This window comes from Podarcis pityusensis, assembly GCF_964106645.2.
Source record: "Podarcis pityusensis genome assembly, chromosome: 5".
Classification (NCBI taxonomy): Eukaryota; Metazoa; Chordata; class Lepidosauria; order Squamata; family Lacertidae; genus Podarcis; species Podarcis pityusensis.
In genome coordinates, this window is record NC_138032.1 from 52,384,033 (window position 1) to 52,456,121 (window position 72,089).

At 40.1% G+C, this 72,089-nt stretch overlaps 1 protein-coding gene across 1 annotated transcript; it reads right to left on the minus strand.

Annotated features, from left to right (window-relative positions):
* Positions 1 to 11,975: 11,975 nt before the first annotated feature.
* RAB11FIP2 (RAB11 family interacting protein 2) lies at positions 11,976 to 46,824 on the minus strand. Its single transcript, XM_081005271.1, has 5 exons — positions 45,304 to 46,824; positions 35,319 to 35,761; positions 32,436 to 32,904; positions 22,812 to 22,857; positions 11,976 to 16,400 (listed from the first exon to the last, which is right to left on the minus strand). Exons 1-5 carry the CDS (start codon positions 45,651 to 45,653, stop codon positions 16,173 to 16,175), a joined length of 1,536 nt encoding a protein of 511 aa, XP_080861397.1. The 5' UTR covers positions 45,654 to 46,824; the 3' UTR covers positions 11,976 to 16,172.
* Between the last annotated feature and the right edge of the window lie 25,265 nt (positions 46,825 to 72,089).

Sequence of the window (72,089 nt, forward strand, 5' to 3'; positions counted from 1 at the left end):
GAGCTGTGTAATGCATCTCCTGCATGGAAACATTTGCATTGTACCTGTACATTGTACAGAAGGCTGGGGGAAAGGCTTAAAATGGAAAGCTTACAACATACTATGCTAAAGGGTGAGCCATTTGATACAACAGCAATCACTGCCTCTTATTACCATTTTAAGCTCCGAAGACACCTTCCTGCAGAAGACATGGGTATTTTCAGTTGTGGTCTGTACCTAACACAAATAAAATAGTGGGGTTCTGGACAGTTACAGACAATGCTTGCTATCATTAACAGAAGTCATTTTGTCTTTTCCAGGTAAGATCTTCTTCTGCACCACAAAAACGTTGCAGAACTTCATATTCTGGATGCCAACCCATATGTTCGTATATGGAAGGCAGCTTCCAAGAATAACACATTCAAGTTTTGCAAACAAGCAGGCTCCAACAGCAACAAGAAATGCACCACTGTAGACAAGATGCCTCAGAGACCAATGTACTGCATGCCAGATCATGCATCTCAGAACAGGGATTCCCAAATTAAGTTTCATGAGATCTTTGCCTAGCTGCCAAGCACACTGACACCTTGATGTGGGATTTTCAGTACTGACATATGCTGTATTATTCCTGCGCAACATACACAGACTATCAGGCTGCCATAAACAACCACATCAATGACTAAAGATCACGCAACCAAGACTGGGGTTAGGCAGTTTTGTTAGAATAACTTCTCAAACCGTAGGCTTAGTGCAGCGGATGTGGGGGGTGGGGGAGCTACATTTATAAACATTTGTTTTGAACAATTTTGGCAGCATTAGGCATGCAAAAGTAACAGTGTTCAAATGTTTGGAGGCACCCTCTGCACTCAAAGCTAAGCCTGGCAGAATATCATGGAAATCAGAATTAACCTTTAGGCACCACTCTTCAACACTAAACATTTGTACAGGCAAGTTAAAATATCACATAAGTATAAGGTAGTAGCGCCAGCCCCTGTAGGCAGCTTCATAGGCATATGGCTGAGGAGAGGAGGAACATGAGATGCAAAAGTCAAATTAACATGGTCACAAGAGCTAAGGCTTTCCCCCTTTACCTTGATTCACCCCAGCCTCTATTCTGGTGCTAAACATCAATGTCCCATGTCCTACTGGGTGCCTGTTGTATTCTTGGTACAAAAAGCTCCTGGTTCTCAGGGAATGATTTTGTTCCCTCAGAATGAAGATAGCTGTCCTACAGAAGCAGAAATGGGAGAGAGGTTTATAAACAAAGCCTTCAAAGATGTGATAACAGAGTCTCATTTGGATGACTTTGTCCAGTTCTGAGGGCCACATCTCAAAAAGAATATTGTTGAGCTGGGAAAGGTTCAGGAAAGGGAAAACAAAAGGTTCAGGGGCTGGAGCAAATCCCTTATGAGGAAAGGTTACACATTTGGAGCTACATAGTTTAGGGGGGAAAAGAGTAAGTTGGTGGACACAATTTAGAAGTGTGTATAATAGTGCACGTTGCGGAAAAAATGAACTGAGGTAAGTTCTTCTCCCTCTCTTGTAATACTAGAACTAAGGGCCATCCAATGAAGCTGAAGACTGGAAGATTCAGAACAGACAAAAGGAAGTACTTCTCCACACACCACATAGCTAAACTACAGAATTGACTCCCACAGGCTATAGTGATGCTCACCAATGAACAGCTTTATAAGGGGATTAGTCCAATTCATGGAGGACAAGGCTATCAATGACGGCTAGTCACGATGGCTATATGTTACCTCGAGTATCACAGACAATGCATCTGAATACCAGTCACAGTGGAACAGTGGGATGGTGCTATTGGCCTCATGTCCTGCTTGTGGGCTTTCCATAGGCATCTAACTGACCACTGAGAGAAACAGGAAGCTAGACCTTTGGCCTGATGCAGGAAAGCTGTTCTTATATTCTTAACTCATTCATGCTAGAATATGAACCTGGTGTGCTAGCAGAAGCCAGCTCAAGGGCTCCCACTAAAATGGGACTTCCCTCATACATCCCTCGTACATTCCCCCAAATCTTCTCCAGAGGGTCAGGGTAATCCCCATAACAATGCATGGGGGAAAGAGAGGGTTGAACATTACATCTGGTTAGCCGAAATGCTTGTGCTGATGGAATGATCCTAATAGCATGGTGCTGAATTCTTCTCTGTGCCTTTCAATTAACAGGCTGGTTAATCCAATTAAATGCTCCCGGATCTATTTGCCAGCCCCTCACCTCCCCGTTCTTGGTTATCACTAGAGCTCCAATAAGACCAAAACAATTGCAAAACAGTGCCTGCAATACTCATCTCCTGTAGATGGTTCTGGTGGAAACCATGGCCAATGGTACCAAAAGCCAATGAGAGGTCTAGTAAGAACAACAGGGTCTCACTCCCACTGTCCCTCTCCCAACAGAGATCATGCTTCAAGGCAAACAAGTGAAATTCAGTCCTGTACCTGAGTCTGAACCCAGGTAGGTATATGCATTAAATGGCAGGTTGTTTTCTGAATCCACATGAAAATTAGTATGCAAATACATATTAAGATACATAGAGCTAGTATGGTGCAGTGTTTAGAGTGCTTTACTAGGACCTGAAAGACCAGGATTTAAATCTCAAAACATCCATGGAGCTCACTGCATGACCTTGCACCAGTCACTGTCTCTTATGTCTAACCTACCTCACAGGCACATTATGAAGATGAATGGTGAGGGGAAAACTTTATAGCCACACTGAGTCCATTGGAGGAGAGGTGGAACAAAAATACTAAAGATATTCTTACAAAATACATGTTTTAAATGCATGCATATTATTTCAATGTGTACATTTCTAAATGTATTTCATTCTAAATTACATATATCAACATATTTTGATGTATTTTTGAGCTGAGAACTATATTGCAAAGTTTAGAGAAGTTTAAACTCTGAAGGAGAATTGTCCCTAGTTCTGTACTGCAGTCCAGGAGTTGCACTGGAATTCTGCATTGGAATCCACACAGAAATGAAATTCTTCAAACATCCCCACATGCAAGAAGTTTTTGTTTTTTGTTTTTTGTTTTTTTACATTTTATTACTGAGATCTTTCCCAGTCGCTAATCTTGAACTTGGCTTCAGTTAGGCACTTTTGGATGCCAGCCATATAATTATTTAACTGATGACTAGATCAAAAACATGCTTTAGCTCACGAGAGTAAAGCATTCCTTCCAGCATCTCAAAATGAAAGGGAGCACTCCTGCAATCCTAGTCCTCCTTTAGTCCATACAGATGGACAAAGTACCTCAGGCTAAGCCCTCTCACTCCAAGATAGTTGGGTCATCTATCATCCTGCCAAGGGCTAAGGAGAATGTTATTACACATCAGGAGCAGATGCATGGAGAAATGAACAGGGAAAGATCATCTGCATCCACTCTGCCTTCTGCCACTCACACCCATTTCTTTAAGCAGTTCAGAAAGCAGTGAGTTCTCCAGCTTTGACGGATAGCTTTTAACTTGAGGTGTGATGGACAAGAGCAGCTTCTTTGTAAAAACAACAACAACTAGCCGCTTTAGAAAGTTCCTTACAGCTTTGCACAGATGCCAAGGCACCTTACAAACTGTTCCAACGGCTCAGTTGGGATAATCAAAGCACTTCATTTGCAAAACCTCTCTCTAAAACCCAGCAAAAACAAACAAGATTCACTGTAGTTCCATTTAAGAAATCTATCTAGCATCGGCAGACCACACAATTCCAACTGACATCAGTGTCAAATATCTTGAGTAGTTGTTGCAAAATTGAACCATTTCCACAGTGAGCGAATCAGCTTTCTTCCTTTGACTCTCATTAAACTGTGTGCTCCATTTCCCGGCAAGTTTTCCTTTCAACAGCTGTATCGATTCAACTGCACATGATAAATTCCATACAAAAGAATGCATGTTGGAGATCAAATGGGAATCCCCCAACCAGTTGCATTACCTTTCAAGCGCCAACGCTGACTGTGGGTGGAACTCTAAGTGAACATCTGAGACAATGCTTCCAGCCGCTCCCAACTTTGTTCTTGATTATCTGCCCAGCCAAACTTGGGTTTTTGGTTCTCAGAAATTCAGCAACATGCTCTATTGATAAAAGACTTCTATGATCCTGATTCCCTCCTTCTAACATTCTTGCCATAATATCATATTTTTCAACTTGATATCCCCAAGAGTAAGGCATGGTTTCAAAAGCCCCAGGAATGGGCTGCTTAACTTAGGATATTGCCTCCAGATCTGTTACTGAATTGTAGCAACATTTGCTCTGTATATTTCTTGGAAGCACCCAGCTGTAGACTTTAACTCTCGAAGAATAGCAAAAGAAAAGATGCAGCTCTCAAAAACCATCTAAACAACCTTATTATCACAATATTACACAACAAGCTTTTAAGTACTTTTCTATATAATTACTTCTGCAAAATTGGTTTTGTTATTGTTGAAGTGTTTATTATTACTCATTTATTTTAATTTGTATACTATGATTGAAGATGTGGCTTTTTAATAAAGCTTTGGCTGATTAAATAACTTTTGGCTTGGTTTAGGTTGAGTTTTAGTGTCTGCTGGATTTATTCATTTGCGTGTTATTTTACTGGAATTAGTTTGAAATGTACTTTGTTTTATATTGCATTATTATGTAATATGTTAGCCACCTTGCTTTTCCATGAAATGTAAGTGGAATAGAAATTGTCTGAATGAATGAATAAGTGATACTTTGGGAATAGTTAAAGTAACTCTATATTTTATGATGAAATATTAGTTAGAAAATAATCTTTGTTATGTGGGGACGCTCTAATTTATTTGGTGTTTGTTGGCCTCTTTGACAAATATGAAATCTGTATAATATGCTTATGCTCTCTCGTTTTGTTATATCATTTTGTTATATCATTATCTTGTATTCAACTTTGGGGAAATTTTGTTTTTCTAAATTTTTTACTGATCTGAAAATTAAGTATTTTTTTAAAAAACAACAACAAACAAACAAACCACATTCTGTTATGCAAAATTCTCATCAATAACTATGAAAATATAAAGCACAAGTAGAATTTTGGTAGACGTAGGTTTGTCTATTGTTTTATTAATTCTATTCCAGCCCTATTTTCTTCTTATGTGGTCGTGGGAAGTTTCAAAAGCCGTTTTTTGTTTTGTTTTCGTTAAGGGCATTGCTGAAGAGAAAACAGTCAGACAATCGTCGGTGACTGTGAAGCTACATCGTTTGAAATCCATCCCTCTTTATTTCAGCATCCACTTTACCCGGCAAAAGCTGGCATGGAACTTAATGAAACATCTATAAATGTAATGTGGAACTTGAAAGATTAAGATCAACAGGTTTGCCTTCACACAGAGTAAGCTCTTTATATATATAAAGAAATCCAGCGAAGAGAGAGCATTATCTCAGAACGGTTGGTGAGATTTACTATGGTTTTGACTTTCTAATCAAGGATACATGTCGCTTTCAGACATGTTGATTTTCCCTACAAATCTCTCATATTTAGAGGTGCTTCTATCAATGAGCAGGATGAGGCTTGTATATATCACGACTGGTCTGCGTCATACGTTTTACCAGTTGCTTCTCCCCAAAATCATTTGTAAACGTCATTTGCCTTTTATGTGAAGTGCTAATGTGTAACCTTCTTGAATTTCATTGGGTGGACAAAGATAGGGTTGCTATTAATATTTCTTAAGTTTATAGCACTCACCTTCCTCCAAAATTGCCCAGGACATACATTTCTTATGCCAACATAAGAGTGGAATAATAAGGTTATCATGTTTTAGCAATGCCATTATGACATCAAACCTTTAAGTTGACGGGAGTCCTGCACCTTTGTTAACTATGTTCAATGGGAAGAAGCAGATTGCACAGGGACCTACTTACCATATCAGCATAAATTTAAGAAAGAAAAATAACTATCCTTATTAGAGAGGGATGCAACCTGTTAAAAATACCTCCACGTGTTAAGTTTACCTTGTGGAGCCTGAATTTTCTTTTCTCTCCCTAGCATGGGCCTTGACTCTCTTTCCTGCTTCAGCTCCAGGAGGTATCTTCCTTGATCTTCTTGTTGTTGCACCTTCCATTTTCCATTGTATATTTCACACTTCTCTCTTTCTCACTGAAAAGACGAATTGGTTTTTCTCACATAGCAAAGCTTCTCATCCCAAGGCAAAATGTAAAATTCATTCCTGGAGAGTCCTTGGGTTCTCCAAGCATGCCTCTTGTCAACTGCATGATTGGAATTGCAGACCATCTCTATATGACCTTAGTGTTTTCACTGGCAAAAGGATGGCTGCATTTGTGTTGCTGAAGGATTTTAACGCTGTCTGGGGGTCATTGTGGTGCTTGTAAATGTAGTTGCTGCTCTCCTAGCCATGGTGTTCTTAGTTAATTACATTTCTATCTCGCCTTTTCTCCAAGGAGTTAAAAGTGGCATGCGTTGTTCTCCCATGACACATCTTATCCTATGGGAAGCCTGTGATGTAGGTAATTGAGAAAAGATAGCTGGTCTAAGGTCACTGAGTGAGCTTCACGGCTGGCTGGAGACACTTTTAAGAACTCATCCACACTGGCTTAGCTCCTACTGACCACAGCTCCTAGCAATCTGTAGTGAGGCAGAACTGTAGACTTTTTCTTGGTAGTGTGCTTGCCTCTTATGGGTGGAAGACACAATTAGGCAACATTGGCATGGCATAACCATAGTTGTCATCTGTTGATTGGGGCCTTCAGTATGTAGCTAATATGGAATGGAGCCAGGACTAAGGAATTGCTGAATTAACCAATTGAACTGGAATACAAAAAAGGGAGGTGAGAGGAGGTCAGGGAAGTAAGGAAATGAAATGTAAGGTACGGAAAGATTGATTTGTTTTTAAGTGTTTTTTATCTTTTTTCTGTATTTTGTATTTTTTCTCTTTTTTATTTTTTATTTTGTTTCTTTTCTTTTTATCTATGTAATCTTTTGTTTTTGAAACCTTAATAAATATCATTTAAAAAAAAAAAAAAGGAATGGAGCCAGGACGACTCTTTTGATTGTTTCTTGTTGATAACATTGTTTGGGACTCTGTAGGAGTGGCCACATCTATTGGTACGATCACTCTCTTTTCAACTTGCATTCTTGTACTTTTGGTGTTGCTGCTGCACAGGATATCACCTAATAAAAATGATCTAAGCACTGGCCATTTTAGCTGGACTCCTGCTTCTTCTGTTCTATCTTCCACCACACTATGAGCTGAAAGCAGTGTGTGTGTGTTTAAAACCATGCCTTGGATTCTCTAAAATTTTGAAATTACAAGAATTTGCGTGTTATAATCCAGTAACTGTTGAAATGGCACAAATCCCCTTTAATTGAATAAATTTGCTGAAAAGCTTCATTGATGTAATGGTTTTATAAGTCATTTAACTAGAAAAGATTTTGCTCTTTAAGCCAGCTGTAACTTGCCCTGAGCATTGTATGAATTCTTCAGCGGAACAGATAGCTTTTTTATTTGGTTGAACGTGATGTTCAGTAGTTTTGTTTATCAATGTAGAAAAACATGTCTCAACACAGTCAGTACTGTACTTCTGTCTTCATGAAAACCATCCTTCTGTCTACCATACTAATAATCCAGATAGATTGAAATTTACCAAACTGTAATCCTAAAATTCATATCTAACTGAAACTGAAATACTTTTTGACGCCTCCTAAACATGGAAGCTGAAGTAATATATTATGCATGTGTGTGTCTGGATATATAAAATAAACATTCTATTGCTTATGGTTGAGGTTTTTATGTAATAACGTAGATAAAACCATCAAGAAGGGTGACATTCTAATTAACCCTACGTTTTGGGATAGCTCCAAGTTTGCAGTTTTCTTTCTGCCTAGTTGCACCAGGTGTCTAACAGAGGCTCCGAGTCTGGGCAGAACCAAATGTTACAAGGAACAATGAGCAGCCTTTCTTTAATGTCATGTTTTAAGACTTAGCCCTTTCCTGGACAAGAGCCTGCCCCATTCCTTGCATGGAGAAGCTCTGGCAAAGTGGCATTAGTTTGTTGGTAACATTAGATCTGAAATACAGTGAAATGTTGGGCTGGCAAAACAAATCCAAGATGCAAGCTACATGAGCCATGGGAGATCTGTGATAAGCTCTCACAATGTCCTTAATTTTCCGTAAAATACCAGCCATGGGGCATATTAATTAGAGCACTGGTTGGGTGTCTACCCATTCATTTTTCAGTTTACATCATGGCTGCCACTGCTCTAGGCACTATTAACTGTGGCATATTAATGACATATACAACATGGGCAATTTAAATAGGGTGAACAGGCTAAGGAAAATGAGTTATTTCTCCCTCAACTTGGCTTCTGGGGAGCAGCAGGAAAGGGCTGTTATCTTCATGCTTCACTTATGGACTGCCTCTTTTGGACACTGTGTAGAGTTGCCATATGTCCTCTTTTTCCAGGACACGTCCTCTTTTTCATGGGTAGAGTTGGCCTAGCGATCCATAGTTAAAAGTAGAGGTTGGCAAATGTGCCCTCTTTTTTGCTGTTCAAAATATGGCAACCCTACCTACAGGAAACAGAATACTAAACTAGCTAGACCTTTGGTCTGATCTGGAAGGGCCATCCTTGTTTTCAAACTATGCATAAAAAATATGTTCTTCTAATGTGAAGGCTTTTAAAGAGAAGATTTGCAAAGGCTTTTCCTGCTTGTTGATATGCCTGTTCATCACTTTATGTACTCCTTGTTGGAGCAAAAAAGTTTCTAACAAATTGTATTTCAGAAGAATTAGGAATGAAATTATGCATGATCTTGTTCACAAACTATTTTGAAAGTATTCAGGCATACTCTCTCTCTCTCTCTCACACACACACACACACACACACACACACACACACAAAATATGCTCTCTAGGTGAATTTTAATAACTAGCTGCTTGTTAATTGTGCTATTTTAATGGTAAAATCTGACCACCACAGAATAGCAGGACTGATAACTGATCAGCTCCACATCTGGTTAAAGCAGATTTCTGCTTTGTCTTTTCTATCTTGCTATGGAGCTAATACACTGACTTAACCAAAGAGCAAGGAGAACACAGGTTTTTCTAATGCTATTGTTCGCTCTCTTGTATAAATGGCATGATATTCATTAATGAGACCCTTTGAAGTTACCTCTAAAGGTGTCCTGGGGAGTCAATTTTCAAGGAATTCCTAATGGAAACCGCAGATATCTGAGAATGAGGCCCACATCACCTTAACAAGGCCTGCATGAATCATTTAGAGGAGGAGGTGACATGACACATTGCAGTGTTTTTCCTTGTTAAAGCTATTGGCACCAAGTGACAGGCACCTACGCAGGGCAACAATAGAAGCAATCTGGTCTGCCACAGTCAGCCTGTGACACCAGATTTCTTAAGACGTTCCCTGCTGATATTGGTTAGTTTAATCCCTAAAGATTTATAAAAGTGTCCTAGAGACCTAGAAAATGGAGGCGACAGCAGGCTGAAGCAATAGATTTGCCCCTGACATATGTCTTACAGACAACCGCTTAGTTACTAACCCATCTGCTAAACTTCCTAACATTTGTCATTGTCTTGCACTGGAAATCAGAGCTCCACACAGATCTCTTCCTCCCACCCCACAACTGAGCTGAACTATATTTAAGATTTGTTTCAGGGTGTTGTCCGAACGGGGGATGCGGTTAAGCTGTCTCCTTAACCACAATCTGTAACACAATCTGCGCTGAGCTACAAAATAGTACTGGGGAGGAGTCACCCAGCAGCAACCCTCTTCCCATGAGCCAGTGCACTTACGCTAAGCCGTGAATTACCTTAACATTCAATGGGAACATGGGCATTCATTCTATTTGTAGTTGTCCTGTTTTTATTGTGGTTTTATTTCTTAGATGATATATTTTATTTTATTTTTGTGTTTTTGCTGTCCAGAGCTCCTTTGGAAAGAAAGGTGGGACATCAATTTAATAATGAATGAGCAAAAACATTTCTTGTCTTGAGGCACTTTTTCAACTGAAATTTCCAGGCAGGATTAAAAAAAAAAAAAAAAAAAAAAAAGGACACAGATTTAGGCATGGAGGATGAACAGTTGGGTACAATCCTGCTGATGGTTATCTACACTGGCTGCATGGGAAGCAGGTGCATTTCCAAGCACAATTTAAAGCACAGGTTACTATCCTGTTTTGAACCAGGTTTTCTAAAGGAATGCTTGCAAATGGTACAGGTCTTCCTAGGCTTTAACATCAGCCACAGGTGTAACTACATTCCCATTCCCCCCCTCCCAAAATCTTCTCCAGAAGGTGCCCCAACCCACCCCTAAAGCTGATTTTGAGGGCACATAGGGATCAGAGGTGGGCAAAATTCCATTAGCAGAATTCTGGGCAGAATGAGAGCACTGGATACCACCTTGTGGACCAAACCTTCCTGTGTTGAACAGATTAAGTCTGAATGGGGCTTCTATGAATGTTGGCTTGAATGCAAGAAGCCTCCAAGTGATTGGGGAACCTGCTTTATCAAGGCTCCTGATCACAAAAGGTTCTACTATTATTATTCTGCCCATGTACAAGTGAATGTGGGAAGATAGCTCCCTTTGCATAAGAATGTCAAGGTGGGGTGGGTGTGAGGGGACGCTGGGGACAGCAACCCATATCTCCTACCTGCGTTGATAATTCGACTGCCCAGATAATTCAGAAAAACAGTCTGCGTTGACACCATCTGTACTTTTCTGCACTTAGTTTCCTTTCTAACTTCCTGGTTTACAATTCCTTCACCCTGACTGCGAATGCAAACATATGCCATAAATAAATGTGTTAGCCTTTAAGATGCCAGAAGACTTTTTCTTTGCTGGAGCACACTAACATGGGTAACTCTCCAGGAATATAAAGGTAAAAAGGTAAATGACCCCTGGACGGTTAAGTCCAGTCAAAGGTGACTGTGGGGTTGCAGCGCTCATCTTGTTTTTAGTCTGGGAGAGCTGGCATTTGTCCACAGACAGCTTTCCAGGTCATGTGGCCAGCATGCTTCTGGCACAACGGGACACTGTGACGGAAACCAGAGCGTGCGGAAATGGCGTTTACCTTCCCTCCACAGCGGTACCTATTTATCTACTTGCACTGCTATGCTTTCAAACTGCTAGATTAGCAGGAGCTGGGACAGAACAACGGGAGCTCACCCTGATGCGGGGATTTGAACTGCCGATCTTCGGATTGGCAAGCCCAAGAGGCTCAGAGGTTTAGACCACAGCGAATGTCTTGTGTTGGAAATCATGACATCAGAAAATGCAGGGCTGGTGTAGGCTACAGTTGAACTTACCACATCCATCACATTATTAATGCAACTGAAACACACACTGCAAGGAGCAACAGAAGACCTACTGCTTAAAATGAACTGAAATGACTTGCTTACTTCATGACTACTCTTTTTATTTTCTTACAAAATTGCTGCTTTTATCCATTTTTCAGGTTTATGATCGAGAAGCTAAGTACAAATACTACTCTCAAAATTCCCAGACAATTTATGCTACCCATTTGCTTCACTGATCATCAAACTTGTATTAGTTAATTTTTCACAGTATGAATACAGTGGTGCCTCGCAAGACGAAATTAATTCGTTCCGCGAGTTTTGTCGTCTTGCGATTTTTTTCGTCTTGCGAAGCACGGTGTCAGGAAAGTTTTGGAAAAGCTTCAAAAATCACCAAAGTCTTTAAAAACCTCAAAAAAGGCTACCACACCACGTTCTATGAGTTGCTCCTCGAAGTCAAGTCGCAACTGTATTAACGGTGTTAAGAAAAAGGAAACAAACTTGCAAGACGTTTCTGTCTTGCGAAGCAAACACATAGCGAAAATCGTCTTGCGAAGCAGCTCAAAAAACAAAAAACCCTTTCGTCTAGCGAGTTTTTTGTCTTGCGAGGCATTCGTCTTGCGAGGTACCACTGTATTACAAACCTTGAAGTGGATTGTAAATCCTGGCTGCACTGAATATTTTAGAATGACCAGACAAATGGCTGTGGCTATGGAGTGCACAGTAGCATTTTATTGATGTCTGACATGCAACAATAACTGGAGTGAATCTCTAAAATTAAGATTACAATTTTGATCAAATAAAACATGTTCAAGTTTACAAAAGCAATCCAAATGATAGTTCATGCATTTCATGATTCTATATATACAGGTGTCACATAAGATGTGACTTTAATTTTGGAAGGGGAAAATGCGTACAAATGATTAGTCATTGCACAAAAACAAAGGAACCCTCTTTTATCCAAGACATGCGCATATCTTTTGTATAGTTGGTGTAAGTCTCTAGTACAGCATCTTATTGTACTAAATACAGTTGCAACCAATTCAGAACAGAATGTGCTGTATTTGCTGCAGATTCCCGGAACATAGAAATGCTCTTCAGACACTGCTCATGTGAAAAGGGACATGTACAAATGGTTGTGGGGATATGCATGTGGTCCCACCCCACTGCTGCACTACTTGTGGCTGCACACAAATTTATCTGTACTGTAAGCACTGGAAGAGCAGTTTGTAAAGTCACACGAGGAGCTGCCATGAATAAAGAAGGTTCTCTGCTGCAGATGTCACAGCTGAGCTCCCGATAGCAGGTAACAACTGAAGAGGCCTATATTCTACAGGACTAAGTGATGGCCAACAATGCTGCTGGCAGAGGTACCTTAATTGATAGATATCAATCTGAGAATCTTCACCAAAGAAGTCAATCGGTTAAAGTGCTGTAACTGTTGCATAATACTGCTGGTAATGGTACCTAGATTTAGAGTCAATTTGGACACGCATAAATGGGGATGTCGGAATGCAAGTTATACTGCTGAACAACCTGCTTCTCCTGTTCAGCCCTTAGAATGTCTGGGAGAAAAATATTATAACAGAACCCACAACAGACTTGTTCATCTATCAGTGCTGTAATCCTTCATTAGTTGCTTGGGAGCAAAGAATTTTGACACACAACAAACATATTTTACATACATTTTCAATTCTTCCACTTCTACAGCTTTTAAGGACACACGGAGCTCAGCTTGTGGGGAAACCCTTAGCCTAAGTTACATTTTTAAAAAATATATAGTTGTAAATAATATTCCACTGCAGCAGTAAATATATTTTAAGACATACATTTCCTTTTTAATTGAGCGAAGAGCTTGGGGTGGGAGGTGGGAATAACGGTTCGTTAAAATGCTTAATTGAGGATATGACCCCATTCATAAAGCGCTCAAATACAAGGCAAGGTTTTAACAGCTGGAACATTACAACTAGCCCTTGATTTACAGCAAACAACAATAGATGTAGCTAAGCATAATCTATGAATAAGTCTACATTCATTGGAAAGTGGCAATCAAGTTCAACATAAACATTTAAAATACAGCAGTGAAAAGTAATATAACACTAAACATTCTTTCTGGTAGTAACATTTCACTTGATAGCTACAACCCTAAGAATGGCCTTCATATACTTTACAAGAAATGCTAGCCATTCTGCTCTTAGGCGGTGCAATTTGAAAAGGAATAAAGTACGATTGCCAAAAAGCCCTTCATGCTAATTTTTCACAAGACAAAGAATAGAAGGATGGGTAAAATGTGGGCATTCCCAATACTGTCCATCTTGGTGATTAACTGTACGTGGCATGAAAGGGTGGGTTTTGAAGCTCCTAAAACAACTCAGCAGAAATTGCTTAATGCTACAGGTAAATAAAAAAAAATATTGGGGGGCAGTGTTTTATTATAAAATGAATATTGTATATAGTTTAAATAGAAACATAGAATCTGAAGACATACAAATACTGGAGTGTGCTCTCACCAAAATTATTCTCAGGCCAGAGTTGCCTTGCGAATTGCCGAGGTGGTACAGGAACAACCACCCTCCTTTCATAAGCAGCCTCTACTAATTTCTGCTTATAGCTGAAACTTGGTCATTGCTCCTAGAAGCATATATTTGTACAGGGCAGTCCTGTGCCTATTCTATGATTTCTGTGACAGTGTAGCTCAGAATTGCTCAGAGAATATGGATCAGTATATTTCCAGTAGTTACTTTTTGTCACAAATTATGAAGAGGTTTTGTTGCTTTAAACACTGTATTTTTCTGTTTTAACTATAATAATTTTACGTATGTATTTGCCATTGTTTCTGATATTTGCACTTAAATATTGGAAATACAAAGGTGCTTGAATTCACTTATAGATCAGATTGAAAGCACACGACAACCCTTCACAAAATGTTAACTAAAGTTCTTGTTAACTCTGTGTATGAGAAAAGCTCTATAGTCAAACAGTTTGATCTTTCACATTAAGATGCTAACAGAAGTAATTCGAAAGGTGATTGAAAATAAAAGAGTTAATAATTAACATGAGTTCAGAATTCTGTGGTTTATACTCTTCTGTTGTAGCTGAGGAATGCTCATTGAGGACACATAATGAACTGGCATATAATGGAAGTTCAAGTTAAACATCAGTGGCCCTGTAATTTCCAGTATCATGGATGGTAGTCATTAAGTATGGTACTTTGGATCTGCAAGCTTTAAGTGAGCAATGGAATTTTAAAATACATTCTGGTATAACTGATGATGGTAAAGCATCTGTTTCAAACACAGTAGTTAACCTTAAAACACAAAAATAGCTTAGAATATGTATCCTTTGGTATTCATCTAAAGTGAAAGTACGAAGACTTACAGAAAAAGATCTTCATGTTCTTCTAAGACACAGTACTAACATTTAGAGTTACTCATGTATTAGGAATGACAAAATTGCTAAAAGAAAGTGGAAATGAATCTGTCCATGGCACAATATTCTGCTTAATGTGGCTGAGGATATTCAATAATAGAAACACTCCCCTTTCCATCATCTTCTGATGACAGCTCTGCCCTATTATTTTAGTTAAAAGAATGTTTTGATTAAGGAAAGGTTCTTGACATGGTAACAACAAAAAATTAGAGCTATTTCAATTAGTATTCTTTATCAGTCTAAAAGGATGGGGAAACCCTCTTTATGTCCATGCTTGAGAAATGTAGATTACAAGCAAGAAAAATGAAAATCTGAAAAGAAAAAGAAATTCTCTTCTTAACACTTCATGTACCTTATATTTAAACCTATATTTCACTTCATGTTAGTAAACGTTCTGTTTAAAGTTTTGTATAAAGCAAATTAAAACAACGCAAAGTTTTTATTACTGGTATAGCAAACTATCTTTCTCTTCATGGCAGTGCTTCCCATTAGAATCGCATTTTGCCATTTTGCAACAGGCACACAACACTATACACAAATGTCACCTAGTCAAGAGACATGCTTAACCAAATACATCTGTCACTCGTAAGTGAAGGTCAATATTTGATTTGGACACAGAATATAGTACTTAAGAAAAGAACAGCAACTCCCCATTTTAAAAAGCACTCTCCTAGATTGGGAAACACAAGCGAGCACACAATTTCCATTTCCCAAATTTGGCAAAAGCCAAGGAAATATGTAAATGCTGATGTGTCCATCAGCATTATCTCCCATAATTCATATAAACTTTCAGAAAATGAGGTATTCATTCATCACTTTCCTATGCTTTCTTTACTTAATGCATATTTGCATGCCATATCCTCATATTTAGTATCCATACCAATTTTAATAAATTGCTACTTGCCATTTCAAAAGCCCCTTACTCTTATTGGGCACAAATGCTTCAAATACATTCCATTCAGGAACCACTGCTGTCAGCATCCTTATGTAAAAACACATGACACTTCCTCACTGATAATCCTCTACTGGTGATTCCTGGTCATAAAATGCTAACAATAAAATCTCACATCTTCAGATTTTCCTTCGTGTTTAGAGCTGCAAAACACATCCCGCTTGTGCGCATACACATAGACAGCATGCTGTAACATCAAAGAGACTGATTGAAGTGCAAAATAAATATTCAAGTATGTGTCTGGGAGCTCATAGTGGTATACAAGTTACTACAAAATTTAAAAACAAAACAAAAGACGCCTGCATGTAAATGTTAAGAGGAATGTTTCATAGCAAATGGAATTTAAATCTTAATTTTCCAAAAAGCGTTATGCAGATCGTGTGGGTTGCAAGTTTTGACAATACTAATCAGTATTTGGAGTAAAACTCTCTCAGGATGTAAAGAGTTAAAAAGGGAAGCGAAGATATCAAAACACTGAAATAAGCAGTCCACCTTATTGAAGAAATACCATCGGGTGTTGGCACTGGCTTAGCTTTTTGAAAATTTGCCAGCTCGCCGAGAAGGTTCATATGGCACTCGGAGAATACTAGGAGTTTCTTCCATTACTCGCACAAGAAGATTGTCAATATAGTCCTCAAGTTCACGAATATGGGTGTCCTTCTTCTTCAGTTGTTCTTTATGTTTCACTAATTCTTGTAAGACCTCTTCATGTGTAAGGCTGCGATACCCTGCAGCAGCATCAAAAGGATTTGCATCCTAGAATAAAGAGAGGTGGGTTTTTTTGAGGGGGGACATTACAGAACTTCAAACATCACATTAATACCAGTACTAGTACTAGAAGAGAGGATGCGAATCGGAAACCACATATAGCAACTCCTTCCCCCTTTGACATAGTATCTGACTAGCACAATAACAGCCTATTTACATAAAGAGGACCAGAGAAAAGCAGCTGTGGTACCTTGAACAAGCTGTTTATCTGGTTCAGCTAATGCATAGCTAGATGATTCATCAAGCCTACGTATACCTTGTAAATGCATTTTTACAATGCTCAAAATTCATGCTGGCTTAAAAGTGTAATATGCCAAATTCTTTAAAAATGTGAAAAGTATAGTCAAATCTTGTCTAACCTAACTCCTCCACCCAGTCATTAAATACTGGACTGTAATACATCAGGCACTGATGCTGTGTAACTCTCATCTTCATGGAACATGAGGATAACACCCAGTGGGTCACAAACTTCATGAATTAGTGAGCAGTTTGCTGTAACAGAATCCCAGATTCTTAATACCTTACGAATCATTATACAAAGAAATGTTGAAAGAGCACCAGACTATAGGAATACTGTCTCACTAAAGTACATATCCTTTGCACCAAATGGACTGATGTGGACTAAGGATTTGATTCTTAGGCTACACCTACCATGTGGAGCCACTGGAAATATTTCTACTGGGTGGTCAGATCATCTGAGAATATTCACTACAGGGATCTCCCACTGTGTGTAGTACAAGCTTTACATGGTACTTTGTAACCCATGCTAGCATGAAAACTACATTTAAGTTATTTTAAGTGTTTGCCCGGTGTACTTCTGTGTGGTTTAATTGGAATAGGCTCTGATAGCCAGGACAACAACTGACAACACCACCTGTGCCAGCACCCCCTGTGCTGTTTTTCAGTCAGTTCGCCATTACACAGGAAAACATGGGTTGAACCACTGGTTGACAATTCTCCTTTTTCTAACAACAATTATGTTATATAATGAAGTCAGTCTCAAACAAGATCATTTCTGATTTGTGAGCATTTGCTTACATATAGTCTAATTCATTAAGCAATCACAGTCCCAGGAGAATATTGCAACTATCAGAATGATTTTGCTGATTAATTCTGGCAGCACTTCAGTAAGAAAGGAAAGAGAAGTTGCAGCAAAATATAAATACTGAGGAGTTTATAGTACACCAACTTTTCAAGCTCTCACTGTTGGTCTGTAGCAAAAGCAGGAGCAGATTGTAATTGAGATCTAAGGGAAACAGGCCTCCATCTGGGACCCACAGTACAGCATTATTAAGTGAACATTTATCTGGAACATTTCCCACTTTCCTGGCAGAAGATGCTGCAAGGGAACCAGTCTATATTTGAAAAGAATCCAAAACGATTAAAATGGATAATAGATGTGGTTCAAAAACATTTCTTGGTTGCTTCCCAACAGTGAGATAATTCTTTTGCACTCTTGCTTTTTAATGAATCCAGGCTCTATTTTAAGACTTGTCTGCAGCTATCACTTTCTATATTTAAATAGCAAGTTATGGATAATTCACATATGCACATACCACTGATTGCTCAAAAACCTGTGGCTCAATGAGTGAACTGCCTCCTTTGAGAAGTATTGTATTTGTGGTTATGTCTGGTATGGTGATTTGTCTGCGATGACCATTACACAAGTGCAAGTCATCATTTGAGGTTGCAAGTCATCAAATCACAAATATGTATAAAAATACTGCTGCCTTTTGAAAGCAGTTATATTAGTATCAGGAACACAAAACAGGGTTTTTTATTTAAAAGTATAACAGCCAGACTCATCAGCACTGTCAGACAAACAGAACTGGACAACGGTTCTACAAAAATTTGCCAGATTCCGTAGTTGCATCCCAAGCACTTTGGCAGATGGATGGCCAATGAAGAACCGACAACTGAAAAATCCTTGTTTAGTTGAAAGCTTGCTGAACCTTCTGAGTCCCAGCTAACCCCAATATCTCACCCCAATATATTTATCCATTGGCCTCTTTAAATCTGACCCCTTGCCCTAATCCTATGTGTGGAAGAGAGAGAGAACACATTCCTCTGTGCTCCATTTTTCCTTTCTTTTGGTAGCGCCTCTCTGCCACTTTACATGCCAAGCCTCGTCTACCATGGGAATGTGGAGAACGGAATTGTGTAAACCAAGGCATATCCAAAAACTACTGTTTGAACTGCCTTTCTTTCACAACTCAACCTTTAGGAATGCAGCCAAGGATTTATGTAGCTTCTTAAGCCTTGTTTGTCTAATTACCCATTCTAGTCCTCCTGTGTCTGTGATACAAAAATCAGAGCACTTGGATTTAAGCAGATTTCAATGGGACTAAATAGTTTATGTATCAGGCTGCTTATGTTCTTTTTCCAGACTGCTTAATGTGTGCTGCAACGTTTGAACAAAGTAAGAAATATACTACAATTATGAGACAGCAGTTAGCTGGAAAGGAAGACCTATTAAAACTGACCTACAGGGCTGCTGATGTTGCATACAGAATTTTGAGCTAGCCTACAAAATAAAATTAGAAACTCACAACACTGATGGGCAAATTTAATTGATTTACAGTCCAATCCTATACATGTCTACTGGGAATGATTCTCCTCTGAGTTCAGGAACTTACCCCCAGGTAAGCATGTAGTGAAGCTGTGGGTGGGTGGAAGTTTTTTAGGGGGAAATTGAAATATATGGAGTGCTTGTATCCCTATCAAATCTATATATGTTTCACACTATGATGAACACACATAATTCATAACTCAACACATACAATTGTACAATCTGATAAATTTATTATATTTTCAGTGTGATTCTATGGATGTTTATTCAGACTCACTCAGTTTAGTGGGGCTTAGCACTGCAGCCTTAGAAGTAAGCATAATGAAATGTCAGAGGCTGTGCTAAAAATTGTGGGGGTGGATCCCTGGAAAAGGCAAACATTCTCCCCACCCCAAATAATAACTTGGATAATAGAGTAGAATGGAAGTATTTTAAAAAATATAAAATTAGTGTGTAAAATATAGCTGATTAGAAAAGGCAAGCTAGTGAGCCAGTATAAATGTTACAAGTTAAAACATCAGTCAACGGTTAAATTTTTGAGCTCTTGATAATAACTGTCAGCAGAAGAATTTTTGACTGGTTTACACTTCAGCCAACTTTCCTTTATCAATTACCACAATTAAGAATATTTACATCTCGAGGTAATATCTTGTAGATTAATGTGTTTAAGAGAAACTTACAATGTGGTAAGTTTTTGTCTTAAGGATTTGAATTCAAAGCCAATTCAGTATATTCATGTATAGTTATTTTATCTCTGCATTACAAATGAAGGGTTTGGATAATCAAAAATGTTTGTGTGTATGTACACAAACTAAAACTAAAACCATGTTTGTAAACAAAAGTAAGAAAATCTGACGTACTTCTAACCTACAAAAAAGCTAGTAGCAGTCATATAGTTTTTAATTATATAATATATCCCAGATGGTTCTGTGTGATGTATCTTTAAGATGTTAATTTATAAAACAGACAGTATGATTATTTCAAGTAAAATTGTCATATGCATGCAAGTGCCATAGCTATTGAAAACTACAATTTTAGTACTTCAAGTAAAATGAAAACATGTGTTCAACGACTGAGGACAAATCTTGCTGGAAAATAAATATTCTGCTGTAACTTCCTAAACAACAACAACAAAGAATCCCACAGACTATGATACCTATCATTCAGGAAAGAGCAAGGAAAAGGGTAAGATTTCAAATGTGTAAACATGTGGAGAAAGCCTTGATAACCAAATATTATTTGGGTACAAACTGATAGTCACAACTGCTGGGAAACGGAGAGATAAAATGACAACTTGGCATACTTTGATCATCTGTTTATTGTTCTAATGAGGAACTTTGCTTTGGGAATATCATCTAAACCACTTTCTCATCTCTTGTCCTACTTGCTTCATCTCCCTTTCAGTTCCTAATTAGGCTTTAAAGAGCTCTTGCTGCCCTTTCAACTGGCTATTGCTCCTGTTTAAACACTGTTCATTCAAAGACAGGTGTTGGCATCACCAGAGCACAAGGCATATAAACTTAATTACCAAACACCACTTCCAAGGGAATAAAAGAAATAATTCATTGGAGGAACGTCATTTAAATTACTTCAAACTACTTACAGAATAATCTTACAACATTTGAATTTTTACAATAGTTGTGTTTCAAACTTACTATATAAAAACATACTCTAACTGTATTTTGCCCAAAATGAACTGGGCATCAGCATTGCAAGTAACAAAGGTTAGCTCATTCCTAGAGAGGAACAAGTCCAAAACTGGATCATTTTATCACCTTTAATTTCTCTAAGGAAAACTAATTGCTTTCTTAAAAAAAAAAATCGTTCGCTAGCAATTTATTGCATAATGTTGGCTGTTATCATTAAAATACATAGAAGCCAATTAAGCATTTTCCAGACAATATACTGAAAACCAACTCTAAGGCTGCAATCCTACACACACCTACTGGTAGTTAAGTGTAAGCCACAAATGAATTCAGTGAGTGATATTAGTCATACTCAGAGTAGACCCATTTTAAATAATTGATTTCAATAGATATACATTGTGTGTGACTAATGTTGGATATTAAATATATATATATGTAAGATATGCCTATGGACTTACGTTATGACTAAATTTCACTAGAACGCACCCCAAAACAAGTTAAAACATTTTTAATAAAAATATTACCTAACTCATAGAATAGGCTTGAGCACTAGTATATTTCTAAAGCAATGGGAAGGTTTTTGTTTTGTTTTGTTTTGTTTTGTTTTTATTCTCACCACATTAGCTATTCTCCTGAATTTTCAGAGTCAGCTGAATATTCCAAACAAAAACAGATTACACTTTGTGAGCATTTTTAATCATCATGAGAGTTCATTTGTTATTTGTATTAGCAATCTTGATATATTTACTAATCAACTTAGCACACTCACTTTGTTAAATCCTCCTAAAACATCTCATAAAGATTCATAGGATTTGGAATTGTGAAAGACTAGTTGAGTTCATTGTCTTCCAGTAAATCTGTTCCTTAAGAGTGTGTATTCCACTGAGCAGACTGAATAAAGACTGAATAAAGACTATTGCTGCAGCTAATTTATTAACCATAACTCCATTATGGTACTGCATGCTGACTGCTCTGGTTGTCTCAATTAACATGACTAAGAGACTAGAACGACTTCCCTGCAAGGAAAAGCTGAAGAAGAGATGAGGCTGTCCATGCTAGAAAAGGGAAGAGCTCGATGTGGGAGGGACATGGTAACTGCTCGTAAAATTATGAAGGATTTTATTTTTCTTTCATGTAAGGAATGCTCACCTGCTAAGAGGGGAAGTGGGGTTATGTTGGTGAGCACACCAGCAAACCAGTCAAATGCACTGCCAGCTCCATGTTAAGCAAGTATGAGAAGAATCCCTACATGAATTCCAAGAGACATGTGTACAACTCCTCTACATAAAGCTGGATCCTAGGTCAGCCATGATTCCACCCCCCACCTCACATGAGGAGGAGCTCTACTCATGTATGTCAGAATAAAAGGAGAGCACATTCTTACAACAGCTGGTGGTGGTGGTGGTGTGTGTGTGTGTGTGTGTAGCCAGTGCAGCAAATTGATGCTCCATTTGCTAGAGCTCTTCATAACAACCACAGAACTAAATAAAGATCACCACATTACATTGATTGGCAGCCAGTTTAGGACAGACAATATAATATAATATAAATAAATATGCCATTATAATAATCTACTTATGTAGATCTATGGTGTGATCACACTTGAAAACTGTGCTCAGTTCTAGCAGCTGCATTAAAAAAGATGTAGAGTTGGAAAGGTTGTATGGAGCAAGACAAACCAAGAGACAGTATGCCTTTGAATGCCAGTTGCTCGGACTCATGAACAGGAGTGCGCTATTGTGCTAATGTCCTTTTTCTGGGCTTCTTATAGGCATCTGATTTGCTACTGGGTGGGAGAACAGAATGCTAGACTTTGATGACCCAGCAGGGTTATGTTCTTATATAATTAACTAAAACTCACTACCACACTAGCTTTGATGGTGGTTGCTAAGTTGAGTCCACATGGTCAGAGGCAGTAGACCCGCAAATATCAGGTGTTGGGATGAACAACAATGAAAGACTGCCTTGCTTATGAGCTTCTTAGAAGCATCTGGCTAGACACAGTTAGATGCAAAATGCTGGACATGCAACACCCTTCAGTAAGGTAATTCTTATGTTTATATATATAATACAACAAAGTAAATATTTATGACACACTTAAATAGGGTTAAATAAAATTTACCCTGTTTTATTTTAAAACAACTCTCAGACATCAAGTGGAGTATTGATTAAGCAGTAACTTACCACAGTTTTCCTGAGGTCTTCGATATGTGCAGGATTCACATTAAAACTATGGAAGCAAACAAAATTATATAATAAATTCCTTTGTTCATATACAGGTAGAACAGAGTCACCTTCAATTCCCACCGGTAGCCTTATCACTCACAAAATAACAACATACAGTATAATGTTACCATCAGGTTTGCCCCATCATTGTCACTGAGGAAGTCTTTATTCATTACAATCATACTTGGGAACAGAAGGAAGGCAGAAGTGTGCTAGAGAGTTAAAATGCTAGTGAAAGACACATGTAATCCAGCTGTTAACTTAAAGAGACCCAGTGGTGGGTGTACCATTTTGTGATTCCTCCTCCAACCTCAGTGACCCCGCCTGCCACATTTGCAAACTATTGTTTGCAAGGCACTAAGTAATGACTTGCTACTGTTACATGGCAAATATGTCCAAAACAAAACATTAATTATCCATGATTCAATCCTGCAAAAGGAAGCTGGCACAATTTATATTACTGAGATCTGTGTGGAAGAGCTAGGACTAAATTTCTCCTAACTGTGCCTGATAAGTAGGGGGACTGGTTTGCTACGATCTATAAAGATTTGATCTCCCGTTCCAGACTTGACAGTCAGGACTGAGGACTCTGTTAGAGTACATCCACCACATTGCCCAATAGTTTCCCTGCATGAGCTGACAGAGGTGGCATGTATCTGGTTTGGTGTTGAGGACTCCCATGATATAGACTCTGAAGGACTTCAACATCCTTGCCAAAGCTGCCAAAGTCACCACGACAACTATGCGGCAGTCCCAGTGTGTCATCAATCCAACAGAATGACACAAGAAAAAATGGTTATTTTCAAGCCTACTCTTGTGTCAGTGAAGAAGTAATCCTTCCCAGCCTTCTTCAAAGCACCATCCAACAGGGGTGTTCTGAAACTCATTCAACAAAATTTAATACACCCATGGGCTTGGCTGAAATGCCAATGATGAAGGAAGAAGAAGAAGAAGGGAAAAAAATGTTTTAGCAAGCTCTTCAGGACACCAATGAGGCAAGGCCTACCCTAAAGTGTAGGAGTCTGTCATTGGAGGAGACAATTAACAAGCTGACCTTCATTCCTACTGTGTAGGAGGGGCAATCATGAAGGATGAAAAATTTATCCCCTCCACTTACCAGAAAAAGGGATTTATGAATCAATATTATTATTATTATTATTAAACTGTACTGACTCCACCAAGGGTTGCATTTTTAAATTCAATGCATCATCAACTCTAAATTGCAAGAAATAGTTTCTTAAGAGCTAGCAAACAAGGAACAGTAGATAATTTTTCCTAGTTCTCTCAGAATGACTATGGGAAAATTCACAGGGACAACTCTAAATATAAATGCCTTAAGATATGTTTTGGCACCTCAGATACACTCCTTGGTATAATTACCACTATCTCTGTATTGCTATTAATTGTGCAACTGCAATAATTATAAGATGACTTAGATGCCATTTTGAATCTCAAAAATAAAAATGCCCTCGTGGAACATAATTTTCTAAAGCAGTTTATACAAGAAACAAAAAGTTGTCTTTATGAAAGGCAAGGTTTTAATTGTACAATTTTTAAAAAAATAAGAGTTGCTAGGATCAAAAGATTATAAATTTAATTGTCACAGATTAAAAGCCCCTACAGTTTGGTATGTGTTAGTAGATCCATTTCAACATTTGCTGTTCAAATATCTAAATAATTTGTGTGTCCATGACATTCATTTGACTTTGTAGTTAAAGATCTGAAAATCAAGATTATTTATTGCCAATTCTTAAAACCAATACATTTTAACCCTTTTGTAAGGAGGCTATTGGAACAGCCTCAGTATGACCAAGGTAGAATAGAGAGGGACTATTACTTCCCTTGATTGGGACACTATACTTCTTTTCAAGCAGTCTAGAATAGCATTAGTGGGGGTTTTTTTTTGGGGGGGGTTGTTTTTTTGCTGCTGCTGCAGCACACTGGGTACTCATGTTAAGCTTGTGGTTTACTAAGTCCCCCTATATTCTTTTCACATATACTACTGGCAATCCAGGTGTTCCCCATCTTATATTTTGCAGCTGGTTCTTCTTGCCTAAGTGTAGAACCTTACATTTGTCCCAACTGAAATTCATTTTGTTAGTTTGGACCCAGTTCTCTAAACTGTTAAGGTAATCCTGAATTCCAATTCTGTCTTCTACGGCATTAGCTAGTTTGGTGTCATCCCAGTTTGGTGTCACCTGCAAATTTGATGAGCATCTCCTCAATACCTTCATCCAAGTAAATAATAAAGACACGGAACAACAGTGGGCCCAGGAGAGAACCCTGCAGCACTCCACTTGTCACTTTTCTCAGGGATGACAAGAAACCATTAGTGAGCACTCTTTGGATTCGGTCAACCTGCTACAAATCCACCTAACAGTTACCTTGTCCAACCCACATTTTACCAGCTTCTTGGAAAGAATATGATGGGGGACTTTGTCAGAAGCCATACTGAAATCAAGATATAGTACGTCCACAGCATTCCCCTGATCTACCAGGTTTGTAACTCTATCAAAAAAGAAAATGAGATTCGTCTGGCATGATTTGTTTTTGAGAAACCCATGCTGGGTCTTAGTAATCATAGCATCTTTTTCTAAGTGCTCACAGACTGATTGTTGAATTATCTGTTCTAGGACCTTTCCTGATACTGACATGAAGCTGACTGGTTGGTAGTTACCTGGGTCCTCTTTTTCCCCCTTTTGAAGATGGGAACAACGTTTCCCCACCTCCAGTCTCCAGGAATTCTCATCAGGCCCTGGAGATGTGAATTCATTTAAAGCAGCTAGGTGTTCCCTTAACACCTCTTTCCCTATCTTTGGGCTGCAGCTCTCTCCTTGCATCATTTATTCTGTTGGGCACTGCTTTCCTTCAGAGTGAAGACAGGCAAAATAGGCGTTCAGCAGTTCTGCCTTCTTGACCCAATAGCATTTCTCCATCATCTCTATGCAAGGGACCTACTGCTTGCTTGTTCTTCCTCTTGCTTCAAACATAGTCAAAGAAACCTTTTTAATTATCTTAACCTCCCTTGCAAGCCTGAGTTCATTCAGGGATTTGGCCCTCCTTACCTTCTCCCTGCAGCTGTTGGCATCTCTTTATGATTTCTCCTTTCTTCCATTTCTTATATATGCACTGCTTACATCTCAGATCATCTGTAAGCTCCTTATGCAGCCACAGCAGTTTCTTTAGGTGCCTCCCACTTTTCTTTCTTGCTGGAACTGTCTACCATTGTGCCTTCAATATTTCAGCCTTTTGAAAGTCCAGAGTGCATATCCAACTTCACTCAGCTTTCCCTTGCCTGTGGTATTTACCTCTCCTACAATTTTTACCCATATACTGTAAGTAACCCAGGGATTCAGAGTTCAGTGTCATCAATATGCAGATGACACCTTACTCTCTCTCTTTCCATTCCATCTGAAACAGGGGAGACATATCCATTTCATCTGGCTTCTGGGTTCCTGTTCATTATGACTTCTGTTTGGCTATTTCATAATTGAACTGCAAATTGGATAATTCTGTAATTTTACAGTTGTTGTTTTTTGTATTTTAAAACCAAGGGACACTTTGTAATTAACTTCACTCAAATATAACACACCCACACCATTTTTGTGCTTTTCCAGTACTTCTCTAGTATCTACCAATATTCAGGGTTATCAAACACACACACTCTCTCTCACACAGAGAGAGTAAAAAATAGTTCATGAAAAGTGAAAAGAACCACACTTTGCAAATATGGAAAAACAGTAAGTCTCAAGACAGAAAACAATGGAACTATTAAGACTGTTTGAAACTTTACAAATACCTGTATTGTCAACAAGATGCATTCCAAGTTAATGCCCAACACCCTAAAGCCATCAAGCCTGAACATTAAAGCTCATCAGCGTGCAGAAGAATGAAAATTCACAGATGAGGCAAATAATGTTGCAGCTGAGACTGACAGACAAGAAAGCAGAAAGATAAACATAACAGACGGAGATTACTTAAAATATTGAATTTTTTCCTTAAGCTGTGGTTTTTTTTAAAAAAATGTTTGAAGTAGCAAAAGAACATTTCAAAACATAAGCTTGTAAATATAGATTACAAGATACAAGTCAAACCTGCTTTGCTTCTATTTGCCATGATACAGAAGACTAAAAAAAATGTCAATCTGCTCAAAATCACTTCAAAATTTTGCTATTTTCATTCTTGTCTTCAGAATGTTAGTTTTGCCTGTAATTAGTTCCTTTTTCAGGAGTCAGAAGATCTTTTAATCAATTAGTGTCTTTCCTAGGGCAATTTACTAGGAAACAAAAGTTGAAAAACACAATAATCACTTTCTAATAAACACATTAACTTTTTTTTTAAAAAAAACTTTATTGCATTATGAAGTATATGTACTTCATCAGTTCATATTGGCAGATTTACAAAACGCTACTCTGGTAATCTAGGAATCATTTATATTACTGCAAAAAGAGGTTTAAAAAAGGAAGAGCAAATTATGATTACTATTTTTTTTTAAAAATCACCAATAAATAAAAGCACAATTTTACTTCAAAAGGAGGAAGGGGCGCCCTTCTGACTAAACTAACAAGCAGCATATATATATGTTACTTTGTGACACAATTATCTCAGTTTTCTGTTCCGCTGTTCCCAAAATGCAACAAACTCCAGATGTGATCTGGGGTTAATCAATCTCACTTTAACGGGTACATCCCTAGCAGTACCATCTTAAATCATTTATTTCATTGGGATTCATGCCACAGTAACTCTTTGACAGGACTGTTGTGGGGCTGCCTTTGACAACTTCTTGGAAACAAAATACAGGTGCTAGATTACTGATTGGGACTGTTCCCAAGCACACTTCAACATGCTGGTTGTTACCCTTTGAAACGCTAAACAGCTTGCAGCCTGGCTACTTGACTCTCCCTCTAAATGACTGAAAATGTCCCAAGCATTAAACCATCAATTTTGGTCTTGGTCAGCATCTGGATAGATGATCACCTGAGAACCATGTGAATCACGTTCCACGATGGGAAAAAAGCAGGATATAAATGAAAGTAAACCAAAAAATGTTATTTCACCCGTACACACATAAGCCTGCCTAAACCCTCTCACGTTCTTCTCTCGAGTATCTCTGCTAGTTGAGGGACTTCTCAGTTGAGTCCCTCTTGGATATGGAATGCCCTCTTCAGAGAAGCTTGCCTGGAATTAACTTTAATGTCTTTTCAACACCAGCCCAAGACTTTAATTACCTGCGCATTCTGTTATGTTTTTATAGGAGGTTTTAGAACTGTTTTATAATGTCACTAGGTTTTTGTGAATTTTAATTTTAATAAATTTATTAAAACTCTGTTTTACGAAGTACAGCTGGCTCATCTTCTGTGAAAGAATATAACCAGAAGGAAGGAGAAGGTGATGTGCTAAGCAACAGCCTGTACTAATGTCTGGGAAATAACTACCAAATGAACTTACTTTTCTAGAAATGCATGAAAAGGTGGCAAGAGATACCAAAGAGACAAAGATTACAACTTCCACAAGAGGCTGAACTTGGTGGAACAGAAGCCAAATACATGATAACGCTACATGTGAATAAAGCTACAGATCAGGTAAAGCTGGAATATAGGTACTCCAGAAATAGCTTTTAAGCAACAAGTTTAATACAGAATATTTGAAAAATGTTACAGAAAGGTCATACTGACACCTGACTGTTCTGGAGTCAGATATTTAGAAAGCTTCCTTCCCCAACTTCAAAGGAGTCACGGTAAAATAAGAACTTTTCAGTAGAGGAGAAGTGCTCATATATTTATTTTATTTTTATTTATTTGGGGACACAAGAGGGACATAGCTTAGATGGTTATATAAGCATGTTAGCCCTATTGCTGGGATGCAATCCAGTGGTCCCTGGAAGGGCATTCCAGGGCCAGAGGATAAATCAAATTTGCCACCTGATGTTGAAGACAGAGATTTAATGTTGGAAAGGCCAATCCAATGTCAGAGACTCCTTCACCAACACCTCAACACAACCAACCTTCTACCTACTCGTATAAAAATAACAATAAAGATGATAATGATATAACTGTTCTCATTGGCCCAGTTATTATCAATTTATGCTGCCAAAGGTAGAGTGAAACAAAAATGAGTGACAATGACAAAACTGTCCAGTGTGCATGTTATTTACAGCCCCATACTTATGTAAGTGGGTACAGTCTTGGAGCCTAAGAACTTAATAGGAGTAGATAAAACTGCACTACTAAACTCACAACCATCATGAGTGCTAGTTTCAAGAAAGACCCAAAAAGGGAAATATTTAAAAGATGTTCCCTCTAGAGCTTAACAGGGAAAGCATGCAAAAATATATAGGGATGCAAAGGGATGCAAGGCCCGGTTCCAAGAATAAATAAACAATATTCTTATTTAGTTGCAAAGTAATATGGTTTAGTGCTCAGATTTTCACCATCATTTAACGAAATATGACATGTCAATTGGAAACTTGATTAAAACTGATGATTCCAAATGACATTTTTTCTGATTTACATTAATGATTTTATTTTAAGTTGATCTACCCTGTCTAGACATAAATCCCATTTATTTCAGTGAAACTATGAGTTCCACCTAGAACCCTCTTTCAGTTAGGGATGATCACTTTCTAGGTGGGTTGGGGCACAAACGTCCTTCAGTGCTGCCCCCATTTCAGCCGATACCCACTTCTAGGGGTGTCAACTTGAACAAACTATGGGGGGGGGGGAGGTCAGTCCTGCCCCGCATAATCGATCACAAGATGCAGTGCACACACACCATTTGAACGGCAATGCCCATCAACTTTGGGGGGGCCCTGGTCCCCTCAAATATTTTACTGGGAGGAGCCAAAGGGACCTTGGCCCCTATAAACTGGCTCCTATGCCCACTGCTAAAGGGTCTTGAATGTTGCCTGGGGCAGGAAAAGGATCCGTTTCCTAAATCTTACAGGAAAGGGCTGCCCCTCTGGGATACAACCTTTTATGTATCCCAAAACCAGCACAGAATAAAGGTATTACCTATTGTGGAGGACAAAGGGCAACAAATCTCTTCAGCCTAATCCCACCACCAACATTCAAGTGACGTCTACACCAACTTTGGCACCTTCAGTTCTTGCTGCTATCTAAGAGTGAATTGTGTCTCATTCAAAGATAAATTACCTCATTAAAAGTACTATTTTCTTAATATGCCATTTTCATTTTTCTCTTTTCTCCCTAGTAATCACTGTAAAGGGCACTACATTTATTGCCAATTTTTAAATGAAATTTCGATCTTAAAAGGGTCCTCACGGGTGGGTGGGTGTTGCTATTACCCAGACTGTTATATTGCAGAAATGTAATCTAAGGAGTTTATATATAATAAAAAAATACTAATTAGACACCTCACTGAGACACCTATCTATTCACATTCTCAAATCTGGCATTTGATCATACTAGTAACAACCTGTCCCCTTTAACTACTGGACTATTTGTTACCCTGTGTCCAGTGCCTAAGAGCTTGTTAATTACCCAAACTCTCTTTCTGTAGGTCTTGTTAATTACCCGTCTCCTGTCTCAAAGGACCTTGTTAATAACTTCCACAATCCCTCTAAAGAGGGCCTAACAACACATTAAAATTAAAGATGCTTTTCTTTTAGCACCTGTCAAGTGCTGTAAATTGAGAAATTTTCACATCAGTGTATTAGCCTACTGTAGCGTAGCTTTAAAAAACAAACATTTTTTTACAGAAATGTTGCACATAGTGCTAGCTATTTTATGGGGAAGTTTGTATATTAAGTTGACATTTGTCCTCTGGTATGCTCACTGTACAAGACTGCCATGACAGAGAGCTGCAGATTAACCCCTTGAAAGCCAGTGCAATGAATGATTGCAATTAGACTAATGAAAGCAATCAAGCAGCTTGCAAATGCAAACTTTCAAAGATGTGGACTGGGCTTAAAAACAACACAACCCTATTACCACCAAATGCTAACGGGTAGGAGCTACCAGAGCCTAACACAGACTTGTCATTAATGTACAACCTTGTCACCATTGGTGACTAGAAATTGCCTGCTGCCCAAGGTAACTAGGCAATAATTCAGATGCTCTGATGAGCATTTTTAAAATTCTCAACCTGTGGGTCCCCAGATGTTGTTGAACTACAACTCCCATCAGCCCTAGCTAGCAAGGCCAGAGCTCAGGGATGATGGGAGTTGTAGTCCAACAACATCTGGGGACCCACAGGTTGAGAACCGCTGCTAGCAGCATGGGGGGGGGGATCAGTCCAACATTTTGTCAGTTGCAAATCCACGTAAGAAGCTTCTTCCTAAAGCTTTTGCAAAGGCCTTTGCTCTTTGAATTCTTTTTGTGCCCCATCAAGACCTAGTAAATTATGACAAAGATTCAGTCGGCTGAATTGTTCATGTTCTCAAAATATAATCCATTTTTAAAAAATTTAGGCTCCAGGCAAATGCATTCTTTTTCACCCAGGGCCTTTGGAGCTTAATTTTCTGCTTATCTTTCAGTAGGGTAAGCTTAGATCTGTTTTTAATGTGCATTTTGTAAGTCACCTTTAATTTCCTTTGGGGGGGAGCAACTAAATATAATAATTAATAATCATAGATAAAGTGTGGAACACATCTACTTTTTACTACTTTTAGTAGCATAAGAAAGACAGTATGTCCATTCCGATCTAATTCCAAAACCATGATTTAATGCTAGCCAGCTCACAAGCTTTGTGTGCATTACTACTTTCTCTGTTTTCATACACTGTAATAGCAAACTACAGTTTGCTGTGTGGAAGAAATCAGAGTACACATGTGTGAAAGTGGGAGTGACCAAAACATGGGTCAGCATTACATCTCTAGCCTGTTCCTCTAAAAAGGTCCACCCTACAAAGGAGGGACCATTTCAAGGACAATAAGAGGTTTTTCTTATTTAGATTTAATTGACTTAAATCCTGCATTTTTAGCCCTAAGCCTTTTTAAGTAGCTAAAAATGCTAAATAATTATAAAAAAACACCACAGTATAAAAAGTTACAATACAACTTTTTTTAAACTAAACAAAAACAAGCCAGTTATTCAATAAAACAGAACTCAAACAATGCAGCCAAAACGCTTTCCTGAATAAAGTTTGTGTGAATCTTCAAAAAACAAAACAAAACTGGGCAATGAATCAGGCAGGCTAGCTTCTCTGGGTGGAAAGCACACTGCAAAATGTGCTTGATCTCTCAGGCACTGTCCAAAACTTTGATAATAAGGATACACTGAACAGGGTCTCATTATTTTAAGGCGGATTTGGGGGCATATTCCTTCAGTGCTCAGAGAATTCTATCTAATCAGTTACGGGTAGAATTGGCCTTTGTGTGCTGAGCTATGCAAGGCTGTTATTGGGGGAAGGAAAGGATAGAGCTTCCCACACAACAGCTGAGTGAGCTCCTTTATAGCATAGCAGTAGCCATCTGGGGTTAAATATTACTTTTGAAATATACTTCTAATAAGAAAAAAAATGATAACCTTGATGAATTTTTTAAAAAAAGGTTTGCCCAAACTCTGTTTTCATTTTTATAAAACTGACTCCAAGACATCATATCTCAAATACACTAAAGCTTACCTAGAAGATGGCAGCACTTTTGTTGGCTTGAAGCTTGTTGTAAAGGGATTAGTTGAATCAAAATCAAAACTGTCCTGATGATTTTCGCCGAGTGCACTAGGTGATTTCAAATCAGCAGAAGCATCTGATCCTCCATTGCTAAGTCTGTCAGACCGCTTACTATCTTTTTTCCCAGTCACTCTTTCAAAGAGACTAACCTTCTCCTTTTTCTCTTTCTTAATGTCTTTTTTTATTTCAGCAGGTTTTGAAAACAGACCTACGTTTTGGTCCCATGACATGGGGCTTTCCTCGAATGGATTCTTCTGCCTTGGCAGGGTGGCAAACTTCTGAGGCAACGAAGCACTCACATTTTTAAAAGGGTCATTTTGTGCTCCAAAAGCTGAGTCGCTGTCATCAACTGTGCTGTCTGGCTGACTCACTTTAGTTGTATCTGCACTTAACGTCCGTCTGTGCGGAGATTTTACATTTCCTGCAAATCATTTTGTCGTTAGTATACAACAAGAGACATCACATCATATTTGGCAATACCCACACAAAAGCTTGCATAACTGCATTTAGAACAGGAAGGGAAAGCTGTGGCCCTTTGGGTATTGCTGGACTACAACTCCCATCATCTCTGACCCGGCTGGCTAAGATTTCCCATCCTCATTTCTGAATGTACACAATTGATCATTATTACAATAATCAGTCAAACTGTTGTTGATTTTTTTAAAAAGGAGGAGCATGATCCACCCAAACACAGGGATGTCCAAGTCCCATTGATTTAGTAAGAGATTTCGGCACATACTTGGTACTCCCAATGAAATAATGTTTCTATATTAAAGATTTATTGTAACATTCTATATGCACTACAAAAGGTTCTGGAAGTCTGTCATGGTTTAAAAGAAAAGTGGATATGATTGAACTCAAGTTTTTTATAAAATGGCAAAACAATGTGTTATTATTATTAATTTCCTACGCTTCCTTCAAGGAACATAGGGAAATGTAGAGAAAATAGAAAACACAGGCTGGACCAAGATCTCTCTGAGGTATTGACAGTCGAGTGGGAATTTGAATCCAGGACTCCTCGATCCTGGCTTGACACTCTAACTTAGGGGTGGGGAACCTCTGGCCCAGCACTTCTCCCCATTTATTACTATTTATTAGACTTATATACCACCCTTCATTAGGGCTGCGGGTGGCACTGTGGGTTAAACCACAGAGCCTAGGACTTGCCGATCACAAGGTCGGTGGTTCAAATCCCCGTGACGCGGTGAGCTCCCGCTACTCGGTCCCTGCTCCTGCCAACCTAGCAGTTGGAAAGCACATCAAAAGTGCAAGTAGATAAATAGGTACCACTCCAGTGGGAAGGTAAACGGCATTTCCGTGTGCTGCTTTGGTTCGACAGAAGTTGCTTAGTCATGCTGGCCACATGACCCGGAAGCTGTACACCGGCTCCCTCGGTCAATAAAACGAGATGAGCACCGCAACCCCAGAGTCAGCCACGACTGGACCTAATGGTCAGGGGTCCCTTTACCTTTACCTTTTACCACCCTTCATTATAAGATCTCAGGATGGTTCACAAGAGTTAGAATAAGGTAAGAGCAAAAACAATTAAAACAGTTAAAACAAAGCAACCAAACTACACTCACCTCCCCCACCCCTGACATCATGTCAGGTGTGAAGAAGGTGGTGATGTGGCTAAAAAGGAACAATCAGGAGCTTAAAGTGAGCTCCCAATTTTTCCAATGAGGGAGCAAGACACCCCACCACAATTAGCTGATGGGTGTGGGAAGTATACCATGCGCCAATAGCACCAAGCAATTTGCACTGAAACTCCTGCTAAAAAAGAATGGGGAAGCTCCATTTTAGCAGTGGTTTCAACACAAAATGTTTGGTGCTACTAGAAGAGCAAAGCCTCTTGTGCTGTGGTTTCCCAAAAACACAAACAACCCATTGGATTATGAGTGCTTGGGAAGCTCTGCACAACAAACTTTGGGAGTGGATGGGGTAACTAATCACATGGCATCATAATGACAGCTACACTGCCTGCCTAAAGATGGACTCTGGGGATGGGGGGGGGGGGTCAGATAAGGATCTGGTCCACCAGGCTAAAAAAAAAGATTCCTTACCCCTGTGTGCCAACCACAATGCTACACTTGATATATTTACAATTAGCTTCAGTATCTACTTCATGTTTACTATGCTATTAGAGGACAATATTATAACAAGCTCCTAAGACTCAATGAACCACCAGATAAATGTGCAAAATGGGCCAAATGGTCAACACAGTATTATAATCTAGTGTTGCACTGGTCCAACAAGCTAACTTATACCACATCAACAGAATGTAACTTTAATTGGGAACAGACAACGTGAAAAATTAACAATTCTGATGTACAGAGCTCTAAAGTTTCTTGATTTCCCCACGCTTTTCAATCACTAATCTTGTTGTATCTCTGCTGGTTCCTTTTAATGTTTTGATACTGCCAGTAATTATTGTTTTATTGTATTTGTATTTTGTGTTTTATTGTATTGTTCTTTAATGGTATTTTATTTAGCAGCCTGAACATTTTTAACTGAACGGCACGCTGCAGCTTGAGTGGGACCTGGAATTATTTATCTCTCAAGCTTTCCTGAAAACATCACCCACCTGTCAGCTGTTTCCAGAAACCTTTGCACCTAATATTTGGTGATAAGCTGCTTGAACAGGATTGCGGCTGGTACATTACTGATGTGCCCTATTTGCCTTTACCTTACAGTGTAGTCAATATACTCTGCTCTGTGAGCTTTTGCAACCACACATTTCTATAAAGTAAGAGCGAAAAGATAACAGGCTGGAAGCAACGAGCAAGAGTCTGTCAAAGTTTCTTACATCAAGCAGCATCAACAATTTTCACTTACCACTTTCATCCGCAGAACCAACAGACTCAAGCTGACGTCTGAAGAGGTATGCATTGGCAACTGTGCCCGATTTAATTTTTTCCGAAGTCACCTGGGGCCCAGTTAAATCGGACATTGAATGAGCTGAAGATAGTCGCTGAGGTCCCAACAGGAAAGGCTTTTTTGGTTTAGATTTTAACATTATTTCACCTAGGGAAGTTACAGTGTTAGTTTCTGGCATGTGACTGCTTGGAATGATTGCAGAGGATGTATCCAAAAATGTTCCATCAGTCTTCCGACCCTTCATTTTGTCCTTTAGTTTAGCAAATGGAGATTTAGTTTTGTCCTTCATTGAAAGGTCAAACATGCTTGCTGTCATATTGTTCCTCATAAACTGAATATTGACCTTTATTTCTCCTCTGTCTTTAGTTCTCTTTCCTTGTTTGGACTCCAGGCTAAACCACCTTCAAGATAAGATAACAACACACTGTAAGTTGTGTAACATTGTATCAAAAAATGTTTTTTATTTAAACTGCTGCTTTTTTATCTCCCTTTAATCCTATCAGATAAATCATGTAATTGTTAAGAACAAATAATCCAAGAAATAAAAATTGCCTGCAACCAGAGATTTGGGCTGGTGTTTTAAATATATGTATTTCATAATAAGAAAAGCTGCCTTAAATCAGGGCAGATCACCTGTCTACCTAGCCCAGTAAGGTCAATGCTCCCTGGCAGCAATTTCGGGGGGGGGGGGGTGTTCATTGCATTACCCTATATAGATATGGGTATATGCTCTATAAAGAGCATTTGCATTACCTACTACTTGATCTTTTTTTAACTGGAGATGCCAGGGACTGAAACCAGGACCTTCTGCATGAAAAGCATGAGATCTACCATTCAGCCTCCAGCAAAATTCAGTTAAAATGATGCCCATGTAGACGAATAGGGAAAACAAAAATTCACTTGTCCAGAGCCATGTATTTGTAAAGCTGCAAAAAAGAATTAAGACGACTTCTTTTTTAAAACAACCAACCAAATAAACCACCCTATGATACAATTTGATGAAATGTTACTTTATGAACAATTTTTTTTTCAAATAAACACTGCAGTTGTAAAAAGCCCATAAGAAAATAACTAAATTTGTAATGTGAAAATCAAAAGTGATTAAGACCAATGTATCTTCCATTATGCTTCCTTTAATGCAACACATAAATGAAAGTATCAATGTTCAATTTAGGAAATGATCCTTAAACCAGCCAAAAGCCAGCTGAGGGACTGTAGGAAGTGATGTCAAGGGCTGCTTTGCTAATGGAGAGGGAAGTCCGCCAGCACGACGGCACTTGCTGCGCTCGAGTCCCGCTCCCCATGCACCCATGGAAAGCTCAGCAGGCGCAGATGTTCTGCTGCACCAAATGCCAAAACTGGGCTTGTCAGGAGTGGGAAAGGATCCACCGGATCATTTGTGAGTGGTTCTTTCCCTGACATCCTCCCAAAGAGAAGCCTTCAAATAGACCAGCCCGAGAGATGGAACAGTATATTCCCTCCCACTGACTAGAGTTTGCGGGGTGGGGAGAGAAAAAATAATGGGGCAAAAAAGATAATGAAAATCATCCTGCACCTCCGTCTCTGCTGGAGTGAATTGGCAGGGCTCACAATGTAGTGGTGGCTCTGCCACAGAATCTCACCACAAGGATTGCCAAATTTGTTCTGCCTGATGCTTACAGAGATTTAAGAGTTTCCCCAAATACAGGGATTAGAAAATATATCAAAATGCCCTCAAAAGTACAGTAGTTCAATGCTTTTGTTTACTCCTGATGTGATACTGATCCAAACCAAATACAAAATGCTTTCCAGTGAGAAATGCCAACCGGGTATAATATGAACCAGGCTGTGCCACTTCCTATTCAAATGAGATATCTTATCTCTTAGATTGCTGTAAAAACAATAATAATAATAAATTCCATTCTTTCTGGGAATGGACTGAATGAGGCATCACCCCGATCACCTAACAAACGTGGTACAGACTTATTCATTTCTTAACTCTCTTGACAAGAAGAATGAGAAGAATGAGTTCGCCCAAGCCCTGCAGCAGGTTACGATTTCTCCCCAGGAAGTAACTAGCAAATAGGCCTTACGCCAGCACATATTGCCATGCTCAACTTCTAATCATGAAAGAGGCAATATGAATAGCTCGGGTGTTCTTGGTATAACAAAACTAGGACTGTAAATAAAGACTTGAAGACCACCACCTGCTCCAAATCTCAACTAGCCGTTCCAATAACCCCTTATTCCTTTTCTTTAAAAAGCTAATGATTTTTCACACTCATGAAAGGGAGAGCCATTCTGGAATAAAAATATTTATGTGCTAAGCTATATTAGCTATTGTTTTAGTTTCTTATATCTTGTGCCAGAATGAAGATATTAAAATATACGACAGAGGCCCTCTCATAACACCACTGCTTCAGGAAACTTTGCTGCCTTTATTTTTAAAGGCATATGTTTGTTTTAAGGTGCAACCACCAGCAACTTAAAAAGTGTTACGTGCAGCAGGCTATTAGTTTGTGGCTTAGTACGTGGTTAAAGTCACTATGGGCTGGCATACACACTTCTCTCTGTTAAAAGAAAGCAAGCCCTGCATGTTGCATGTGCTGAAGCTTTCCTAGAAATTCTAGATCAGCTGGTAGCCTTCATTTTTCTTACAAGAAAAAACACACATGGGGGAATTGCTGACAAGGTTCAGCATTGTGCAGAATATTAAATATCTTTTTTTGTAATACTCTAGTGACTCTGAAGTCTGTCTCTTGGAGAACCATATGTACAGCTGTGTTGGAAGGAGGAAACTATTAAATATATTAAAAACTAGAAATATTACCAATAAAGACACTTCATCAAATATGTGGATCTCATTTACCCACAAACTAAGCAATGTTCAGGTTACATCAACTTTAAAAAGTCACTTTGGATATAAGGCTCTGGGTCTGCTAAATGCATCCGAAAGCAAAAAAACCACTATTTAATAAAATTTGTATTTATCATCAGTTTTGAAAGAAATCAAAATTATATTGTTAGGTATCAACTTTTGTTTTAAAACCATGGGGTCACAGCTGTGCGTCCTTAATTTTAATTTAAATAACTGAAATTTTACTCTGTATTGCCATAATTGTGTTTTTTTCCAGGCAACACATACACAATTCAGCCATATACCATTTGAAAAAGCAATAGGCTACCTGCCTCCCAGTTGTGCTGGCAAGCTTCTAAACATCACAGTGATAACATTTCCTTAATTTTTCCACCCCTGAACAAAGAGCATCTTCCATCTCTGCAGTGCATTCCTGATAGTAATGTCACACTATTATGCTGTCCTATCTCACAGTTCCGAAATCACTACATACAGAATATTCAATTTCAGTAGTACCTTACTGAAGATATAGTTCTTGTGAACAGCAATATGCAGACTGAAAATGGATTTGTATACAGTCATACCTCGGGTTACGAACACTGCAGGTTGCGCATTTTCGGGTTGCGGACCGTGCCAAACCCAGAAGTACCAGAACAGGTTACTTCCGGGATTTGGTGCTCGCGCATGCGCAGAAGACCAAATCACATCACGTGCGTGTGCAGACGCGGCGCTGCTGGTTGCGAACATGCCTCCCGCATGGATCATGTTCGCAACCCGAGGTATAACTGTATAGGGAGATTTCTGGGCCAACTCATAGCCCTTTCCATGTTACAAAAGTCAGAACCGGACATTCCAAATAGCAGTTAAAAACAACATGATCTCGCCCCTATTTTCAATGCTACAGCAAGAGTATTCCAGATCTTGAGTTAGTAACGCTAAAGCCCATATGCTGAAGTCCCTAAAATATGCATAGTCATGGGTCAAGATTGCACTGCCATACACACTCCAGAGCCCGGGATTTCACATTTGCATAGGAAGCTTACTCAAGCAGTCTCAAACATATAGATTAGAACTGTGCAAACTGTACACGACAGTATCAAGCAATATGCATTGAAGTTTGGGTCAACGGACACTGGCTTCTCTGTGTACATGTGTACGCATGTGCACATGGCTTCTATGTGTTCTGTGTGTACATCTTACACAAATGTAAAAGCCAATATGCAAGAATCAGAAGTTTGTGGCTAATATTTTGTCCCAATACAACCAACAGGAGACATAGCCTTACTGAAAAGAGAACAGATTGTTTTTTCATTCTTTCCCCCCCTCTATCTCTTTTCGTCTATTTTGCATGCTATGTGCGCTTCAGCACTAGAAAGTGGAACTTCTTGGATGGGCACTGTATGAGAAGGTGACAAGTAGCCTTGCTGGGTTTTCATTATGCTTGAAATTGCGGGTGGGGGGGAGGGTGGGGGGAAATACCGTATTTTTCGCTCCATAAGACGCACCTTTTTCCTCTTAAAATCTAAGGGGAAATGTCTGTGCATCTTATGGGGTGAATGTGTGGTCCCTGGGGCTGGGGGGGGGAGACCTGGGCTTCCCCCGCCAGCCCCGAACTGATCTTTGGGGCTGGTGGTGGGGGAAAGCCAAGCTTCCCCTGCCAGCCCCGACAAGCTCCTGAACAGCTCTGGGGTAGCCCGCGAAGCCTCCGCAGGGCAGCGGGGAGCCTTCATCCCACTGCCCTGGGGAGGCTTCGCGCGGTCATCCCTGGCTTTTGCGGGAGATGGGAGAAGAGACAGAGCTAGGCTCTCTCACTTCCCCCACCTCCCGCAAAAGCCCCCAAGAGCTGCATATTTATTTTCTTGAATTCCCCCCCCCAAAAAAAAAAGTAGGTGCGCCTTACGGTCGGGTGCGTCCTATAGAGCGAAAAATACAGTGTGTGTATGATTGTAGTACCATGGGGAGTATTCAGCCACCAAGAGCAAAGAATATTTTGAAAACACTTTGTTAAAGGTATTTCTTAATGGCACACTCATTAAGGCAAGAAGTGGGAGAACAGCTTGTGAATGGTTTCAAATGATGGCACAGATACTAGCCAAGAGATACTCCTAATACTGATGCAATTGTGGAACAAACGGAACTCCAAACTGCAATGTGAGGAGTACAGCAGTAGGCAGAGGTGCATCACCTTTCTCCAACAACAAAATATTGTTTATCGCTTGGCAAAAGCAATTTCTCTTTAATAAATTCACTTATTGGTGTAAAAGAATAAAAGGCAGGCAGATGCTTCCACAACTACAAGTAACAATTTCACATTTATTTTGTAAAAAACACTTAACTGGAACAGCACTATGACTGCTGCAGTAAGTGTGTACATACGCTTAGGCATAAATCTTAAATTCACATAAGGTAAAGGTAGAGGGACCCCTGACCATTAGGTCCAGTCGTGGACGACTCCGGGGTTGCGGCGCTCATCTCGCTTTATTGGCCGAGGGAGCCGGCGTACAGCTTTCAGGTTATGTGGCCAGTATGACAAAGCCGCTTCTGGCGAACCAGAGCAGCGCACAGAAACGCCATTTACCTTCCCGCCGGAGCAGTACCTATTTATCTACTTGCACTTTGATGTGCTTTCGAACTGCTAGGTTGGCAGGAGATAGAATTATAGAATCATAGAATTGAAGATAGGAAGGCATCATAAGGGTCATCTAGTCTAACCCGGCAAATGCAAGAATCTCAACTAAAGCCTACATAACAGATGGCCACCCAACCTCTGCTTAAAAACCTCCAATGAAGGAGAGAGTCCATCACCTCCAGAGGGAGGGTGTCCAAGGTGAGGGTATGGAATCAATTTTGTAGCTCCAGAGACACAGCATGGCCCCTGACAGTCCTGCTCCCTTGTGTCACATTCCTCCAGGGGTTCATCTCCTGAATCACTTTCCGCCTGCCACTGAATAGCGCTGCCTCAGAGTAAGTTCCATTGAACTCAATGGAAACTACTTTCAAATGCAAGTGCACAGGAATGCACTACAGAAGTTGCAAAATTGGAATTTACAGTCTCTGACACTGAAGAAGTTCACATACAACAACAACAACAACAACAACAACAACAACAACAATTTATTATTTATAACCCACCCATCCGGCTGGGTTTCCCCAGCCACTCTGGGCGGCTCCCAACAAGTTAAAAACAGAATAAAACATCAAAAACTTCCCTAAACAGGGCTGCTACAAGACAAGCAGAATAAAAATGCAAATTATAAATATACAGGCAATTCCTGATTTAGGCGCATCCTATATGTGTGCGATCGTGCACATGCGCACAGTCTGGAAGTTTTTAGATATTTCTAGCCCACCTTTCCTCCAAGAAGCTCAAGTGTCAAGGTGGGAGTCAGGAACTGGTCAGCAACAACTCACAAGGTGTCAATGAAGTTAATTTTTTTTTTTTTTTAAATAATATTTATTAAAATTTCCAAAAATACAGAAAGTAAGAATTAAAATACATTCAGAACCTTATTTTCATATATCCACTTTCTGGGACTCCCCCCTTCCCCCACCCCTATCATATTCCTTTTTCATGTTGTTGGCTCCACAAGCTCTCGGTTCTAATTAAAAACTTAATTTGTTTAGACCATTATTCGAATTTAAAATTTCTACATTCCTCATCAATACCCTTAATAAAAAACAAAAAATTTCTTTCCCAGGGCCCACCCCATTTTTATTCCACAATTTCCCTTTTTTTTTTTTAATAATAAAGACACCCCACATAATAGAAATATCAGAAATAAGAGATGAAAGATATAATAGATGAAACAAAGCCAGTTCAAAAAAAGAAGTTGACAAGCCTTTGGATTTTAGTTCTCCCCCCCTGTCCCCGGTTTAATTTCCCCCTGGCCACCAAACCATGTTATCCGCCTGGAATTCTTACAATCCAAAAATCGCCTATTTCCCCCAACTCCTTGCTGACTTTTTTTTTTTTTTTTTCCTTGCACATATTTTTAAAACACTTAACTTCAGATCTTTAATAAAACTCCCCCCATTGTTCTTTCCAAATTGTAGTCCAGTTTCCTCTTGTTCCGCTGCTAAAACGTTCTAATTCAGAAGCTTAATAAGTCTGCAGGGATTATTGTTATTCAGGAACAAAAACTTGCGTTCAGTCCCTTCCTTTCTTCAATAGAAAATTCTATTGTCTCCTTTAGCTGAACACCCTGTAGACAAAATATTATTTCCGTTTTGCAGCTTTCCCAGAAGATAACCAGTCCTGTAAAATTCCAATGGTATTTTTCCACTTACGACCATCTTTGTAATGTCCCGAAACTCCTCTAGGGGGATTGTTGTAACTTTGTTTTCTCTAATCCAAAAGTCCGATTGTTATCCATGTTTTCGCCATTTTGTATCCGAGTTTTAACAAGTTGTAGCAAATTGTAACAAATTTAGCCAGCAAAGTTCTCATAATAAAATCCTCTCTGCTTTCCAACTTTGACAGCTACTTTGACAGCTGTCAAAATCTCCGACTCTTTTCACCAGGCTCTCTCTTCAATCACCCCGGTTCCCAGGGGGGGGGGTTACGTTTCTTCTCCCTCAGTTCGTCCTCCAGCACAGTTCTTATAATTCCCCATCGTGGAATTCTTAGTTTTTATCAGCAATACAAATCTTTTTGGACCTTGGTTTCCCCGTCCTTGTCTTGGAAGGTTTACAATAGGGGGGGGGACTGACTTCCTTTTTGGATCCCCCCCCGCTCGTGTCCAATTCGAAAAAAAATTCTTTTTTTTTTCCCTCCTTTTAAACCCAGTTTCCAAATTACTCACGGGTTGTTGTTAAAAAGTCCGAATTTTCAATGGAAGAAGTCAGCGCTCTCCGCCGGATGGCATGCGGCTGCGCTCGGCAGGGATAGCAGAGGACTCAAAGCACCACGCTTCTCCCCGGCACCCGATCCGTAGCCTTTAAAAAGGCTCCTTCACGAGTCGGGAGGGCGCTAGCGGTGCCAGCCGAGTCTCCATGTCCACGGCCCTCGTGGCCGTGGTTTTTAAGGGTCCCCGCATCGCCGGTGCGGTAGGACCCAGCCCCTGCCGAGCAGGCTCCCTCCGGAGCTCGGAGGGAGTCCGCCATTCGGCGATGGCGCCAACCCGGAAGTCCTTCAATGAAGTTAATTTTTTACTCAAGGAAACAAAACAGCTCAGGCCTATTGAGCACAGCAACTCTTCCCAGCAGGTCTTGCCCCAATGGGGGAATTGCAACTGAAGGTCTACAGCTCCCTAAGTCTCCTGCTCTCCCAGGTCCTTCCTAAGCAATCTGAGACACCAATGTCTAGTCTGTCTCTGTTCCACCCTCTTCATACCTTTGTGGGTTCTGAGACACCAGCAGGGAGGGTACCTGATCACAGTCAAGCTTTACTTGTCAGTTTATTTCAACATGTTTATAAAATGTAGGGGTGCCATATTTCAAAAAGTGAAAATCCAGGCACAAAAGTTGTTGAGTATTGTTGGCAGAGTTGTTGAACTTTTTTTTTGCAAGATTTCAAAAGAAGCAGCAGCTTTTAAGCTGTTTTTAAGGAAATTTGACAAAATCTACACTTCTGACATGGGTTGCCATATATATGTTCGGATACTGATTCTGCTGGCCAAATCCCAGCAATGTCCAGGAAATTCTGGATGTTTGGCAACCCTAATACAATGGATCTGGTGATACTGCAATCAGTGAATCACTTCCCTGTAATGAATTCATTTGCATTTCAGAAACATTTCAGTTTGACTGACTACAAACGACATTTCATTATTTCTTCATCATGACATTCCATTAGTCTTCCATTAACTATTTTTAGCAGTGATCTGTGAATAAGAAACTATTTAATGATCATTTTACCTTATTTTATCTTAGACTTTGAAGTGGTGGACATTTCAACCAGACATTCTATTTTGACATGGTATCAAAATTTGAATAGTAAACATTATGAAACCTTTATGGTTCTCTTGCAATGCTCAAGGCCCAGAACTCTATCCTACAATGAACAGCATTGCAGTTAAGAGTCTTAGACACAATTCACTGCCTATTAAATAATAAATTATATATATAAGCTGTTTTGTAACATGTAACACATGAATGAGGGAGATGTTAAACATATGACAGCATTATGGGGACAGATATGCATTAGCAACAGTTAAGTGCAAAAAGAAGAACCCTGAAATAGTTAAGACTTCCAAGAATCAAGGGTTAACTAGGAAAACTAGTATCTGAAGAAGTGTGCATGCACACGAAAGCTCATACCAATAACAAACTTAGTTGGTCTCTAAGATGCTACTGGAAGGATTTTTTTTTTATTTTGTTTCAACTACAGCAGACCAACACGGATACCTACCTGTAACTAGGAAAACTAGTTATTCTGAGATGTTATACCATCCCAATAAACCAAAAGCTGTGGACCGACAAAAGTAGATACCACACGCTCATATTGCATCTGCCATTATAAATTACAATAACCAAAGGCTTCATTGGGAACAAATTGATTATTGTCCTAAGGGATAATGTAAAAAAGCACAGTACTGTACTGAAGCATGTAACGGTTCAGACATTCATGTGTTATGGAATAACAGAAGAACAACCAAACTTATGAGTGAAAGAACAGAAGACAAAGTGAACCTACAAAACAGAGTAGGCCAAAATGGTGTCCAGTATTTTAAAAATAAACCATTTCTTTCAAATGGCTATTCCCAAAATAGCTAACTTCATAGTCTGGAGGTATACCAGTGGGATTTTCTTTCTTCTGCATATCAGATTAGCGTTTTGGTTTCATCCAAAGTGAAACTCCTGCACAGCTTTTTCTGCATCATCCAAATACTTTCTGTTGTCAGGCTAGCGATCCTCAGCCCCCACTTGACTGATGAGACCCTACCTACCATTTGGGAATAATTACTATGTATGACCACACATCAGTAATGAAGTGTGCATGTATAAATTTCAAAATCCTGAAAGGCTAGGTGCCCACAGGTAAGCACAAAACGGTAATACAGTCATACACCTATTAATACTGCTCTGCATATAAACTGGTTTTTGGAGCATATGGGTAAACCATAAAGCAAAAAAAGTTCCCAGCATATATAGGAAAATAACACTTACTCAGTTTTCCTTCTTAGTTTGTCCTCAAAGATATCATTCAGATTTATCGCCACTTGTCCCAGAAACTTATCAAGCCCAACAAGTGACCTGTGCATCACTATCAGGCAGAGGACGTATTTCTCAGGATTCCCTTCCATCAGCAATCCGGGCAACTCAAAGGAGGCCTCTTCTTTCCATACAGGATCCAGGGTCTTCTCTGCCACGGAAGTGGAGTATTTCTCCTTTCCCAACTGTATGATTGTGTATGTATCATTAGTGCCACTTTTGCCCTTCGGCTTCAGGTCTCTGGCCTGCAGGACTGTGACCTGCACATGAGTTGGGAACCATTTCTGGGCTTGCTCAGCCAACATACTGTCGGCCGGGGTGGGGGGTCTTAAGCAGCAACAGTGACACAGGTAACCTGTTCTACAGGCAGGTACACTTAATAGGAAGGCAGCTCACTTTAGGCCGACAGACCTTTGAGGACATACAGGCACAACTGCTCCTTGGTTAGCCTGCTAACAAGTGGGGCAAGATTCTAGCTTCGATTATGCCCTCAGTATTCATTTGAACTGTTTCCCTTCCCCCCCCCCCCTCTTTCTAGCATCAGCCCCGTTTCCCTGCACTTGTGTTTAGGGCACAGTTTATATCTTAAGCCCACTGCTCTGACTCTGGCGAACGGGATTTCCACCTGCTACCCCCTTTGCTTTTTTTAAAGTGGCGGGGTGGAGGAGAGGGCAAAACCAGCACTGCAGGATTTAAAGAAGCAGGGAGAAAGTCCCCAAGGGAAACTTCTCTCTCCCTCCCTTCCTAGCAAACACCCTCTGCGCTTCCCCCACAGCCTCGGGAACGAACCCAGCGCCCTAGGAGTGGGGCGGGGAAACCCCAAGAGAGCGGCATTTAAACACAACCATTGGGAGGTGGGCAAAGGGGGCACCTGCTGAGGGAAACCTGCGCCCGCCCGGGCGAGGCTGCGCCAGGCCTGTCTCGCTGCTTCCCCTTGCGGTTCTCTAATGCCTCCCCCCCCCTCACTGAAGCAGCTGGGGGAGCCTAGCCGGGGCAGAGGGAGAGGCAAAGCCGCCGCTTCCCGCCCACGGAGGCGTCGCTTGGGGCGAAGCAGCGGCGCGTCCTACCGCGGGAGCGAGAGGGAGAGACGCCCCGCCGGCCCCTCAGCGCTGCCCGGCCGCCTCCCCTGGGCAGAGGCTGCGAGGCCGCCGGGCCGAAGCCGCCACTTCCGCCTTCCCCATTGTTGCCTTGAGCCGGCGCCGCTGAGTGGGAGAGGACGAGCAGCAGCAGCAGCAGCAGCAGCGCCGCCTCTTTCCCTGGGCGGTCAGAGGGCGGAGGGCAGGGTTCACGCCGCCGCCGCCGCTTCGCCTCTCCTCGTTACTCCCGCTTTGCCCTGCCCAGATCGCAGCTGCCTCCGCGCACGAGGTGCGGTGCTTTTATTTATTTATTCTCCCCCCCCCAAAAAAAATATCCTTTCCCAAGGCATACAGAGGAAGGAGGACGGGGCTCCCCGGCAAGCGGAGCATTCCCCGCAAGGCACCGGTGCGCCGAGATTGGGGGCGCGCAGCTGAGCACCCTTTGTAGGACATCTCTCTCTCTCTCTCTCTCTCTCTCTCTCTGCGCGCGTCTGGTGTGGCGTTTAAAGTCAGCGCTCCCCCCAGGACTGAGAGACCCCAGAGGGGGGTCTTTTTCTTAACACCGCCGTCGGACGGTGGGGCAGACGCTGGAAGCCTCCCGATGGGTGCCTGGTCCTTTCCAGCCGATCGGTTTTGTACTTCTATGCCGCTATCCCGCGACCAGCTGTGTGCCCAAAGCGGCTTACTACACAGCAGACATCCCAGAACATCAAAACGGAGAACGTTGGAAATGACAGATGTACAAAAGGCAGAACATGTCGGTAGTTTCGAAATAACTTGAAATTTAGCAAGCACAGAATGCTAATAGTGCTAGCACAGGAATCACACAGTTTTGAGCTTTGATTCGCACAAAATCAACCCTGGTGGTTGAAGTCAATGGGTGATAGTTAAAGCTAGTCATGCTGGGAATAGGTCCACTGAAACTAATGGTCTTAAAAGACCATTGATTTCTACTGGTCTACATTGTGTGTGAACCAATTTGTTTTAACACTCATTATTCAGTATGTTAAAACCATGACCTGTTTTCTGCCACAATAGAGCTTGGCGGTATTCTGCTAAATTTTACTCGGAGTGGATCCACTGAAATTGACATGACATAAGTTAGATCCTTTAATTTCAGTGCATCTACCCTAAGGAAAACTATCTCCTTAATTAATTAATTATCTCCTTCAGTGCCAAAGAAACTCTTACTCAATTGCCCATAGTTAAAAAATTACATTTCTATGGGTCATGATGGCCTGAGAAACTACAGTGAAAATGAGAGCCAAACCTGAATTGAAAGGTGGAGAAACACCAAAAAGGACTCATAGGGAAAGGCCACGATTTAGGTATATGCAGTGACCATAGTGGAATGACCACAAGAACAATGAAGTAAAAGATCCCCAAAGTAGGAAAACAGCACAAAACAGAACGATGATTCTCAGCATACAGGGAAAAAGTGGAATTAATGTACTGTACTGTTCTGAAGCAGAATTATAGTGCCACAATAATTCCACAAATGGAATAACAGCAATTAAGAATGGTAAATTCAGAGAAAAACTAGTTTTAGTATATTATAATTCCCCAAAATATGCAAGTCCACAAGTTTTAATGATAGTAGCATTTGTACCATATTATGGTTGCTGCATACTCCTTTCTCTCTGCCTTGCTCAGCACCTGAAAAAAGGAGATTCAAGCTGAGCTCCAAAACTTTGAATGATTGGTACTGTGTATTACAGGGATTACTCTGGGATAAAAGTGCTGCTAGGAGTGAGATGTTGGTGGCATAATCTTAACTTCTTAAAGTTAGGCACAGAAAAGGAATTACATTTTCTGGAACAGTATGACCATGGAATGGCAGCCCATAATACAGAATAGAATAATAAAGCTTGCTAATGCGTGTCAGGGTATAGAGAGGCTGGTATAACATTGTACAGAAAACAGGAATGTCACCAGACTAAATCATAGTTGACTGATCTTACCTATTTCATTTAAATGTATTATTGAATTAAAACTGTGTGTATCTGTATAAAAGCAAAAGCACTGAAGAAGAAGAAAAAACATACTTTGTTTTTATTTAATGGATGTGATGTCACAGCAGACACCATTGTTGGAGAAGTAGTTCTGCTGTGTTAAAGTGAAGGCATAATATTTAAAATATTGCATTTCTTTTCAAGGTTGATCTTTCTTCAACTGATCTAGTGAATACAAGGAACAAAATAATACATCAGTGTTTGTCTCCCCTTTACAGCCTCTCAGGTCTTTTTCTGCAGCCTAAGTATGTCCAAGACCATACCTTGTCATTGCCTCTTAAAGCAACGATGTTATTTCTTAAAGCTCTTCAATAAAATAAGCATTTTTAATTGTAAAACCATGGACTCACTGTACTTCAGTTTGGTTCCACAGACCAAACAGTAGAAGTGGCACTTTAAATCATACACCACCTAGTATGTGTGCAATTCATTAATACAGATCGCCAAACACTTTTGTGGCATATGTGCCCTTCATTGCAATAGGATTACCCAAAAATAAGGACAATTCCAGCTGAAACAAATAGATCTTGCTTGCCCAACACTGGGGCTTGGTGGATTTAATCCTTGAAAATCAAGATAGTATTACTATTTTGATACTTCAAAATGAAAATGCAAGAATTTGACTATATTTTTTTCAATCAACAAAACAGCATTAATATAGTAAACTACCTTTATCCAACCTAAAATGAAGATGAAAAAATAGCCCTATCTTTAAAAGAACCATTGTGCTGTCAATTAATTAAATTGACAGCACACTAATATGCAAGTATTCCAATCCTATACCCACTTCTTATGAATAAGGAGGACTTCTAAGACCACACAAGACTTATTTTTTCTTACTGTTTACTTTATTCTTCATGTTGATAATTTTTGCCTGAAGATAAGCTACATAAACCTCAAACCAATTGCTCTGTTTTTCTGTTTCCATCAACAAATGATCTGTTCAAGGAGGCCTTATCCATTGGTAATTAATTGATTAATTAATTGTATGTCATGTGTCTACAACTGAGATGTAAAATCAACATTAACTAGAATTTACATCCAACAAGAAAATGATTCTCTTTATCTTCCTGTTCCACTTTCACATTCATAATAATAATAATAATAATAATAATAATAATAATTTATATCCCGCCCTCCCCAGCCGAAGCCGGGCTCAGGACGGCTAACAACAATAAAACAGTACAGCACAAACAACACTCTAAATTCATTCATTATAAAATTAATTAATTAACAAGCAATACATCCCAGATTAAAATGTGTTCTTGGCATCCAGTTAAGGAAATTATCTAATGATGACAAATAATAATACATATTTCCTCTATGGAGAAAACCTGGAATAAGGAAATACCCACCAAAATAATTTGACATGTATGAATTAGTGGGTAAATATCTGAAAGCAGCCTCACTCAGCTCAAAGATCATGATTTTTCAGGATTTTTTCCTCCATGTCTGGAGCTCATTATGATTTTCAAAGGGGCTCCAGTTTGTAGGAGAGGGCAATTCCTGGCACATCAACTCCAAGACTTGATTCAGCTGCCATTGAAGCTTCTGCACTGGAGATATCCAATAACTTCAGCGTGAGTGGGTTTCCCCTGCCCCCAATATGGGCACAATCAAAAGACATTCAAGCCATCTGTTAATCTCTCTAAACCAGCAGTGTTTCAATTTACTTAACAATATGTATGTATGTGTGTTTGTGTATGTGTGTCTCCAGAGCACAAACATATGTATTTACATATCTGTCTCCATACAAACTTAGATTACTTAGGCATACAAGAGTATCTTCATATTAACAAGACTACTATTTCTGCAATCCTGAAATCACTTCATGTGGAAAAATCCATTGACTTCTATAAATCTAGCCCTATGTTTATGTTTTGGGGGTTGCTGGTTTTCTGCATTGGACTTGAAAATGTATGCAAGGACAACCACATCTGCCTTAGCAATGTTCCTGGGCACAATTTGGTGAAGTAATGGGATTTACTCATCCCAACTGTGTGCCAATCCATAGCATTAGCCTGCAGAATTGTTAAGTGACAAGCTGGTGGCAACAAACAACCTTAAACAACAGGATGAAGGCCCAGGGATTTAAGATCCTTGCAAGGGTTCCCTTCTTCACAATTTACCAACCATGAGCCCTTTGAAAGGTAAGGTTATAGATCAAATGATGAATCTTTAGATACAACTGAACTAGATTACCATGAATGGATTCAGTTTTACAGATTTAGGGGTGTTATGTACTGAGTTGAATAGGATCCAGAATGCAGCAGTCTGATTGGCCCACAGGATCCACCCAATCCAGCTCCAGGTGGAAGGGAATCCGCAACCTGATTGGCCTACAGGAGAATCCTGGAATTAGCCAATCACATGGGGCCCATTGTGTAAATAACATATATAAGGCAGACATTCTGGGGGAACTCCGTTCCTCCTCACCCCTATGAGCCGAATAAAGAGCATGTAATCCACTCTTGACTCCAAGTATATTTCAAGGATGTTTATGAGGACCACTATATTCATTCACTAAGTAGCCCTGCCTCTCTAGTACAACCTAGCCAGTTGAATCCAGCAGAGTGGGCTCAGCTGAGCTACTAATTTACCCAGTGGCCCTTCAGTAATTACTATTCAGTGACTGGCCTTAATAGTACAACAGCTTTCTTGTATTTACAGCTTTGTTTAAGCAGAATTTGGTCCAGCAGCAACTGTTCAGATAAATCACACAGTATTGGAAACTGCTGCATGGCTTCTGAGCCGTATGCTATTCCAGCTCCTCCCAGGCATGCCCATGTTTTGCCAGATTCTAAGTCTCTCCACGAGTTCAAGTCGCGCCACAGGCACTATGGCAGTTGTTCTATTAGCACAAGCAGTGATGGGGGGGGGGGGAGTGACTTCCCCATTATGGACAATTTTGAAATACTAGTAACACAGCATGAGCAAAAGCAGAATGACCACACATCCTTTAACACAGTATGGTAACAGACAGAGGTTCAGGCCTGCTTTTGATGTTGCACCTGTGTGAGTGCAAGCTGAGGGGGCAGAGCGATGCATGAGTCAGAAGGAGATAAAACATCACAGTGCAGCTCCAAACCTACATCTCAACTCCAGCTAATAAGATGGGAGTCAGAGGAGTAGGAAGACACAAGCAGAAATTCACAGGTGTAAGAAACATCTTAAGTTTTCAGCAGACCTAGCATGCTGTTTCCTTAAAAACAACAAACCAGTTTTACGTAGAAGCTTCACAAGAAGTGAATGAGCCAGTTCCTAATTTATTTGCTATTATTTGATTGATTTCACAGAATTCTAGATCTTAATATTTCTAATTATTATTTCAAATACTAATAAGAACTCTTGTGATGTAGTTGCTCAAAAATGGAGAATATACACGTTAGGTATGTAAACTAGGCAAGCATACTGTTGTGTCAGCTAATAGAGTAAGTTAGTGTGTTTTTGGTTTGCTTGGGCTCCTATAGTTCTCTCCTTGTTCTAACTGCTGGGAAAGAAAGGTTGCATTTGAAGGCCTGGCTATGCATTGCTTACTTCCTGAACCCCAACAAAACAAAACACTATAAAATAATAAGAATATATATTCCAACTGTTTCTGTTAGACACAGTCCATTTTTCCCAACACCTGTCTCTGGTAAATTACCATCCTTCTTTTTGTCTTATGAGGAGCTCGGGATGTGTGTTCTATTTATTTATTTATGGTAAGTTAGCCTGTGTGTGTCTGCGTATGGACAAGAGTATAGACTTGTCTTCCTTCCATTCCATTCCACTATACAACTGCCCATCCCGATAGCAAATGTTACTGAATGTGTTCTGAGTTGCTACTCTTCTATGCGTAGATCCATTGCATACTGTTTTATCATTCTTACTTTATTGAAAAACAATTAAATATCTTAGAGGGCCGAGGTAAACATCAGCTCAGCTGAACCTGCAACGGTTCTAAAGCTGGCATGTGCATTAGCGAATACCATGTACGATCCTGTGACAATCCTTCAGCAATATGTGACAGAGTGTAAGTGCACTGAAGTAGTGATCCTGGCTCTGAAAACAAGGATCATATATAAAGTACTCAACCCTATTTTCAGTTTCGGAATATTGGGGAGTGCACAGAAACAGAGTCATACAAATGTTGAATGATGAAATACCGTATTTTTTGCTCTATTAGACTCACTTTTTCCCTTCTAAAAAGTAAGGGGGGATGTGTGTGCTTCTTATGGAGCGAATGCAGGCTGCGCAGCTATCCCAGAAGCCAGAACAGCAAGAGGGATTGCTGCTTTCACTGCGCAGCGATCCCTTTTGCTGTTCTGGCTTCTGAGATTCAGAATATTTTTTTTCCTGATTTCCTCATCCAAAAACTAGGTGCGTCTTGTGGTCTGGTGCGTCTTATAGAGCGAAAAATACGGTAATTGAGAACGTTGCTGAATCTAAATGAATTGGGTGGGTACAAAGAGAGCATGTTTGGACCATGGTGTGGTTCCAGATAATCTGAGGAATCCCTCCCCCCCCCCCGACCCACATACAGTAACAATTCAAATAGAAAAATTTCAATGTAGTATGTTGTGGGGAAAAAATGGTTCTTGAATTTGTACATAAAATGGCTGCTGTGGTCTGGCTGGAGGCAAGTACTATCCCATTCTTTGCCAAGATAAGAATGATTCAGTGTTTCACTCATTCCAAATAGCTTGTTGAGCATCTTCTTTCTGACCCCCAAATCAAAAATGATTGCAAGGGCCATGGGAATTGTCTGAATTTACTTTGGCACTCACAAGTGTTAGAAGAATATTGGAAACAAATCTTGGATATGTTCTCGTCATATGAATATAAATTAGCTTTAGGCAGATTAGTTGGAGATTGAACTGGGAAACTCTAATTGAGGCCAATAAATTGCTACATTAGGGCCAAATCTTCTTGCCATTTGCATTATTATAAATTCTGAGGAACTTTTATTGAAAGTCAGTGTTGGAGTTACCATGGATTTAGGCCAGGGAAATCTGGCCTTTGATTGGTATATGAAGTTTGAGGGATCATAATTTAGTTTTAGAAATCCATTCGCCCTTACTAGCCTAGTCTGGAACTTGAAAATGGGGCTAGGTTCAATTCATACAGTACCTTATCGGTTTCCTCGTATGACTAAAATCAGCCTAAATTAAATGGGTGCTGCTTCACCCAAGTGACTAACCAACTGGGTCAGGATCCTGGTGACTCGCACTGCATCCTGATACCATTTGTTGAGGGCCTTGTGTTTGGCAGAAAGGAAAGTTGTATAGCCTGAATAGTCATTTTACAATGGATACAAAAGAGACCGTGCTTCCTGCAGTTGGAGGAAAAGAGCATTAGAATTCACTTTTTTCTTTCTTAAAAGAGTTCTATACTTAATTTGTTGGGGTGAATTTGAGAGCTGCTCTTCTAAACACCCGCATGCCAAATCCTGGATACACTCCACCAGCAACTGCCTTGTCCCAGAAGCAGACATCTATGTATCTGGTCTACTTCTAATAACACGTTTTGTCAGATTCTTCCATCCAACATCCACCTTGGCTTTTACAAATATGTGAGGTGACTGCAAAATAGAGTAGCAATACTTTTATTGCAACAATTAGAAAGGGGAGATACAAACCCTAGTCTGAGTGAGAGATACAATCTGAACTTTCCCATGTGGCTGTCCCCTGTTGAGGGCAGTCCAGTCCTTAAAGCATTATTCTTTAATTAAGTGAATAGCTAGACTTAATAGTTTTCTGAAACTATAAGTGTCAGAGATTTATCCTTACACCCAACCCAAATTAATCTTACGTTCATCCAACTGAAATAGTCCAGCTGAATTGGACTAAGAATGTTAAGAAACAAGGAAAATGTCTAGTCAAAGCATTCCTTTTGCTTAAAGTGCCTACTGGTTACTTATTTTTTGTCAGCATGGCACAGAAAATTTACTTAAAACCTTAATTGCTTGCCTTGGAAATTTAGTCCAAGGTTGCAATGCTACGAGCACTTCTTTGTGAGTGCTGGGAGGGGGGCAGTTGTAGCTCAGGCCTGGAGAGAAATTGTGATGATGGAGGGGGATAACTGTAGTAGAGGGTAGTAAAGAATTGCCAGTGGGCTATCCCCCCAATGGAAAGCTCCCAATTGAGGTGTTTGGGGCAGAGACAGAGTGCTGGAAGTCTTGGCTGTTTGGCTCCTCAGCTGTGCCATCCTGGAACTGGAACAGAAAAATGAATGAAAAGCTATCCTCTCCACCATCAGCAGCTTCCATTCTTACTGACAAGAGCCAGTCCTGGTCTTTGCTGACTCCACCACTCCAACATGAGAAAACAGTTTTGGACTGAGAAACAGGCAATGTCAATACCAGTATCACTGCACACCCACCCACACGCACACCCTCTTCTAATATTAGGGGAAGGGCCTGTAGCTCAGTGGTAGAGCACTTGCTTTGCATACAGGAAGTCCCATGTTCAATCCTTGGCATCTCCAGGTAGGGCCAGGGAAGACAGGTCTGACTCAGCTTCCTATGTTCCTGATATGTGTACATGCGATGACCCTCAGCATCTGTAAACCATAACAAAACAAGGCTCCAAGTACACCAGAGGAGGAATTGGCTCTGGATGAAGAAGCATCAAGGATCTTAACCATTTTTCGTTGTACAGAACTTGGACACGCTGTCAGTACAGCATTCAGGACAAGAACAGTGTTCATCCAATAGGTGAACTCTTTCTCTGTACACTGCCCCACCCTGTCCTTTAATGCTTAGCCGTTTCAGAATGAAAATTCCATACACTTTAGGTCCGGCGTTTTCTTGGCGACCCCCTCAGCCTTTTGCATTCTGCCAGCTTTGAAAGCCAATATATTATTTCCATAAAGAAGGATTGTCAATAGAAAGCTCAGATAGTTAGTGCTTACAGAAATAGAGCCCAAACAGGGACAGTGAGAATCAAGTGGAAGGCACCAGCACATTCAGGGAATTCTTCAGGTTTGCATACATACAAAGCAATTTTCAAAAAACTCAACCACTAAAAGCACACAATCCTATATAGGGGGTGGGAAGAACCCCAAAACAACCCAATGAGGACTGAGCATGCTAATTCCTCCTCACTGGACTGTTGAAGAAGGAATAAAGATGAAGGGAAATAGAATGCCCTGCATCTCAAGCTCCAGAGCCTGAACAGGGACACTTCTGTTAGGAGGCAAGGACGCACTGAAATATGTATCATGTATGAGATAATGGCACAAACAAACTTATTCCTCTTGGCTCAAAGTGCACCAAAAGCACCCACTGGATGTTCTATGTACCTTCATACTTTGAAATATGATGCATTCCTTCCTGACTTTCAATTTAAATCAACACTATAAATTGATTTTCATTTAAGAAAGTTTTGAGTTCCCTAGAGACAATCTTTCGTCTTCTTTATATATCATGTTTGTCGTATTTTCTTTACAGTAAGGTATTATATTGGGCAATATATAGGTTTCCTTTGGAGAAACCAATAGATGCTTGAGTTAAAATTTAATTAAAAATATTACCATTGATAGCTCTGCACACTCAAAGTGAAATCCTTTGGATGTGTAGGACCAGAAGTTTATAAATAATAAGACCTGTTTTCAATGGGGCCTATCCCAGAAAATGTGGGCACAGGTTTGCAGCCTTATAATGTCTTCATATAGCTTCTGTGTGCATCAATGTGCATTGATTTTGTCTTGTTTTGAAATGTAGTTTTTTTATAGTGATATGTAGAATGAGCACAATGGAAGAATAAAATCTATTTGAATAACTTCCAGTGAATAAAGTTTCAAACAGCCTTAGACCAGATTACCTGAATTACCACCTAGATCACTGAGATCATCTGGATAAGCCCTCCTGCCTGTCTCACCATTAACTCCTGATTGTTTAGTTTCTATGTGAACTGTGTGACACCAGGATTTTGGAACACTGTTCCCACTGTAACCAGGCAGGCATCTACAATTTTGATATTTTGTTTCCTGCTGAAAACTTTTGTGTTTCACAAATGTTTCTGTTAGAGAATCTGATTCAGTGTTAGTGACTTCTTTTGTATGTTATGCTTACAAAAATCATAAATTTATGTTTACTATACAGCGGAAATGGACTTCAATGTCTGTACACCAATGCACAAAGCATGGGAAATAAACAAGATGAGCTTGAGTTCTTGGTACAGCAAACTAAATATGACATAATAGGCATCACTGAAACCTGGTGGGATAAGTCCCACGATTGGAATGTAATAATGGAGGGATACAATCTATTTCAGAGAAACAGACCAGACAAGAAAGGAGGAGGAGTGGCGTTATATGTCAGGGATGTGTATACCTGTGAAGAGATCCAAGATTTAGAACCTCAAAGCCAAAGTGAGAGCATTTGGGTCAAAATTAAGGGAGAGAAGAATAACAGTGACCTCATTGTGGGAGTTTACTATAGATCCCCAAGCCAAACGGAGGACATAGATGAGTCCTTCCTGGAACAGATGGCCAAGCATGCAAAAGGAAGGGAGATAGTAGTAATGGGGGACTTCAATTACCCGGATATTTGTTGGATGTCAAACTCAGCCAAGAGCATAAGGTCAAACAGATTCCTCACTGGCCTTGCAGACAACTTCATTGTCCAGAAAGTGGGAGAAGCAACAAGAGGAACAGCCATTTTAGATCTGGTCCTAACCAATGTTGATGACCTGGTTAGTGGGGTAGAAGTGGAAGGATCATTAGGCGCAAGTGATCATGCTCTTCTGAAGTTTACTATACAGCGGAAAGGAGCAGCCAAGCATACTAGGACTCAATTTCTTGACTTTAAGAAAGCCGACTTCATAAAACTTAGGGAAGTGTTGGGTGAGATCCCATGGACAGTAATACTAAAAGGAAAGGGAGTTCATGATGGCTGGGAGTTTGTTAAGAGGAAGATAATAAAAGCACAACTTCAGGCAATACCAATGAGACGGAAACATGGAAGGTGCCTAAAGAAGCCAGGGTGGCTATCTAAAGAACTTTTAACTGAGTTAAGATTAAAAAAGGATGTGTACAAAAAATGGAAAAGGGGGGAAATCACCAAAGAGGAATTCAAACAAATAGCCAGCACGTGTAGACACAAAGTCAGAAAAGCTAAAGCACAGAATGAACTCAGGCTTGCTAAAGAGGTTAAAAGCAACAAAAAAGGGTTTTATGGGTATGTTCGTAGCAAAAGGAAGAACAAAGAAACAGTGGGGTCACTCAGAGGAGAAGATGGTGAAATGCAAACAGGGGACACAGAAAGGGCTGAACTCCTCAATGCCTTCTTTGCCTCAGTCTTCTCCGATAAAGAAAACAATGCCCGACCTGAAGAATTTGGAGCAAATGATTCAGCAGAGGAAACACAGCCCAGAATAACTAAGGAGATAGTACAAGAATACTTGGCTAGTTTAGATGTATTCAAGTCTCCAGGGCCAGATGAACTGCATCCAAGAGTATTAAAAGAACTGGCAGATGTGATTGCAGAACCACCGGCAGTCATCTTTGAGAATTCCTGGAGAACCGGCGAAGTCCCGGCAGACTGGAGGAGGGCAAATGTTGTCCCTATTTTCAAAAAGGGGAAAAGAGAGGACCCAAATAATTACCGCCCAGTCAGTCTGACATCAATACCAGGGAAGATTCTGGAGCAGATCATTAAGCAAACAGTCTGTGAGCACCTAGAAAGGAATTCTGTGATCACCAATAGTCAGCATGGATTTCTGAAAAATAAGTCATGTCAGACTAACCTGATCTCGTTTTTTGACAGAATTACAAGCCTGGTAGATGAAGGGAACATAGTGGATGTAGGCTACCTTGATTTCAGCAAGGCATTTGACAAGGTGCCCCATGATATTCTTGTAAAGAAGCTGGTAAAATGCGGTCTTGACTATGCTACCACTCAGTGGATTTGTAACTGGCTGACTGACCGAACCCAAAGGGTGCTCATCAATGGTTCCTCTTCATCCTGGAGAAGAGTGACTAGTGGGGTGCCACAGGGTTCTGTCTTGGGCCCGGTCTTATTCAACATCTTTATCAACGACTTGGATGATGGACTCAAGGGCATCCTGATCAAATTTGCAGATGACACCAAACTGGGAGGGGTGGCTAACACCCCAGAGGACAGGATCACGCTTCAAAACGACCTTGACAGATTAGAGAACTGGGCCAAAACAAACAAGATGAATTTTAACAGGGAGAATTGTAAAGTATTGCACTTGGGCAAAAAAAATGAGAGGCACAAATACAAGATGGGTGACACCTGGCTTGAGAGCAGTACATGTGAAAAGGATCTAGGAGTCTTGGTTGACCACAAACTTGACATGAGCCAACAGTGTGACGCGGCAGCTAAAAAAGCCAATGCAATTCTGGGCCGCATCAATAGGAGTATAGCATCTAGATCAAGGGAAGTAATAGTGCCACTGTATTCTGCTCTGGTCAGACCTCACCTGGAGTACTGTGTCCAGTTCTGGGCACCACAGTTCAAGAAGGACACTGACAAACTGGAACGTGTCCAGAGGAGGGCAACCAAAATGGTCAAAGGCCTGGAAACGATGCCTTATGAGGAACGGCTAAGGGAGCTGGGCATGTTTAGCCTGGAGAAGTGGAGGTTAAGGGGTGATATGATAGCCATGTTCAAATATATAAAAGGATGTCACATAGAGGAGGGAGAAAGGTTGTTTTCTGCTGCTCCAGAGAAGCGGAGATGGAGCAATGGATCCAAACTACAAGAAAGAAGATTCCACCTAAACATTAGGAAGAACTTCCTGACAGTAAGAGCTGTTCGACAGTGGAATTTGCTGCCAAGGAGTGTGGTGGAGTCTCCTTCTTTGGAGGTCTTTAAGCAGAGGCTTGACAACCATATGTCAGGAGTGCTCTGATGGTGTTTCCTGCTTGGCAGGGGGTTGGACTCGATGGCCCTTGTGGTCTCTTCCAACTCTATGATTCTATGTTTTAATGATTTGATGGTATGCTGTTATATTTTTCTTACAGGGTGGCTGTTTTTAAATATTCTTATAAAGAAAGGGGGGGAGTAACAATGTGACATATTGTTTATTCAGAATGAAGCGCCAAATTCAGACAGACAGACTCTTTGTGTATCATTAACAAAAGGCTACAATATTTTTAGTACTGTTCTGGATAGTCCGTCCTATGATTTACTTCAGCCTTGTAGTACTTTAAATTTAGGCATTCTGACCCCCGTCTGTATTTTGTTCTCGTTGTAGGTCAAACACCAAAAAGCTTCAGGTTATAAATGACTAGTTCAGCAATCTTGATGGCTTGTTGTTAAGGCAGAAATGTGTGTATGAGAGCGCTCTCTCTCTCTCTCTCTCCCTCTCTCACACACACACCCCCCCCTACCTTGGTGCCTAGGTTGAAATATTTTCTGCCCCAGTTAAAATACCTTTTTAACCTTCCAGGCTTTCTAAGAGACAAATAATTTTTCTTAGGACTGAATGCTGTTTTAGAATGATTTTATGCCACAAGTGTTGGCTTCATGTGGGTATTTATATTGATATTATACTTTTAATCCCATTTTATTGTTTTTTATAAAAAAAAGGTCACCCACCCAGAGGGCATGGATAAAAGGCAGTATCTAAAGTGCCAAAAATAAACCAAGAAAGAAATAAGCAAATAAGGTACCAGTGCCACTAGTCTCCTTATAGTGTGAGGGCATCTCACAGTATTCGAGAATTAAGGGGAAATGGAGTAATTGCTTACAAAAGATTGCATTCCCATGATCCCTTTCATTTACGGAAGCTTTTAATGTTTGATGGACTACTGTATTTTAATATTTTGTTGGAAGCTGCCCAGAGTGGCTCGGGAATTAATAATAATAATAATAATAATAATAATAATAATAATAATAATATTTCTACGCAGGGCTAGTTCACTACCACCTATCGGTGATGTGTCATTTTTAGTTATGGACAGGGGTGGAACTTGGTGGGATCAAGAGGGGGAAGTCTAGGCAGCTCAGAGCTCTCTCCCATTAACCTGGTCCATCAAGATACCCATGTATCTCGTCAGAAGACAGGAAAGAGATTCCAGCTGATGAGGTTCTAATGAACTATGACCTGTAAATAAACCTCAATGAGACCAAATTAAATTCTCAGAGTCTTTCCAAACTGACTGCTTATATTCCCTCCCTTTCATTAGATCAGTTGGAATTACATCCAGCAACTAAACTCCCTGGAAATACTGTTTTAATACTTAACAATCCACCTTCATAGCTTAATACCTATTAACGCACAGATACGCCTCCCCACCCCCACCCCCAAAATTAAATAAATTTGATTTGGAAGTTGCTGGGTCCTTGTGTTTGTCATGCAAATTCTCAGTTCTGTTCTTTTTATGATAATGTAAAATAAAGTAGTGTCTTAAGTAACACTATAAATCATTTGCTTTCTATTACACACAGCTGGTTTTGTTACAGTAATGGTTTTGTGTGGGTGCACACTTGCCATGCATTTTAAAGGCATTCTTTTCACATGGCCTGCCTGCAATTGATGTTTGCTCAAATATAAGGAGATAAAGACAGAAGAGTAATTTATTCTAATATATTAACATGTTTTTCCCCAAATGCACCTACCATATAAAGCACTTACTTCTATTTACAAAAACGACTCTCTCCCTCCCTCCCCAACTCTCCCTGACACTGCCTAGAGTTTTCAGCATACTAAAGATCCAGAATGAAAATGAGAACCAGCTGGGGATGTTATATGGGTTTAACTTACTCAAAAGAACACAGGACGAACGGTAAGAATTAAACAAACCACAAATTATTTTGGACTGTCTGGTTTACATTAGAAGTAAACTTTTCACTGCTGGTTGTTGTTTCAAAACTATCGCCTCTATTTTTGATACCCTTCCTTGTGATCTAACACAAACGATGTCCCACTTGTTTAATCCATTGTTAGTCCAGGATTAATTTTTTTATATATATTACACTCATATGCCCTGAAATATTTCTCACTCTGTTTTTTTGGCTTTGAGCCAGTGAGCAATACTGTTTCAAGTGGAATGAAAATGTAATATTAAAAGAAATGTTTCCCTTTGTTGTTGGCACATACCAATTTCACACCTTGAAAAGAATCTAACCACATCAAAAATGGGCTCTGTCTGTTTCCAATACTCAGATGCGGCAGAATGTTAAAGGAAGAAGTGGAGAGTTGTTGATGGGGGTGGCGGTGGGTATAAATAAGTCAGTGCAGTATAGTGGTTAGAGCAGGCATAGGCAAACTCCAGCCCTCCAGATGTTTGGGACTACAATTCCCATCATCCCTGACCATTGGTCCTGTTAGCTAGGGATGATGGGAATTGTAGTCCCAAACATCTGGAGGGCCGGAGTTTGCCTATGCCTGGGTTAGAGTGTTGGACTAGAACCTGGGAGACGAGGGTTCAAATCCCCATTCAGCCATGAAACTCACTGGATGACCTTGGGCCTGTCACTACCTCTCAGCCTAACCTATCTCACAGGGTTGTTGTGGGGATTAAATGAGGAAGAGATAGAACTATGTTAAAAAGGTAAAAAAGGTAAAGGACCCCTGGATGGTTAAGTCCAGTCAAAGGGGTACAGCACTCATCTCGCTTTTCAGGCCAAGGGAGCCAGTGTTTATCCACAGACAGCTTTCCCTGTCATGTGCCCAGCATGACTAAACCACTTCTGGCACAACGGAACACTGTGATGGAAACCAGAGCACATGGAAATGGTGTTTGTCTCCCCGCTGCAGCAATACCTATTTATCTACTTGCACTGGTGTGCTTTCAAACTGATAGGTTGGCAGAAAGTGGGACAGAGGAATGAAAGTTCACCCCATTGCAGGTATTCGAACTGCCGACCTTCCGATCAGCAAGCCCAAGAGGCTGAGTACACCCCCTTGAGCTCCTTGGATAAAAGTGGGTGGGGATATAAATGCAATAAAATAGAAAAATAATAAACAAATAAGCCTAAGGCAATAGCACCACTGTATGATCAACTTGTTGTTTTGCATAATGAGTCATTTTAATAAATGTAAACTACTTTAATGAAGAGCAGGGCCTGTCTGAACTACTACTTCAGTCTTCAAGGTTCAACTGGGGTAATAAACCTTTCCTCATTGGTTTCCAGCTTGCAAATAGGCCATCATGTCTACCCATTGTGATGTACAGGATTTAGCCTGCACTGGCATATTTAGGGTGGTTTGTGATACTACTGCAAAAGCTGGATTCTAGGTGTTAGCAGCAAGGATGTCACAATTTATTTACAGTAGGCTAGGAATGCTGGAGAAATCCATTCATTCTGAATTCTGATGTCAACTGGTCTTGTTTTGAATTGCAAGTATTGAAATAATGTTCAGTTCCAATTTAACCAATGGCTTTTTTAGTTCCCAAATCTTCTGATACTGCTCTTGGCTCAAACACCACCAAAAAAATAAATACATCAACAACATGTACTTGAAATGTATATTTTGACAGCAAATAACATTTAAAATGTGCATTTTGAGAGAAAGGCCCTTTTAAAAAAATACATGTTTAAATGTGAATTTTCCTGCAGACTTTTAGAGAAAAATTTGCAGGCTAATATGGATGGACGCATGACTTGAACATATACAGAAGTGATATTAATGAGAAATATACTTATTCACTTGTCCCTGTTATAGGCAGTAAAGCAATATAGGAAAGATGTGTAAAAGGCCCCCTAATTTCATTAAATTACCAAGTTTTAACTTGTACTGTTCAGATACTAAACTGAAGCAGTATCAGTAGAATAAAGGACCCTCACAATCAGCTATCCCAATCAAACTCATGCTTAAGGCCCATTGAAATCAATGAGGTTTAAATCTGTCACAACTAACTTGGCCTATATATATTACAAGTGAACTCTCTATTTACTGCATTTGCTATTGTTTAAGATAAAACCAATTTGGGAAAGAAACTATTTTCACCATTTTTATGTACGTTTAGTGTTTGTTTACAGATACAGTCATACCTCAGAAGTCAAATGCCTTGCGAGTCAAATGTTTTGACTCCCGAACACCACAAACCTGTTCCAGTTTGCAAATGTTCTTTGGAAGCCACACCTTGGTTTCTGAACGTTTTGGAAGTCGAACAGACTTCTGGAATGGAATCTGTTCAACTTCCTAGCTACCACTGTAGTTGCCCTGGTGATATTATCTTGTACCACAACGAAAGCAGGATGAGTTCCTAATGATTAAACTCCTCCCTTTGATCCAATTAAAAAGGCAGGGAGATTCCTATCTTTTCTATAGCATATCCTTCAATAGATGGCCTAGTGTCAACCCTTCAGAGGAAGTGCAATATTTATTCACCTTCCTGCCAATCTGGGCTTGCATTTCTGAAGATTTGTGTATCATTAGATGTCTGCTCCATATGACTTCAATTGTCTGGATACACTGACTGAGAATGAAAGAGACATACCAGAGATATTAAAATGAATGTAGCTCTCTGAGCTCTGATTCAAGATCACCAGAACCACTGTCCCAAACCTGGTTCTACTCAATGGTTACATTTCATGTACCTCCTGTCTCTACTGCAGCAGCAGCCTTGTCTCTATGGGCTAATGTTTGTGTGGGCTCCCATGCCACAACAAACATGGGTTTTGTGCGTTGCGGTACTATTTAAAGATGGTGGCTGCTTTCGTAACAGCACAGTAACTTAAGAAACCTGGGAGATGTAGATGGTGGCAGTGGCAAGTTTGTGTCAGACGCTGCTGGGATTTGCAGCTTCTCCTTCAGTAAATCACAAGACTGCAGGTGGTTGACCCACGGCCTAAGTCTGCAGGGGAAAGATGGTTGGGGTTGAAAGATCAATGTATGGCGTGGGAGTCTGAAGCCTAAATTGCAAGTCGGTATAATAGACTATATTACTCACATGGCATGGAAGTTGGAAGCTGGCGCCTGAATGCATAATTTTCATGCCTTTTTTGGTGCATGAATGAATAAGTGCTTTAACTTTTCTCACAAACCTGATCCTAGAAAATTTGAAACGAATGTGTGAAATGTTGGTATTGCTGTTTTGTAATTGGGGGAGAGAGAGAGAAAAATCTTCAAATAAAGAAGTTCAAACAAACAGATAAAAATAGGAGCCGGGACTGATTGTTTTCCAACACAACTTTGGCCAAAAAGAGAGAGGATGCCTTACTTTCAGAAGCAGTCAGGTGGCTTGTCTGACTGTGCACCAGTGGTCCACAGAGAACCAGCTGAAATCGGTGCAGGCAGCTGTACATGCGCAAGATTTATCTGCTGTCTGTTGCAAGCTGATGGAGTGTCATTATCAGTACCATTATTATTTGCAGAGCAGAAACAATGTTTGGAACTACACAAGCAGAAGAAGGCATGGTCTCTGACCTTTGGAGCAGATCAGCCCAGTAGATCAAATAGATTAACACAGTGAGTTATTAGCCTTAAAAGCCAGGCCTCCAAAAGAATGGATTCTTTTAAAATAAATGTCTCTCCCTATTAGGGAGAGGGCTCTAATGGCATGTGGTTCCTTTTAGCTGTTAACTGCCATCATGGCATTCTCAGAGGCCTTTTAAAACACCCCACTTTTGTACTGATGTGTTAATGTGCAGACACAGCGATAATGGATCGGATCTATGTAACCTTAAAGTAATTTTTGTCCTTTACACCAGACCCACAGATGTGTCTGGCTTGTGTCTTCCATGCAGCGTGTTGCTCATATATGGACAAAGAGAGGGCAGCAGGCTGTTCCAAGCAGCCTTTGTTTTTCCAGCCTTTGTTGGCCAAATTTAAATTTCTTGTGCATGTATTCAGACCTTGCCCCAGGCCATCCACCTGCCATATTTTTTACAGGTGGAGTATTTATCTCAAGAGCAACCAAATTACCAGATTCACAAAGGGTTGGATGCAACACAGAGAATTGTCTTATCCCAAGGCAGACTATTGATCCCAGAGTTCAGGGTCATTTACATTGATCATCTGTGGATGTCTTGGGTTTCAAGCAGGGGCCTTCTCCAGCCTTAACTGAAGATGCCAGAGGTTAAGCCAGGCAGCACGATCTCCATCAATGAACTGCAGCCCTTTCCAAGTTCTTTTTCCTTAGGTCTTTTTTTTTTTTTTTTTTTAAAGGTAAAGGACCGCTGATAGTCCAGTCCAGCCGCGAGCGACTCTGGGGTCGTGGTGCTCATCTCGCTTTACTGGCCGAGGGAGCTGGGGTACAGCTTCCGGGTCATGTGGCCAGCATGACTAAGCCGCTTCTGGTGAACCAGAGCAGTGCACGGAAATGCCTTTTACCTTCCCGCTGGAGTGGTACCTATTTATCTACTTGCACTTTGACGTGCTTTCGAACTGCTAGGTTGGCAGGATCTGGGACCAAGCAGTGGGAGCTCACCCTGTCGTGGGGATTCGAACCACCCACCTTCCGATTGGCAAGCCCTAGGCTCAGTGCTTTACACTACAGCGCCACCCGCATCCCCTAGGTCTTATTTACTTCAATGATATTTAAAGTACTCATGATGACTACTTCTTCACATTAATTTGAACAGCCTACATGCAAGTATATCATAATTTGGGTTGGACACAAGCCACAGTGACCATTCTGTATCTTGTGACTTAAATGATTCCAAAATATAGTTTGTAATCATTGTGGAAAGCAGTTTTTAAAAAATACTTGATACTAGATTAGAGCTATAATATCTGTTAAAAATGATCAAAACTGCATGGACACCATTATCCAGACCTTCTCTATATGAATATATCAGTCACTAGAGCACAATGTGTTCTCCAAGTAGATTTTATATATCTACAATATCTATATTCGTAGCTACACAATACATGCAAAGCTGATACCATACTTTTCTGCTGGACATAGCTCCTTCATGTGTGTGTGCCTCCATTAGGTGGTTTGTAAATTTTCTATTTCTGGTGAATGGGGCTTTCTACAGGCAAGAGCAAATCTTCATTGTCAAACCTGCTTGAGAGAATCGTAATTTTCTATAATCAAGTTAAGGTCATTTAGGGGTACATTAAAGAGGCTTTAGATGGGAGCTGTAGGTATTAAGAATACATTTAGCACTTAGCCTTCTCAATTCCAAGGGATTTATGTACACTTGCATTGTGCCCACTGGATCGAGGCTTGCAGCAGAGGGAAGAAGTGAAGCTTTTCTTAGGCTGTGCCATTTCAGGCCACAGGAAAGAGCGTACATGCCTGAATTCTTCTCCTGTAGCTCACTAGGGCAGGGAGAAGGGTTCAACATTGCTATCTTCCTGCTGTGCTGCTTTTCCCAAGGGGGCATTCAAACATGTCCACCTATGACGCAAAATGGTACAGTCCAGAACCACTTCATAAAGAAGGCTTCCACTTTCTTTGGTACACCTCTGAAAGCCAGTACTGCTGTGCTCAGGTCCACTGTGAGAACAAGATGCTAGGTGGGCCATTGGCTTGAACTAGCAGGTTCTTCCTATATCCTTATCTCAGTATCTGAAGGACAACCTCCCACTTTAACCGACTCCTTCCAAAACTGAAATCCTCTAGCAGGCACAAATAGCTTGAACCTTGTTGATAGAAAGAAAATGACTACATCAAGGTTGCTGTCCTATCTTTAGTAGCCCGATACCTTCTGCACATTTCTAAGCCCTTTACCTGACTACTAGTCAAATTTAAAGTATTCTCCAGCTCAACTACCTAATAAGGATTTAATTTGACAATTTGTAGATGGTATTCTTGTATTACCCTCTTAGACCTTAATAATAGTTTATTTTCCCCCGTTAGTGGAACATTAAAACATTAAAGGCCATAAATTCCACAGTCACCTGTATCCATTTATTTCTAATTTATTATGGAACATATCATAAAACTTTGCTTGACATATAGGCCTCTTCATAACTATAAATCTTTTTTCAAATGTTTAGATAACTTATGCTTAAGTTCAAGAAAAGACCTCTAGGAGCAAACATTTAATACATCTATTTATTATGCAATAATAGGTTAGCCATGCTGAGTGCAGTATGAAATATTAATCTGCATTCTGATTATTTATCACATGAAGCTCCCATTAAGACAAATTAGAGTCTTCCAAAGAGATAAAGAAGAGAGAGAGAGAGAGAAAAAGCCAAGTTATGTGTCATATTCTGCTTGGTTAAATGCAGTGAGAGCATTTAAACAATTGACCTGCTATTTGAGTCACTAGGAACATGACATTTCACAGTGCAATACACATTTATGCAGTTCAGTAGGACATGCCTCCAAAAAGTGTGTATAGTATTGCAGTCTTAGTTCTCTTCACTACCTACCAGGATAAGTAAGGTTGTAATTCTGTGCACACATACCTTGGAGTAAGCCCCATTGAACTCAGTAGGATTTACTTCCGAGGAGACATGCACAATAAGCCAATAAATCATTTGAAACCCCGATTGTCCTGTGGGGAATACACTACCAGAGCAAGCTAAACTGGGGAAGCAGGAACAGAGTCCTATACAGTATATCTAGCCTTATCCTTTTGCTAACTAGGGCAAAAATTGAGGTGGTTACATTACTGCCAAGAGCCAACTGGTCCTGCCATTAGGAAGAATGAGATAATTGCTTCAGGTGATAGATTTTAATTCTCATTTTATTTATAATTCTTATATCACACTTTATAAACTTGAGAGGCTTACCAAAAAAAATTCTCGTAATAAAAATGATGTCCAAGAAATGTCTCTATAGTGGCAGGATTATTCAGCTGGCATTTCCTCCTGCCTTCAATCTCTGTCTTACTTGTTGCCGTCCTCTGAAGCAAGAGTGGTGGACTGAGAATTATAGAATTGTAGAGCTGGAAGGGACCGTGAGGATGAGCTGGTTCTCGTTCAACCCATGATGGAGGCATGTAAGTTTCCAGTTGCCATTGAGGTCCTCTGGGGGCAAAGCTATGTCTGTTGCTCAATCCATAATGGAAGCAATACTTTCTTTACTGGAAGCCAGTGTTGGAATTTGGAGTGGTCTTTGTGATGGAAGCGCTTTGCTACCCCAAACTGAACCTGACAGAATGCTTTGAACTTGTCATTCCTTGGACTTTGATCATTACTAAAGAGTAGCAAATGTTGAGCTATTTACTGTATTATTATAAGGCTGTTGTATTTTACAGTAGGGAGGTGCTATTTGGATTATCTGTCTCAGACTGTAAATGTGACAGTCCACCACCTTCTCCCTTTCTAATTTCAAGCTCAATATGTCTGCTTTGTAAAATATAGTTCAGATGCCTTAAAACAAAACACAGTGATTAAACTCATTTTATCCAGCGCAAGCAAAAAAGTAATTTTCTGTTGTAGGGACTGAATTTATGTTCCACCAGCAACTAAACACTGTATTGTGTGCCCTGCAGATATTGCTGGAATACTGCGGCTCCCATCATTCCTGAGCACTGGGCATGCTGGCTGGGGCTAGTCACATAACATCTGGAGGGCTACAGCTTCCCCATCCTGACTGAACAGGAAGCGTCACAGGAAAAATCACAAACAAATCCTTATGCAGGAGCAAGTCTCTTTGTAGAGGCTGAGATACATTGTGGGAACATCCAAGAGAAACAATCTCCCCACCCCCCCACCCCAGTGTAAAGTACATGTCAATAATACAAATGTATGGTACACATCGCAACGTAACGTAATCAAAACTCCACTTCCCCCAAGTAGCTTTAAATGAAAGATCTTTATTTGCTGTGTCATTCAAAAATGTTATTCAGAATCTGAACATCTGGAAACTAAAATAATATGCAGAAAGGTTAAAACAGACTAATATATATGAGATGATTTTGAGTCTGGTATTTTTAAGAAAGCCATACTGAAGATGAAATGCGATGCATTGGCACTTCCAAAATATGGTTTATACTTTGCCAATGTCAAAATAAAAAAAATCCTTCCAGTAGCACCTTTAAGACCTTAAAGTCTTAAAGGTGCTACTGGAAGGATTTTTTTTATTTTGACTATGGCAGACCAACACGGCTACCTATCTGTAACTTTGCCAATGGTTTGCTTTACAGTATTTTACAATTTCCATTTTTGTAATTTCAGATTTGAAGCAAATATAGGAACTTTAATTTTTTTAATCCTTGTTGGGGCTGAATATATTTATAGTTACAAGAACTTATAGGTATGCAGTAAAGAAAATACGGTGCATAAGTGTAACATTGTAAGTATTTGTAGTGCACTATTCTGTGTGACTGGCAAATGAGCACCTCAGTCTGGTGAATTATTGTGGGCACAGGACCAGTGATGTATCCATACAGCTCTTCTGCCCACAAAGACTTCCCCTTTTCTTTCTGAGCAAACCAAGCACCTCTCAAGTTCTACATCTGTGGAATGTCCTCCCCAGAGAGACTTGCTTGATGCTGACTTGGATATCATTTCAGCACCAGGCAAAACCCCTTTTAATTGCCTGGGTAATGTAAGGGAGCCGTTATCCTGATTTTATATATTCTGCTGAATTGAGGGGGTTTGCCTTAATTGTCGCCTCTGCTATCTTATTTTCCCAGTGTTTTGTATATCAACTATGCTTACGATATGCCACCATGAAAATGTTTTCTGGACGGCAGCACAGGAACGTTCCAAATAAATAATTTCCACCACATTCTCCCTGGGCCAGTCTCATTCTCACCTTGGTTTCTGAGGTCCCAAGGGAAAATCTTTTCCTGGTTGCAGGGTTAGCTACTTCACAAAGTCCCTCTAGTGGCTGTCCCTGTAGGCAGCAAAGATATCGCTAACATTTTTGCCCAAAGACCTTTTGAGGAAATTTTCTGCCACCTGCTTTGTGGGGGTTTTTTAAACCAGTTCTCTATGTTTGTTTCCCTGCCCCATAGAACTTTGGGAAATGGGCATAGATTTGTAAACACCATAGTGATTTAATTTACTTCATGGGCAACCAGAATACACTTGAGAAGTTTTCTCTGAAGCAATCTAGATTTACAAAGGTCCTTGGACAGTCGTCCTGTTTTGATCCTGAATTTGTCACTGTGTTCTCATAGGACAGCCTTTCCCAACCACATGCCCTCCAGATGTTATAGACTCTAAATGCCATCAGTCCCAGCCAGCATGGCCAAAGGTCAGGGATGATGGGATTTGTAGCCCAACAACCTCTGGAGGGCACTAGGTCTGGGAAGAGCAGCATAGAAAATAGCTATCAGTGAGAAAGAAGTATGCTTCTCAAAGACCATTGCAAGCATTAGATTGACCCTGAAATGTTGAGGAAGTGCTGCTGAGACCCATCAGGGTTAACTCTCTCTCATAGTTTAGTCACATCACAGGCATAAACACTACACCTTTCTTAGGTCCAGCTAATATTTTGCTGCCTATTGACATCAGTAGGCTCAGGTTCTGGCATGAAAGCTCTTCTTTCCTCAGTCTTTAGCGTTTTGCTCTTTTTCTCTGATTTGCCCCACTAACCAGAGAAAGAAGGTTGCTTTGGCTGACAGCAGAACCCTGACAGCAGCTGCCACACCATTTTTAAATTGTATTCTTCAGATACCTGGGTATTTGGGGCATAGTAAGTGCATAGTGTCTCTAGCACATTGGTCCCTCCTGATCTCAGCTTAAAAGTACTCTCTCCTTTTGTATGGACACACTTGTGCTTTTCTAATATTTATTAGCATTTACAGATGTTTTAGGCTGCGGTCGTACATACAACCCCATTGAAGCCAGCAGGACAAGCTTCCAAATAAACATGCATAGGATTGTGTTGTTAAGTGTTACAGATCCTGTTTTTGGGCACTTCCATACCACTGTTTATTGTGGACGCCATGCTGTTCATCCATGGAAGTTTTGTCCATGGACCACCCAACATCATCCTCATCAGAATGCCATCTCATCTTTCCGACCCCAGCCTTCATTTAATCCAGATTTACCGTTTCTATGTTGTTGTTTTACTTACTGGATTTTCTGCAGAGACTGTAAATCCAGATTAAATAGGAAAATAATAATGGGGCAAAATTTCAACGTAAATAATGCTGTTTAGGCGCTCCACAAAACGTCCATGCATTGGCAGCACCAAGTCCACAATAAACTGTTATGTGGAAGTGCTATTAGTGAATATGAGTGTTCCATACATGCAGTACATTTAAAGCACATGACTTCCCCCAAAGAATCATGGGAACTGTAGTTTGTTAAGGGTGCTGGAAATTGCAACTCTACGAGGGGTGAACTACAGTTTCCAGGATTCTTTGAGGGGTAGACATGGGCACTGAAAGAAAAGTGTGTACACAGCTAAAGGTGGGAGACTCTTAGGATTCCTTTCAGCCCCACAATTCAATTTATTTTGGCAGCAATACCATGCACAATCTGTCTGGGGTCAACCGTGTCTGTGACCACAGCTTTTCTTTAGACATCATTGCATATTATTTGCTTGTTGCAAGCTTCCTTGTTTATCCTCCCTTCCTTTTTTTACCTACTTTGAAGTTGTACAATATATTGGTTTCTTTTTTTAATATACCTATATCTAGAGCAATAGGAAATGATAACTGATTTTATTATACTGGCTTTTTCTTCAAGCGTGGTAATGTTCCTAAAGTGGAAGTACTAATGGATGGTTTAATTATACTACCAACATGTGATGGAACTAACAGATGTCTGTGTTATTTATGATGCTAGGGTTAGCTAAACTGCATATAAAACGTCTGCGTGTTTATGAGCATAAACCTTCTCAAGTAAAGAAACACACCAAAGAAGGCTAATATTAGACAATTGGC

What these genes read in the sequence shown, in the direction of transcription:
- RAB11FIP2 (XM_081005271.1), bottom strand. Translation starts at nt 45,653, where the DNA reads ATGTTGGCTGAGCAAGCCCAGAAATGGTTCCCAACTCATGTGCAGGTC. An exon ending in AAACTAAGAAGGAAAACTGA is followed by an intron (nt 35,762 to 45,303) that starts GTAAGTGTTATT and finishes CTTATCTTGAAG; the next exon opens with GTGGTTTAGCCTGGAGTCCA. An exon ending in TGGTTCTGCGGATGAAAGTG is followed by an intron (nt 32,905 to 35,318) that starts GTAAGTGAAAAT and finishes AATGATTTGCAG; the next exon opens with GAAATGTAAAATCTCCGCAC.